This window comes from Nicotiana tomentosiformis, chromosome 2 (assembly GCF_000390325.3).
Source record: "Nicotiana tomentosiformis chromosome 2, ASM39032v3, whole genome shotgun sequence".
Classification (NCBI taxonomy): Eukaryota; Viridiplantae; Streptophyta; class Magnoliopsida; order Solanales; family Solanaceae; genus Nicotiana; species Nicotiana tomentosiformis.
Genome location: NC_090813.1, coordinates 4,939,842 through 5,011,930, shown reverse-complemented (window position 1 = coordinate 5,011,930; position 72,089 = coordinate 4,939,842). Strand labels below are relative to the sequence as shown.

Sequence of the window (72,089 nt, the reverse complement as noted above, 5' to 3'; positions counted from 1 at the left end):
TCATAGTGATTTCTGTATATGTTTACCTCAGTCTCTGTTATTTATTTTCCCTGATGATATACTGTAACACTTTGATTTGGGCTATTTTTCCCTTTTTTTATTGAGAACTGTGAGACTAGAGAGGTTCATGACTGAGTAAGGTCGAGGGCCTGGTTGTGAGGTATTGTTATAGGGCATGTGAATTGTCCATGCGGATCCTTATGTTTATACTATGGCATGTGAGTTGTCCGTGCAGATCCAGATATGATATTACAGCACGTGAGTTATCCGTGCGGATTAGCGCTTGGGATGTATGGGCCCCTCATGAGTCTGAACACCCCCAGTGAGCGCAGGTACCTATTGAGAGTGTGTATTGAGGGCTGAGAGCCGAGAGTGTGAGCTGTTGAGATGGGTTGAGTGACTGCTGCCTTGAGAGGCTGTACTTGCTTTTATTTATTATTGCACTTAGTTGTTATCTGTTGTTGTTGTGAAATTTCTGGAAGATTCATATCTGTTTTACATGAGCGCGAACTGATTTGACTTATACCACAGAATTTGAAAGCATGTTCACTCTTTACTAAAAACTTTTAAAATGAACTGTACAGTATAGCTCGTCACTGCTTCTCAGTTCCTTATTTATTTCTGTTACTTGCTGAGTTGATTGTACTCATGCTACACCATGTACTTCATGTACAGATCCAGGTGTGTTTGATTACGGAGATCATTGAGTTCGTGCGCGATCGAGTACCGGAGACTACGAGGTAACTGTTGGCATCCGTAGGACCTTGTCTCTCCTTCTATATTTCTTTCTGTCTTGTATTGATACTTAGACACTGGTTGTATTAGTTTGGTTATCTAGATGCTCATGACTTAGTGACACCCCAATGTCGGGCTATTTTTCCGCACTTATATTTTTATTTGGTTTTTACCCCGTATTTATGAAAAATTACGGATATTTTAAATGTCTTAATTCACTTCTGTTAAATTTTAAAAGAGTTTTGGAAAGGTCGGCTTACCTAGTACCACGATAGGCGCCATCATGACGGATTAGATTTTGGGTCGTGACAATAAATGTAATATATAGGGTACATGTCTATCTTTATCCAAATAACAAAAAAGAGTTTAAAAATCGAATAAAAGTTTACTTACATATATAATGAAGTAAACATACATGTTGGAGAAAGAAACATCATAAAAATCAGTCAATATTAAAAAAAAAGTTGTTTTTTTCTTTTCTTTTTGAAGAATATTTGTTTGAAGAGTCAATTTGTATAAATGGACATCAAACAAATAACAAAACTTTGGCTATACAATTGCTATCATTAATTTCAATTTATCACATTCTAGGAATTGAAGGGTATAAGTTGAAACCCCTTCATTTAGCTGCAGTCAAGCCAATATTGTAAGGGTATAATATTTTTTTCGTTGAAGAATATTAGTTTTGAAATATTAGATTATGTGAAAGGTTTTTTTTTTCTCGAACTCAACAAGAGAGATATTGGTTTCTAATTGATAGTTTCTATTGCGATTTTCAAGTGTAACAAAGAGTATATTTTTTAAAAAAAATTGGTATGACGTGAAATATTTTTTTAAAAAAATTGGTATGACGTGAAATATTTTTTTAAATAAGAGATGACAACGAATTTCTTCTTATGTTTCATCTTTGTTGAGTATAAAAAATTTGGAAGCTAATCTCATCGATTTCAATATTTGTTTTAACTCAAATACATAGATTATAATATAAAAATATCTTAGAATTTTTTTATTTATTTACATTGTGTGTCATTTTTTTAAAAATCACTATTACTAACAAACTGATATGATATTCAAATTTGAATTTAAATGCAATTTGAGTAGTTTGCATTGAGGTTAAGCCAAGTATGGTATCGAAAAATAAACTACTTGGCAATTTTAAAACAATATATGCAATATTATATAATAACAATTAATTAATTTAACATTTAATGATTCAAAGAACAAATTTTTTGTATATATAGAGTATTAAAAATTCAAAATATATGGCTAGAGATATCGATAAACTTAAAATGGAGTCATACTAAAATAAAGTTTTTCCGGCTAAAGAATTATTTAAATTTTTAGATAGCCGATTAAAGTGAATTTTAAATTAAGGATAATATCTTCACTTGCATCATTATAAATATAATCATTATTGAAATATATATAAAGTTTTATAAATTGGAATTTCAAAATAGAAATATTTTTTGAAAGATAATATCATACCAAATAAGAGTTCAAGTCATAGTAAAAGAGTCACGTCGTAATCAAAGAATCGTTTATATTGTGTCAACCTTTGTGATTTGCCATAAATATGAGTTATTATTTCGCTTTGTGGCTATTTTTAGGTTCCAATGACACCAATGAAAATAGTGCAAAAATAAAATTTTCACTATAAGATTTGAGAAAATATTAGTCTTTTTTCATGTAATGTTTCTTAATTAATATCTAACGATTATCTATAATTATTTAGAAGGTTTAAATTTTAAGGTTATTTACATATAATTCAAATAACTCAGATATTTAACATGGTTCATGTCAAATATCAAAATGGAGTCATACTTGAAAAACAATTCATTGATAAAGAATTTTTTAAATTTTTAGATAGCCAACTAAAATGAGTTTTGAATTAAGGATAATATTTTCACTTACATTATTATAAAAATAATTATTATTGAAAAATAAAGTTTTAGAAATTGAAATTTTAGAAAAGAGATATTTTTTAAGAGATATCAACACATCAAATAAGAGTTCAAGTAGTAGTAAAAGAGTCAAGTTGTATCCAAAGATTCATTCATAGTCTCAACATTTGATTGTTTTGCCATAAATATGAGTTATTATTTTACTTTCCGAGTATTTTTAGGATCCAATGACACCGACGAGAATGGTATCAAAAAATAAAAATAGAAGAAATGGTTAATTTTTTTCCCATGTAATGTTTTTTATTAATATCCAATGATTATCTATATTTGCCGAAAAAGTTTAAATTTTAAGATTATTTACATATAATCCAAATAACTTAAATATTTGACATGATTAGTATCCGCGCATCCGCGCGGGTGCTAATACTAGTTAACAAAAATGGCAGCAACTTAATGTCATTAGGGAGCCGTTAAGCATTTATTATACTAATATAGACAACACCATAATAGATTCCTAAATCAAAGGAGGGAATCAGGTATAACAACTCCAATCTTTTCTTTCCTACTTTTTAGCTCAAAATATTATCTTCCAAATATGTTTTACAAACAAAATATAGTTAAAGAAAAGATAATTGTATCCTAAGAATATTGACGTATAATTCTGTAAATTAACTTGATAATTTGATAGGGTACATGTATCTTATTTTTTTAGTCTATCTTGTATACTAATATATGTGATATCGCATATATATATCAACATATTGTGTATTTAACAGTTGCATATTAAATTATATATCATCTTGTATATTTTAAAAAAAGATATGTAAGGTATATATGTGGTATATATACATTATAAACCATTTATACATATGGTATAATAAAACATTTTAAGGATATATATGTTATTTATACAATATAAACCGGTATGTTCTAAAAAATAATGTGTGTATATATATATATATATATATATATATATATATATATATTGTGAAGAAAATATACCCCGTGTGTGTGGTTTCTATACATTATAAAACATGTATAATGATATTGTATAATCTCATCAACAACAACAATATACCTTGAAATATGTCAGGTATATTTAAATTGATAAATGAATGAAAATGTGACGTTGGTAAGAGATAACCCCAAAGTGTTTGCTAGAGAGGAGTTTTCTGCAGGTTGAAACCCTTATAGACCGAAGAGGAGTTTTATGCTTAATTCAAATCTTTTGATTTGAAAGTATGGTGTCAAAATAAAATAAAAAATACGTGGATAAGATGAATTATGAGGTAAAATTTAGAATTTTAGAACAGAAGGTTAGAGGAGAGAGAGTGTGAAAATAAAAATCAATTCCGTGATTTGTGTCATGTGTTGACTAATTAAATGTGCCCATAATTTTACAATATGCTAATTATGTAAAACAAAGTTTGCTATTTATGGAATAAATAAGAAGTGATATTATTTTCTTAAATAATTTTTAAAAAGTGCTTAACCTGGTAATTTTCTCAATATTATATTTATTTATTTTGAGTCTGATGACTCTAAGATTGCAAGACGAATTGAGCCTGGTTTCGCCCAATCGTGTGAACCGAACTGGAGGGATTTGCATATATATCCAGTTTTTGGGTTACATTTTAACTTATACCCGTTTTGCAAAAATAATTGCAAGCATACTCACTTTTCGGGTAATTTCAGACATACGGGCCTGAAGTAGCAAAAAATTATGTCTGAAGTTTGAACTTCAGAATGTTTTGCCTGAAGTGTAGCCTTATTAAATCAAAATTTCAGATAGTTTTGCCTGAAGTTTGGCCTGACTTGCAAAGGCAATCACGCAAACTTCAGTTCATAGTGCAATGACAAACTTCAATTCAATAAAACTATAACATGTTTTGGCTGAAGTTTTTGTTTTGTAATTGCTGAACTTAAGCATTCTAGGAGCTGAAGTTTTATTTTGTAATTGCTGAACTTCAGCATTCTAAGAGCTGAAATTTTATTTTGTATTTGCTGAACTTCAGCATTCTAGGAGCTGAAATTTTTATTTTATATTTGCTAAACTTCAGCAGTCTTAGCGCTGAAGTTGTGTTCTGCCTTTCTTTGAAGTTAGATAGGTTTAAAATATAACTTAAGCCAAATTGTGCTAAAGTTTTAACTGATTTTTTTGATAATGTTATAAAGTTATTTTTCCTATCTTTTATTTTTCAGTTCTGCAGCCCTTTTCTGTCGTTTTTCCTGCAGATGATATCATAAAGCAAGGGGTAAGCTAATTTCAAGAGATCGCGAGAGCAACTATTGTGTATAATAAATTTCACATGCATGTGCCATTCTTGTGGCAGGTTACTTGGAAGAGAGGACATGTAGTAGTCAGTTGTTGTTGTATGTTTAAGAAGGATGGATCATGGAAAGACACAAATCACACCTACTTTAACTAGCTTGTAGAGTTTTGTTTACTCGTCCTTCAACATAGAATATGATAGTTGATAAGATTTAATAAAAACTTTACAGATCCAATTAATAATACTTATACAAAGTCTCATGTGTTTGAGAGAGAAAAGAAGAAGAGAAAAAGAAGAGGAGGAAGAAAGGAGCGCATAGGTCAGGAGGAAGAAGAGGAAGCGTCAGAAGTTATCAAAATTAGGGTATAGGTTAAAGAATTTTAAAAATATGGGTATATGTTAAATGGGGGCGACCAAATAAGGCGCCCCGTGCAATTTTAACACCGAGCTGCCATTGACTTGTAAATGGGCCTGGTTCTGCGTCCGGGTTTTATCCCAATAATTTTAATGCTTTTTTTTATTACTTAAACACGAACTATGCTATAGTAGTTCAAAATCGCCTCACTCTTCAATTAGTTAAATTAATTCAACATGAAGAATAAAAAATGCTGGTATTCTATTTAAGCCAAATCAATTTGAATTTTGCAAGACTTTAATAATCTATCAAGTTGTGAGTTACTTTATTAATAAATTAATTGCTTAACTTATAATTTCTTGAACAATTGTTAAGTAGAATGTTGATAGTTTAGAAAGTGACAAACACATATCCTAATTTAGTAAAATAATATATTTTGTAAATAATTCTTAGTGATTAACTTTATCCCTTTTCCCACAATACTAATTTCATAACGTTTAGACTTTACAATAAGCTCAAATTTAGGAAACAACTCATAAACACGCAAGTATGCTTTTAAGCACGATTAAATGAAATCAATTATTATGGCTATGTGCACGTTTGCGTGACATAGTTATGATCCATAAATTAAAAAATCCAAGTGTGAATTCGGGTGACTTGACAAATTAATTCTTTTAATAATAATAAGCGTGTTTTACCCATAAAATCGAGTAACAATTAAACTTGTAATGTGGTTTTAAGGATACGCGATTTTGCTCAATACTAGTTAATTAACTTAAAGGTAAATGATGCGAATTGACAAGAATGTAAAACAAACCAATGCTTGGACAATGCCCTCAAGCTGATGAACCCTCAAGAATAATGAAGTAAGAACAATTTAAAAAACGGTAAGTTGATGAACTGAAGCAAAAAATATTATATTGCCTTGATATGCGTGAAGGTAAGGTGCTTACAAATGATGGAGGACTTCCCCTTATATACTAAAGGATTTCTTATTATGGTACAATTCTAATTACGGAAATAAATACCATAATTGGTACCAATAACCGCTCTTGATTTGATCTGTTCCGGGATTTCTGATGTGATCTTCGACCGGTTACAGATATCTCATCATTCTGTTATTATGCTCCACTCGAAGTTGGTCATACTTGGTCTCGGTTGTTGTTGGCCTCGGTCTCAATGTACATTTCGATCTCTAGGCTCGATGTCTCATCTTCGAGCTCGAGTCTGATTTATTACGAGGCTACCCCCGATGCAACTCCCTTGTCTCGATCAAACCGTGAAATCGGGTAGGCCCAGTTTTGACCATATACAAATAGTCCCCTCGTTTCTTAGAGTATAACGATAAGAAACGAACCGAGCCTTCGATTTAGTACCTCGACCAATTATGACATCACACTCGTGATGTAAGCGACGGAGGCGACCGAAGCGTCGCATCTACACAGTTTTCAAGATCATTAATTAGTGCCAGTTGACGGTCGGCCACCAGTATTTTCAAACCGCCACAATAGATACTATAAATAGATCATCTTCATAACTTTCACAAACTTTACTTTCAAAATTTTCCCTAATCTTCAAAAACTCTTTTACTCCCTTCAAGCTTATCAATTCTGTCAGTTCTTCAAACCCCGTTTGCCAATCTTTTCTTAAAACAACAAGTTTCATCTCTTTCTTTCTTTTTCCTCATATAACAATGGCAAAAACATCAAAAGCCATTCCTCAGAAGGAAAAAGCTTCCTCATCGCGGACGGCCGGTGATAAAATGCCGGTGGAGCCACGCATCGAAGAGTGAATTCCCGGGTCATACGACCTCACTTCCGATTTTAAAGTTGAAAAACCGTCTTCGGTTCCTGGCAGATGTGAGCCCATGTCGAGATATATATGCTCGATAACTGAAGGCGATCTCGAGCAGGTGAAAAAAGATTGCCACTGGAAAAACAAAGAGGTGGTGGTTCCTACCTCCGATGAGGATATCACCACTCATGTAAAAGAGTTTTTAAGTGTTTACACTTACCCTTTCACGCTGGATCCCGTCGATCCCGTTATAATCGACTTCTGCCGCCAATACCACATAACCCTAGGTCAAATCCACCCCTCTTTTTGGCGCATCGTTATTTTGCTCTGATTCTTCGTGAGCAAGGTCGAAGGGATGCCTTTCACCCTCAATCATCTCATTAGACTATACAGCCCCCGTATCTATCGGGGTGGATTAGTAAGGCTTCAGTGCCGATCCACAAAGGTGCTATTCTCGAGCATAGACGAGGACAAAGATCGAGGATGGATGGGCCGATTTGTCCAAGTCCGGACTTCTGACATAATCCCGGCCGAGAAAATGCCATTCCCTGAGGAATGGAACATGAAGCGTAAGTACAAACCCACCAATAGCTTCTATTGATTATTTTGCTTCCTTTATCTTTTATCATCTACATCCTTCCTTATGGTGCATCAGTCTCTTGGGTGCCCGGTGCGATCCCGAACGTTACAGGTTGGGTTCGAAAACTGGCCTCGACTTCCTCATACGCTGAGCGCTCATGGCGCGATTTGGCAGAGGGCCGATGGGAGGCCAAAAATCACGGTAAGCTTTTTTGTCTGTGTTCGATGCCTTCCTGTGAAATGCTTCATTTTCACTTGATTTCCTCCCATACAGGTCTTGGAGACAAAGCCGCCATGAGGCCACCTTCATCTGGGGAAGGGGAGGTCCCAAAACCGGCTAAGGATAAAAAGAGGAGAAGGGCCTCGCCTTCTGATATTTCAAAGCCTAAGAAGAGCAAGGCTCGTAAGTCGAAGAATGACTCCGCAGCCCAAAAACTACGAGGTGAAGAAGAGGAGCGAGAAGATGCCGACAATGTGCTGGTGGCTCGAAAGAGGGGAAGCGTCAAAAATTCAAAACCAGCTGAGTCGGTGATGGTCGAGAAGGTATCGGAAGATGGTTCGAGCAAAGTCCCCGAGTCATCGGGGACTGATGATGTCTCCCGTCGTGACGAACAATCGGCAGGCGTGCCTCAAGGATCCGGTTCCGAGGCCCTTCAAAAAGGAGAGAGTGCCCCAAGTGACTTGCTTGGGGCAATCAATATTGATAATTTGCCGCCCGGCTCCACATTTTCTGAAGGGCGATTTCGGGAGGCTCAGTCTATTGAGACCCCCAATGTGGGAATGGTCCACGAAGGGGATGATATATTTCATGGTTGCTTCACGGGGGTCGATGAAGTTTACGACCTGGATACAACGATCATTTTTTATGAGGCTCAGCGACTTTTGATCCAGGTAATTTTCAACCCCCGTTATTAGGTTTGCGTTTGCTTTTATTTCCTTTTGTCTAATTTCCTTCCTTTCTCCATAGGCTGTGACGCTCCACCGAGAAGCATTTTCCAAATCTCGAGCTGAGCTGAACCGATGTGAGGCTGATCTCAAAAGGCTTACGGAGGAGAGAGACACCCTCAAACTCCTATATGTGTAAAACGAAGAGGAGATCAGGGACCTCCGAACCGAATTGGCAAGAGCTCATAAAGAGCAGACCGATCTCATCGAGCAAGTAACGTAAATTTTTAGGGAGCTTGACATATTAATTTGATATTGGTGATTAACACTTAGATCTTGCAGGTTCAACAGAAGGCCGAAAAGATTGAGCAGCTTCGTGAGGAGGCTAAGGCGAAAGAGACAGAGACTTTGGGGTGGAAGCAGAGCATGGACCGCCTTGCCTCGGAGAGAGATACGGCTCGAGCTCAACTGTCTTTGGTTGAGCTTCAACTTCGAAGCGTGAAGGGGGATAGCTTGGCTCGAGCCAAGAAAATTAAAGAACTCGAGGCTCGGTTGGCTACTGAGCTTGCAAAGGCCACATCCAAGGCGGAGGTGATCGTGGCAGTCTACTGAGCCGATACTGAAGCCGCTAATGCTAGAGTAAAGGAAATTTCCGATGTTGCTTAGGTTCGATTATCCTGTGTTGCCGAGCATGCTAAGCGCCAGTCTCGGAGAGAGATTCTCGAAGAGATTCATGATCGTGGCTTTGACCTCACGACCGATGTCGAGAATGCGAAAGTACTGGAGGACGAAGCCAAAGCTTTACACTCTGATGATGATGACTCCGGGAGCGCGAGTGGATCCGAGAGCGGAGGAGATGAAGATGAAGCTCCCGAGGAGGATTTAGGCACTTAGAATTTTTTCTCCCTTTTTTTTTTAGATTTTTGCGTAAGACCCTGAGTGATCCTTGTAAATACTTTTGCATATATGAGAGATCCTTTTTCTTTCCGATTTGTATCTGATTTCTGTTTCGTAAAAACTATGTTTTGCTTTCGCCTCATGATAATTCTAATATACTTTAGGTCTTGTGAGATATTTAACTCACTTCGTTATCTTGTGAAATTTTTGTTGAAATCGGATTGCTATAGTCTCTATAATTGAGTGAGCACTTGCTCGAACTCGGAATAGAAAAACCCTTAGGTTTTTTGGTTAAGTGATGGCGAGTCCTCGAGCTCAACAATGTAATGGCCCTTAGGCTCTTGAATCAGGCCGATATGGCCTCGGAAGAGTGGCTTTTTCCCCTTTTTTGGCTTAAACGTTTTAATAAAAAATTGTTATGCCTTAGCATAAGATAGATTTGTACCCATCAGTGTTATCAAAAACTTTGTTATGCCTTATCATAAATTTGTTCAATTTTGTACCTCTTAAGGTTTTCGAGGGTTTATGTTATCGAAACCCTATGTAAATTTGCCGAGGGTAGCCTTTTTTTAACCGAATGTTTGAAGGCCTATTTGATTACGGAATTCGGACGTCTCCAGACTGTTTTAGTTTGGTCGTAGCCTTTAACTCGATATTTTCCCATTGGGCTTGTTTCTCGATTATACTTCAAGCTTGTTCGAAGTATCAATCCCCGGGTGGGATGGCCGTGGCCTATAAAATCGAGGATCGCCTTTTTAAGGTCTTTAAGATTTTGAAGTTGATTTTCGGACGGCAGTCCCCGACTACGAGGTTAATTTCTCGAGCTTTAGTTGCGATTGGCTTTTGAGACGATTTTCGTAATATATCGTAAGTATGAAATTGTAAAGTAGAAATCTTACTAAGGCATGGAACATCTGGTGAGGAAAAAGTACTTCTTTCAATAGATCATTCATGCGTACATGTTTTACCATTAGAGCTCGGGCAATCTACGTGGGCACGGTTCGTTTGACCGTTTGGCCTTTTACAGAATTTTCCTATCGAGACCATGCTTACACGAAGCATCTTCCTTGAAGACATAACATCCGAGGGTGAAGCCCTCCAGTTTTCGAGGTTCATTGTAAAGAAGCCTCGGATACTGTTGAATTGTCCCCAGGTAGCACATATAATTGTTGCCTTATTAAAAACCTCGTCGGAAAAACCCATTTGGGACAAAAACCGATCTAAGGAAAAAAGAGTGCAACGCGTGCTTTAAAACTTGAGGTCTCGATGTCTTTGACCGAACACCTGCAATAAGTTAGTATTGAATATAAACGAAAAAGGGAGAGAGTCATACCTTAGCAATAATATCGTTTGAGGACTGAGATGTTCCAATTATTTGGCAGTTGTTCGTCGTTTATCGTGCCAAGCTTATAAGATCCATTTTCGATGATATCGAGAACCTGATATGGTCCTTCCCAATTTGGACCGAGTTTCCCCTCATTTGGATATCGAGTGTTGAGGGTGACTTTTCTCAGAACTAAGTCCCCTATTTTGAAGTGTCGAAGATTGGCTATCCGATTATAATATCTTTCGATTCGCTATTTTTGGGCGGCCATTCGAACAAGGGCGGCTTCCCATTTTTTGTCTAGCAATTAGAGGCTTGTGTTCATAGCCTCGTTATTTGATTCTTCCGTTATGTATCAAAACCTGACGCTTGGTTCCCCGACTTCGACCGGTATCAGAGCTTCGGTGCCATATACTAAGGAGAATGGTGTTGCCCCTAAACTAGATTTTGTCGTTGTCCGATATGCCCATAGGACTTCGGGCAGAATTTCTCTCCATTTCCCCTTAGCGTCGTTCAACCTTTTCTTTAGGTTTTGAATGATGGTCTTGTTCGTCGACTCGGCCTGTCCATTCCCACTAGGATGATACGGCGTCGATAATAACCTTTTTATTTTGTGATCTTCGAGGAACTTCGTTATTTTGCTGCCGATAAATTGTTTTCCATTGTCGCATACTATCTCGGCGAGTATCCCGAATATGCATACAATGTGATCCCAAATGAAGTCTATAACTTCTTTCTCTCTGACTTTCTCGAAAGCCTGTGCTTTAACCCATTTTGACAAGAGTGGGTTACTCTAGTGGTGAACACCCTCGACTTCCAACCAAGAGGTTGTGAGTTCGAGTCACCCCAAGAGAAAGGTGGGGAGTTCTTGGAGGGAGGGAGCTGAGGGTCTATTGGAAATAACCTCTCTATCGTAGGGTAGGGGTAAGTTCTGCGTACACACTACCCTCCCCAGACCCCATTAGTGGGATTATACTGGGTTGTTGTTGTTGTTGTTGTTGTCAGTCATAAATAAAATGAACTTAGCTTTACCTGGGGCCTATGGCAGAGGGCCGACGATATCCATTCCCCATTTCATGAACGGGCATGGGGACAAGACTGAATGAAGCTGCTCCCTGGGCTGATGAATCATCGGTGCATGTCTTTGGCATTTGTCACATTTTCGAACGAACTCCTTAGTATCTTTTTCCATACTGTCCTAATAATACCCTGCTCTGGTGACTTTGTGAACCAGTGATTCGGTGCCGGAATGGTTCCCGTAAGTGCCCTCGTGAATTTCTTGTAGGACGTAATCGGTGTCTCCCGGACCCAAGCATATTGCCAACGGCCCATCGAACATCTTTCTGTACAATGTTCCATCTTCGGCTAATGTGAATCGTGTAGCTTTCGTTCGTAGAGTTCTCGACTCTTTAGGGTCCGACGGAAGTTTCCCATTTTTCAGGTAATCGATAAATTTGTTCCTCCAATCCCAAGTTAGGCTCGTGGAGTTTATTTCGGCGTGGCCTTCTTCGACTACCGACTTCGAAAGCCGTACGACAATCCCCGAGCTAATTTCATCATCTTTGATTGACGACCCCAAATTTGCAAGGGCATCGGCTTCAGCGTTCTGCTCTCGAGGCACATGGTGTAGGGTCCATCCTTTGAACCGGTGTAAGGTTACCTATAATTTTTCCAAGTACCTTTGCATTCGATCTTCTTGAACTTCGAAGGTTTTGTTAACCTGGTTAACCACGAGTTGGGAATCACACTTGGCCTCGATGACTTCTGCTCTCAAACCTTTAGCTAGCTCGAGACCTGCAATCATGGCCTCATACTCGGCCTCATTGTTAGTCAACTTAGGGGTTTAGATAGATTGTCTAATCGTATTGCCTGTGGGTGGCTTCAAAACGATGTCTAACCCAAACCCTTTCATATTCGAAGCTCCGTTTGTGAAAAGGGTCCACACCCCTGAGGATGTACCCGATTTTAGCAATAATTCCCTTTCGACTTCGGGTATGAGGGCTGGCGTAAAGTTGGCTATGAAATCTGTCAAGATTTGAAACTAGATGGCCGTTCGGGGTTGATACTCGATATCGTACCCACTAATTTTGACGGCCCATTTGGCCAGTTGGCCCAAGAGCTCGGGCTTATGCAAAATATTGCGAAAAGGATAAGTGGTTACAACACAAATTGGGTGGCATTGAAAATACGGTTTTAATTTCCTAGAGGCTCTTATTAAATCAAGCGCTAGTTTTTCTAAGTATGGGTACTGGGTCTCTGCTTCACCTAAAGTTCAGCTAACATAGTAAACAGGAAATTACGTACCTTGCTCTTCCCGAACTAGGACACCACTTACCGCGACCTCCGAGACGGCCAAGTATAAATAGAGTTGCTCGTCCGCTTTTGGGGTATGAAGCAATGGCGGGCTCGAAAGATATCGTTTCAATTCTTCTAATGCATGTTGGCATTCTAGGGTCCAAGTGAAATTGTTCTTCTTTTTGAGTAGTGAGAAGAACCCGTGGCTTCGATCCGAAGACCTCGAGATGAAACGACCTAAAGCGGCTATCCGTCCTGTTAATCTTTGTATGACCTTAACGCTGTCCATGACTGTGATGTCTTCAATTGCCTTGATTTTATCAGAGTTGATCTCGATTCCCCGATTTGACACCATAAAGCCGAGGAACTTGCCCGAACTGACCCCGAATGCGCATTTCTCGGGGTTGAGCTTCATGTTGTATTTTCTCAATATGTCGAAAGTTTCGTGCAAATGTGTCAAATGGTCCTCTACGTACAAGGACTTAACTAGCATGTGATCAATATAAACCTCCACTGATTTTCCTATTTGTTCTTCGAACATTCGGTTTACTAGGCGTTGATAAGTAGCACAAACATTTTTTAGCCCAAATGGCATTACATTATAACAATAAGTTCCAAACTTAGTGATAAATAAAGTCTTTTCCTGATCCTCTGGGTTCATTCGTATTTGGTTGTACTTAGAGTAGGCATCGAGAAAGCTGAGGGTCTCGTGGCCGGTCGTGGCATCGATCAGGCGATCGATGTTTGGCAAAGGAAAGGAATCCTTTGGGCACACTTTGTTTAAGTCTTTGTAGTCTACACACATTCTAAGTTTATTCCCCTTCTTGGGGACTACAACTACGTTTGCTAGCCAATCGGGATATTTTACTTTCCGGATGGATCCTATTTTAAGAAGTTTGGTTCCCTCGTCCTTGATGAATGCGTGTTTTATCTCGGACTGTGGCCTTCTCTTTTGCTTTACCGGTCTGAACTTTGGGTTCAAACTTAATCGATGAGTGGTGATCTCGGGTGGAATCCCTGTCATGTCAAGGTGGGACCAAGCAAAACAATTCATATTTTTAATAAGTAATTTAATGAGTTTTTCCCTGAGCTCGAGAGTTAACCTCGTGCCTAGGTATACCTTTCGATCGGGCAGATGCTCGATCAGTATGACTTGTTCCAGCTCTTCGACCGTTGTCTTCGTGGCATCAAAATCATCGAGGGTTGCAAAGGTTCGAGGGATCATGCAATCATCATCCTCGATAATTTCCTACTATTCCGAACTGGTCAAAGTCGGCGACTGTGATTCTGCTTCTCATTTGATTCTGGTCCCTTTGACATTGAAAGTGGCGATATTGGTATCACCTCATCGATCACAAACATTTCCTTCACAGCATGTTGTTCCCCATGTATTGTTCTCACCCCGTCTGGCGTCGAAAACTTCATCATTTGATGGAGAGTCGAAGGTACTGCCCTCATGTTGTGAATCCAGGGCCTTCCGAGTAGGGCGTTGTACCTCATGTCACCCTCGATTACATGGAACTTGGTTTCTTGAATAGTTCTGGCCACGTTTACTGGTATAATGATCTCTCCTTTAGTCGTTTCGCTGGCCATGTTAAAGCCGTTCAGGACCCGAGTTGCGGGCACAATTTGGTCTCGTTGGCCGAGCTGCTCTACGACCCTTGATCGGATGATATTCGCCAAGCTACCTGGATCCACTAAAACACGCTTAACTTAAACTTTATTCGTAAATATAGAAATTACCAGAGCGTCGTTGTAGGGTTGAGAAATTCCTTATGCTTCCTCATCGTTCAATGATACGATGCCTTCTGGCACATAATCTCGGGTCCATTTTTTCCTAGTAATTGATACCTTAGTGCGTTTGAACATGGGCCCTTATGGGATATCGACCTTGCCAACAATCATATGGATTACATGTTATGGCTCTTCTTGTTCATTTTTCCTGTTGACGTCCCTTTCTCTGAAATGATTCTTGGTTCGATCACTTAAGAACTCTCGAAGGTAGCCCTCATTGAATAGACGGGCTACCTCCTCTCTTAGTTGCCTGCAATCCTCGGTTTTATGGCCATGCGTGCCATGATACTTACACATCAGATTGGGGTTTTTTTGGGAAGGATCGGTCTGTATGGGCCTCGGCCATCTGGTATCTTTAATTCTTCCGATTGCCGATACAATACCTGATGTGTCGATATTAAAATTATACTCCGACAATCGTGGTGACTCTGTATGATCGGCGTGCTTATCAAAACTACTTTTTCTCATAAGTCCCCGAGAACTTTGTCCCCGATCGCTTCTTCGATCATTCCAGGTGGGGTTGTGTCCTGGACCGTCGTTCCTGCGACGTATGGCTGATATCGGTCTTTGTTCGATCGAGGCTCCCTGTCGATGTCCCTATGATATCTGACTACGGACCTGTTTAGATATACCGAGCCGGAAGGTTCTCCTAACTGGTCATCTTCGACCCTGATCTTTGATTGATACCGATTATGTACATCGGCCCAATTCACCGCAGGATATTCGATCAAATTTTGCTTCAGTTGACGTGACTCTATCGAACTCCGTTCATTCAAACCCTGAGTGAAAGCTTGAACAGCCCAATCATCTGTGACCGGTGGAAACTCCATGCATTCCATTTGAAATCGGGACACGAACTCCCTTAGCATTTCATTATCCTTCTATTTTACTTTGAAAAAGTCTGATTTCCTCGTCGTAACTTTTATGGCCCCGGCATGTGCCTTTACGAAAGAATCTGCCAATATGGCAAATAAGTCGATGGAATTTGGCGGCAGGTTGTGATACCAGATCATTGCTCCCTTTGACAGAGTTTCTCTGAACTTCTTCAATAGAACAGATTCGATCTCATCATCTTCCAAATCGTTACCTTTGATAGCGCATGTATAGGAGGTTACATGCTCGTTGGGATCGGTGGTCCCATTGTACTTAGGTATGTCCGGCATATAAAACTTTTTGGGAATGGGCTTCGATGCCGCACTTGGAGGGAACGGCTTCTGTACGAACTTCCTCGAATCCAGACTTTTTAGGATCGGGGGTGCCCCCGGTATTTGATCAACCCGTGAATTGTACGTTTCTACCTTCTTATCGTTGGCTTCGATTTTCTTTTCTTCCGATTCGTTCCGTTTGGTGAGCTCCTCGAGTATCTTCATGATGGCGGGGTTTGTTCCTGATACGTTATCGTTCAATGTTTCCTGTATCGGTTCGACCTTATGAACAACTTCTTGTGATGTATCGAGTTCAATTCTGCTTGGTGCTCGATTTTGATTCTGGAGTTGCGCTATCGCAGCTTGCTGAGTTTGCAACATTTCAATTATCATTCAAAGTCTAATCCTGCCTTCTTCACCGTTTTGTGCATTTTGATCGGCCTCTTGAGTGTCTCTGTGAACACTATTTTCAGGGTCGGCACCTAAATCCCCACGAATGGCGACACAAGAATTGACATCAACCGGATCCACGGCCTGTGGTGCGTCAGGATTGATTGGAGGCGGTCCGTTTCCCGGGGCGACCACGTGATCATTTTCGCCATAAAGACCAAGGCCGGTGTCAGTGTGAGTGGGTACTACTTGAGAGTTTGACATGTTGATTCCTGAAATCAAAAGCACTTACAAGAACAAGTGTAAAAGCAGTGTGTGTTATGAAGGCTAAAATATTAAGCAATCACTATTATCCTTAGCCCCATGGTGGGCGCCAAACTATTTTACCCTTAAAATCGAGTAACAATTAAACTTGTAATGTGGTTTTAAGGATACGCAATTTTGCTCAATACTAATTGATTAACTTAGAGATAAATGATGCGAATTGACAAGAATGTAAAACAAACCAATGTTTGGACAATGCCCTCAAGCTGATGAACCCTCGAGAATAATGAAGTAAGAATAATTTAAAAACGATAAGTTGATGAACTGAAGCAAGAAATATTATATTGCCTTGATATGCGTGAATGTAAAGTGCTTACAAAAGATGGGGACTTCCCCTTATATACTAAAGGATTTCTAATTATGGTACAATTCTAATTACAGAAATAAATTCCATAATTGGTACCAATAACCGCTCTTGATTTGATCTGTTCCGAAATTTCCGCCGTGATCTTCGACCGGTTACGGATATCTCATCATTCTGTTATTAATCCACTCGAAGTTTGTCATACTTGATCTCGGTTGTTGCTGGCCTCGGTCTCAACGTACACTTCGATTTCTAGGCTCGATGTCTCATCTTCGAGCTCGAGTTTGATTTTTTATGAGGCTACCCCCGATGCAACTTCCTTGTCTCTATCAAACAGTAAAATCGGGTAGGCCCGATTTTGACCGTATATAAAGTTTTACTAATCGTGGGTACGTATACATGACACTATTTTTGACACACAAACACGACAAGTGTACATACGCGTGACATGTTGAAGATAAATTTCATAACTCAATAAATCAAGCAAAATAAAAGTGAGTAATGGCAAAAATGCATAAAATCCTTAAGAAAGAAAATATCCGAAGTTAGTTTAAGTCAAGTGTAAATTAATTAAGCGACCGTGCTAGAACCACCGGACTCGGGGAGTGCCTTACACCTTCTTTATGGTCAACAAAATTATTTACCTGATTTTCTGTGTTTGCAGACCATATCTGGAGTCAAAACTTTCTTTGAATAGAGATTAATAAATTGGTGACTTGAAACACCGAAATCACATAAATCCAAGTGGCGACTCCTTACATAATCTCTTTTCAAATAAAATCACTTTAGTTGAAAAAACTCATTTTCATCCCCCCTAAAAGCAGGCGTGACAATGAGAAAAGAAAAAAAAACGAAAAATCAGATTTTAAAAGGGTCAAATTTACCTCTCCCCTTTTAAAAAGTTTACATTTGCCATTCTTTATACTTTGCAAACAAATATACCCTGCCATTAGTAATAAAGATAGGTCAAATTTTAATAAGAGACCTCAAACTTTTTATAGGATTTCCTTGTTGTTTATAGTATAGTATTCTTACAAAACAATAAAGCCATTGACATCGCATAGTAATATTATTATTTATATTGGTAATGCTTAATTGAAATAAATAAGATGTTAGACATGTATTTGTAACACAATAACTTAGATCTTGAGATTAATTATTTTATTTAGTAATATGAAGATTTGAGTAGATTAATTCAAAGTTCTAAAATATTTTTACTATTAAAAATTAAGTAGTCTTCTTTCTTTTTGTTTGTAAAATTTTTGACTTCTATTTTCTTACAATTTCAATTCAATATTGTCTAAGATAAAATAAAATAATAAAATCTACTGTTAAAATTTAAATTCAGAAACTTAAAGCAAAGATATTAATAGTCTCGCCCTTGAGCCACCCCTGGTTGTTGGTGGGTGGGTCTGTTGCTACATAAGAAGAGAAGTGCTGAGCAATAGCGTAGCCAGGAAATCCGCCAAGAATGTTCAAACTTTAAAAAAGTCAATAATCTTTTTTTGATCCATGAATGGTGTACCAAAATTTTTAAATCAAACTACGCAATATTTAGCTAAACAATAAAATAAAATTAATAGAACTATAATCTTATAAACCAAATCAAAATAACAAAAAGACAACATTAGAAATTTTACTAATAAAAGTAAGTATAAAACCAAAGAAAAAAAAGAGTTGAGAGGATTTGTAGTTTGTAGAGAGCTTTGTTGAAGAAATTTTTGTAGAGCTTGATTTTTAAATTATAAAATTTATTTAAGAAATAATTTTTAGTTAAAAAATTACTTTTAAGATTAGTTTCTTATTTCTACATAAATTTTAAGTTTTAAAAGTTATTTTATTAGGAAATTTTGTAGATTAAAAAAGAATCAAATAGACCGTACATGATGGTCTCTGTTTAGTTTTGACAAACAAAATGAACAGAATTTTGAACCCCTGAACAACACATCACTTTGAACACCCTGAATCATTGGACTGTCTCACTCAACTATACTAAGGGTGTTCAAAATATAATATATAACTATATAAAATAGTATTTAACTTATATACAATATAATTTTTCGACGACGAATGATGTGCGGTTGACCACCTATGGCATAAGGTAGCTACACAACTAGTGGTAAGGTTCAGTACGAGGGATCGGAAGAGTTAAGAATTGAAAATGTAGTGTCCCCCTAAAAATATGAATATGAAAAGAAAATACAATTGACTGAATGGTGGAAACCTATTTTTTTTACTTTTGTAATATTGCTCACCTTTTCTTTCTAGATTCTTTAAAAAAACTTGTGTCTAAAATATTTTATTAGAAAATGGAAAGAAACAGATTCTCCCACCAAGAAGGAAGACTTGGATTGTCGTAATTCTCTATTGCGCACCATCACCATCTCTTGCTAAACTACTTGATTCTTTATTTTTTCTTTTTGAAATTAACTTAAATAGACGGTTCATTCAATAATTTAAATTAAAATTAATCGGTGAGTATATAATATATGTATAATTCATGTATAATTATTATAAAATTTTATATAATTAATGTATATTGACTAGAAAAAATAAATAATGAATCCGTCTAGCTATTTATGCAAAAAAATATTTTTTATTTACTGAAGTAAAGAATAACAAAGGAGGAATAAATAAAAGATACGTACGAAGTTTTTCTTTTGGTGAAAAGAAAGATGGAGTCATTCCCAGAATTTGATTCCTTTTAGTGACCACACAGAAAATATTTTTTTTTTCGGGAACAAAAAAAGGGTCAAATAAAGTCAAGACGAGGACGAGAGGATAAAGGCAGCACAATTTCTTTTACAGAGTGGGTTTTTAATTTAATATTACATCTAATTTATATTTTAATAACAGTCACTCCCATTCTTTTGTTATCTTTTTTAATAATTCTACTTTGTTTATGAGTCTGTTCTTTTCTCTCTACACATGCACACTGCTTTTTTTAGCAATAAAAAAACGAGTGTAGCAAAAATCATGTGCTTATCATAAAAGCTAGCCCAAAGGAATATAACAATTAGAAGAATATATTCGGCAAGAAACTAGAAGATATATCGTTTGTGTTGTGCGTAGTGTCTGACTGTTTTCTATGACAAATATTTACATTCTTTGAAATATTATTACTTACGAAATTAAGTTTTATATACTTGACAGTAAAAAATATTTATACAATAAGAACATTTATAGGATTACGGTAAATCTATTAGATAAGCATTAATGACAACCTTGTAAAAATGATAGTAATATATAACTTAACCCGTTACTTATTAGTAGAGCCGTCAATATGGGCTTGGCCCGTTGGGCCAGCTCAACCCAGCCCGTAATTTAGCAGGGTTGTGCTAGAATTTTTTGAACCCATTTAAAAACGAGACTTTTAAACCCGGCCCGAGTAAGCCTGTGGACCGTGAGGCTGAGCCGGCCCGTGGGCCTATTAAAAATATTTATTTATAATATATAAAATATAAAAAGTATACTGCCTCTAGCGATGGAAAGTCAGAATTGGATCTTTACTTAGAGGAACTAAAGCTTGAACTTGAAAAATTTTAAGAGATGAATGTTGTCATGTATTGGAAGGACCATTCTAGAAAATATCACGATCTTTCAGTGATGGCGCGTGATGTACTTAGTATTCCTATTACCATTGAAGCATTAGAATCAGCATTTAGCATTGGTGGGCGTGTTCTGACAAAGTACAAAAGTTGTATCCATCATGAAAATGTTTAAACACTTGTTATTACTCGAAATTGGCTGCACGACTTTTCCCAAGCTCAAACAGGTAGTATTTTTTTATGTGAATATGAATATTATTAGTTTTTTAAAATTTAATTATTCTTAATATTTAACTAATTAATATTGCATATGAATCGTAGATGTAAATGAAAGTGAAAATATTAAGACAACCTTGTCACAAGCGGATTGAAATGTATTTAATGAAGTGATGTGTTGGATATCCTATAATTGTCATGGACGTTTTCTTGAATACTTTGTTTTGAGTTTTGACTTTTAGTGAATGAAATATAGTCTCGTTTTTACTTTTTGTAGTGTTTATTATGATATATTGGAACAATATAAAAAGTTATTAAGTTTTGCGAATTTTTCCAACAAGGTATTTTTTGACTTTTAAATATTTATCTTCTTTTAGATTAGAACTTAAAGAAAAAATATAAAATTATATTTAAAAAATGATGAATCGGCCCGTGGCCCACAAAACCCATCAAAATGGTGGATTAGCCCAGCCCAACCCAATCCATCAATTACTAAAGCTTAAATGGGCTGGACTGTGCTAACCCGACCCAGCCCATATTGACAGCTCTACTTATTAGTTGGTATCCACAATGACCTAATTTAAAATAGAAAGAAAAGTTTTTGAGATTCTTAATTTCGTTATGGGATTTACAAATGCGTGATTAAGGTAAGTATGATGTGAGAAAGTACATTTTTAACCCTTTTAGCAGTAGCATGGTTAAACAGTGACATTACAAGTAAATCAGACTAGATTTAACTTGTATATTGTGACACGGTAAAAGTATTTAATTTTACTATTAATGTATTTTAGCCTCTTTTAGTGGAAACTTCTTATTTTTCGGGTTACTAATTCTATATTTTGTGGTTATATGTAATTATTGTACCTTTTAGCTAATCTGATAATATAAAAATATTTTTACACTGTTTGTATATAAAATATTTACTCAACTAGAATTATTTGAATGTATGAGTACTTTGTAAGTCGAGAATAAAAATCTCTGTTTTAAAAGGTATTTCTGGGGCGAGGCGTACCAAAAACGCCCCGGGACGATGGTGTGGGGCGAAAGTCTCAAGAAGCGTACGCCCGGGCGTTCGGGACGCATTTTTTTAGTAAGGAGTAAGCCCCACAGACTTTTTCAAATTAAAATAAAACTTGTTGAATTAGTCCTTCATATAATACCCAAATTCTCAAAAGTAAGTTTGGTAATTACTCAAAAGGTTTAAAAAGGAACTAAAAAGTATTAAATTTAAAAGTAAAGACCTTTTTTTATTGATTTAAGCCCTAATTCATGGTTTTTCCAAATTTTTATCTTGCCCGCTAGTCTGCTAATATCTCCCAAAAGCAACGAATATTTAATTTGTTTTACAAATATAAAGAGAACTACATTTTTCTTCATAGCAACAAATTCAAAGTTCAAATTGCAGGTTAATCATCCTTTTTGTTCCTCCATATAGAAAACTTTGTTCTTTTAGACTCAAATTACTTGTGCTTGTAAGTAACGTATAATAGATTGTTTTGATTAGTTTTTTTGTGGGGATGGAGCACACATATATATAGTTTTCTTCAATTTTTATGCAATTTTACCTGTTTATAAATATTAATTGGCATTATATTATTTTATAAAATATTAAAAATTAAATACCTATGGGGCTTACGCCCCGCTGAGGCATAGTAAAACGCTCCGTCTTACGCCCACGCCTTTTAAAACACTAATAAAAATGCAGGAACTTCTCACAGTAAAGAAAAAAGCCAACGTTTCATGCATATTTCAACATACATTTTTTAACAATGTAATTTTGATACTGTTCACGTAAAGCACTTTTCTGAGTTCTGCTTTTTCTCTTATAATTCCTCCACTTTTAATCCTAACAAACAAAAAGAACAGAAATCTATGGCTTTTTCAATATCCTGTTCATTTCTTTTTCTTTTTCATTTACCTCATTAGAAGATGCTGCAACTTTAATTAGTCTTCTCTTTATTCATTGAGCTGTTGCGCCAAGTAGGCTAATTACATCTCAATTTCACCAGTACTTAAATCTCATTGATGATCAATGGAGATTCATTCTTGGCTAATTCAAATGTCTACTATATAAAGTTTCAATTTTTTTAAACTCATATTTGAAAGGATTTCAATTTCCATTTACATTGTCAAGGTTGTTTCCAGACACTGGCATATATTACTTGGAAGGATCAAAAGGCAGAGGCTACTAGCAGTGCATACTTACTGGTATTTGACAGATTTATATTAATATGTATTCACTTTATTCATTTAAAAAGTACTCCATTTTGTTTACATTCACTGCTAAATTAAGAATTTGAGTCTGCAAAATAAGGAGTAATTTTCTGCAATCCGATATGTTATTTCAATTCTGCATTATATTGCAGGAAAAAAAAGACTTGGTGAATTAAGAAATGGCAGCTGATATCAGTGAGAAGTTGTTAAGTGATAAGGAAGTGAAGCTCAAGGACAAATTATGGGACGAGACGAAGAAAATGTGGGTGATTGCTGCTCCGGCCATGTTTACAAAATTTTCGACGTTTGGAGTAACTGTTATTAGCCACTCCTTTGTTGGTCATATTGGATCTAATGAACTTGCTGCTTATGCTTTAGTCAGTACTGTCCTCCTCAGATTTGGCAATGGCATTCTGGTATATTCTTCTGTTCCATTTTTCCTCCTTGTCTATTCAAATGTATTTAACAAAAAACATGATTTATTGTAGTGGTAATAGTTATGAACCTTAGATATGATTTGTACTTGCAGTTGGGAATGGCAAGTGGATTAGAAACTTTATGTGGACAATCCTATGGTGCTAAACAATATCATATGCTTGGATTATATCTCCAAAGATCTTGGATTGTATTAACCGTAACCACGACTCTTCTTTTACCACTCTATATCTTCACCACACCGATACTAATAGCTTTAGGCCAGAAAGAAGAGATAGCTAAAGAGGCCGGACTCATTTCTTTATGGTTAATACCAGTGACTTATTCTTTTGTTGCATCATATACATGCCAAATGTTCTTACAAGCGCAGAGTAAGAATAAGATTATTACATACTTGGCAGCTTGTACCTTAGCGATCCATGTTTCCCTCTCCTGGCTTTTAACCGTGAAGTTTAAGTTTGGAATTACTGGTGCTATGATATCTACAATTTTGGCATACTGGCTACCTAATGTTGGTCAGCTAATGTTTGTAATATGTGGAGGATGTAAAGAAACTTGGAAAGGTTTTTCATCTTTGGCTTTTAAGGATCTTTGGCCAGTACTCAAACTCTCTTTGTCTTCGGGTGCCATGCTTTGGTGAGACTCATTCGATTACTTTATACGCTCTAAATTTGAATATTTCATGAAATATTGCATATCTAAACCTGAAAAGTTTGAATTTTTTGAGTGTATAATTGGCTTTTTTTGGCAGCCTTGAATTCTGGTACAACAGTATACTAGTTCTTCTTACAGGAAACTTGAAAAATGCTATGGTTCAGATTGATGCTCTTTCTATATGGTAATTTTCTTATATTCCTTTCTCATTTCATTTATACTCCTTTCTCCTATTAAGCAAGCTCAGGTTTTGCATCCCTCTTTTGCAGCCTTAACATCAATGGTTGGGAAATGATGATATCTCTTGGTTTCTTAGCTGCAGCATGGTAATATAATCAAAGTTATTAATCCTCTTAACTTATCTTTAGATTTTTCTTTATTGAGTGTTTCTCTAATTTCATGTTCACAAACTTCAAGTGTACGAGTGTCAAATGAGTTGGGAAGAGGGAGCGCGAAAGCAGCAAAATTTTCAATCTTGATCACAGCAACAACATCATTTGTTATTGGTTTCATTCTATTTCTATTCTTTCTCTTCTTGCGTGGACGTCTAGCTTACTTATTCACGGACAGTCAAGACGTGGCTAAAGAAGTCGAACTATTGTCTCCTCTATTAGCATTTTCCATACTAATGAACAGTGTTCAACCAGTTCTTTCTGGTGAGACTTCATTTCTTTGATTCAAATTCTAATCTAACGAAAAGTATTTTCAAGATTTGTATAAAAGTTTTAAGATTTCTTGATAAAGGTGTTGCTGTTGGAGCTGGTTGGCAAAGTATTGTAGCCTATGTTAACATAGGCTGCTATTATTTGGTTGGAATTCCAGTTGGAGTTGTGCTTGGTTATGTTTTCAAACTGCAAGTTAAAGTGAGTTCTACCATTTCTTTTTCTTCTTTCTTTGTAGAAAAAGTCTTTTTTTGTGTTGTTAATGATTTACCCTTGTGGAAATGTCATAGGGTGTTTGGGTTGGAATGATTTTTGGTACACTGGTCCAGACTATTGTACTACTTATAATCACTTTGAAAACTGATTGGGACAAACAGGTACTATATTTATCATCTTCATTTTATTTTGAGCTGTGGATTTATTGACTTTGAACAACAACAACAACAATAACAACTAGTGGATTCTCGCAAGTGAGATCTTGGGAGGGTAGTGTGTAGGCAGACCTTACCTCTACCTCGGAGAGTAGAGAGGTTATTTCCGACAGACTCTCGGCTCAACAAGACGAAAAGAGACAATATATCAGTACCATCAACGAAACCATAAGAATAATAGCAACATCATAAGAACTAGAAAATAGATGAAAAACAATAACAGTAACCAGTGAAAAAGGCCCGGTACTATGAAAAACGGAAGAATAGTGTGAACACAACAATAATCACTAGCAACCTAAGATAAAATCTTATTAGACTAACCTCACACCCGGTACGAAGTGGAATGCCTTTGAACAATATATAATAGTAATAAAGCAATTTCTCACCCATTATTAAAATATTATCCGCAGGTTTTACTTGCTCAGCAAAGGGTGAAGAGGTGGCTTGTAGAAGCTGAAACTAATGCTGATTCACAAACTGCTTGAAGTTGAAAAATTCCTCTGCTTTTTTAATCATGTAATTTCATTGGATTACAATAATGAGATGAACCTTTGGAGAGATGTAAATCAGTAATTTGAAGTGTAGTAGTATGAGCGGAATGAGGATGTTGGAAACAAAAGCAACTCTTAAATCTTAATTTGCTATGACTAAATATTGTGTCACTTGATAGTCGTCGCCAGGGGTGTTCGTCGGTTGATACGGTACAGTATTTAAATATTTCGGTTCGGTATTTGATTTCTTAAAATGCTATACCAATACCATACCTAATTATATTCGGTATAGTTCAATTTTTCTACTTTCGGTTCGGTTTATTCGGTACTGTAAATTCGATTTGTTTGGTTTCAATATTAAATAGTGCATAAAGTCATAGACTATAATATTCTTAATTAAAGTACTCACAAATATAAAAATAATAATATTCTAAGCTCACATAACTATTGACAAGTATCAACCATTAGAGAAAAAAGATACATAAAGGAATAAATTTAGGGTGTGTCCAATTTTCCCATGTTTGGTTGGCTTAAATATTTTGGAAAACATTTTCCTTATAAACTCATTTTACTCCAATTGGAGGAAAATATTTTCCTTATCAAGAGAAGGGAAAATATTTTCCAAAACTCCTTCTCAACCTTCCCCACCCTCACCCACTCACCCCACACCCTCACACCCACCCACCTAACTTCACCCCCTCTCTTCAAAAAGGTTTTTTTTTATTTGAAAATTTCAGTTTTTTTTCCGTCACCACCCACACTATAACCCCCCGCAAAAATAAAATTTACTATTTTTTTTTGTAATTTCAAATTTCTGCACCCCCACCCCACCCCATCCCACCCTAAATCCCTCGGGATTTTTTTTTTTATATATATTTTCAGTTTTAGTTTTTTCATCTTTCGGTTTACAGGTTCAAAATTTTACAAGTTTCAAAGTTATGAGTTCGGAGGTTTATGTGTTTGAAAGTTTATGGGTTTAGAAATTATAAAGTTTACGGGTTTGAAATTTTGCGCTTTCGAAAGTTTAGCGGTTCAGAAATTTATGAAATTTATAGGTTCGAAAGGTTGTTGGTTCGAAAGTTTATGACTTCATGTTTATTGTATCTAAATTATTTATGAATACTCTTGAGAAGTTATTTTCCTTACTTTGCGTATCAAACACCGGAAAATGAATAAGATTACTACTTATTTTCTAAGAAAATATACGGAAAATATTTTCCGTTATACCAAACACACCCTTAATCAATGAAAATACTTTGTTACTTGTTTCCAGCTAATTGCTGAAGTTAGAGAATACAACAAGGACTAATCCAACTGACTCTCTCTAGGAAATGTTTCTATGTGGGCGTAAGTTAGCATAACCTACGCCATCCGTGGGAAGGAGAGCTTAAATTCCTACGGAGAATGTGAGAATGGCACAGGAACAAGCACAGAAAATACGCAGCCAGCAACAACGACAGGAAAATCAAGCACAAAAGACAAAAAACAGTAACCCAGAAGCATCGGAGAAAGGGAAAGAGGTGAATGAAGAACATGTACAGGAAGTGGAAACTCCCAAATTATAGAGGAATGGTTTGCAATCCAAGCATCCAATAGCAATGAGAAGAAGTCATGGGCGGAAGAAGTTGAAGCAGAGGCAATTGAATTATTTATACTCCTTTCTCTTAGTGAATTCCCACAAGTGGGGTGTAGTGTGTATGAAATCCTTACCCTTACCCCGGAGAGTGGAGAGGTTGTTTTCAATATACCCTCTGCTCAAGAAGACAAAAAAAAAATATATCAGTACTATCAACAGAAACCATAGGAATAATAGCAACATCATAAGAACTAGAAAATAGATGAAAAATAATAACAATAACCAGTAAAAAGGCCTGGTACTATGAGAAACGGAAGAATAGTGTGAACACAATAATAATCGCTAGCAGCCTAAAATAAAATTTTGTTAGACTAGCCTCGCACCCAGTACGAAGTAGAATGCCTTTGAACAATATATAATAATAATAAAGCAATTTCTCACCCATTATTAAAACATTGTCGGCAGGTTTTACTTGCTCAGCAAAGAGTGAAGAGGTTGCTTGTAGAAGCTGAAACTAATGCTGATTCACAAACTGTTTGAAGTTGAAAAATTCCTCTGCTTTTTTAATCATGTAATTTCATTGGATTACAATAATGAGATGAACCTTTAGAGAGATGTAAATCAGTAACTTGAAGTTTAGTAGTATGAGAGGATGTTGGAAACAATAGCAACTCTTAAATCTTAATTTGCTATAATTAAATACTGTGTCATACTACATTGGATTAAATCCTATGCATGCAGGGTACTATTGATTAAGAATGTTCTTTTCTCCATTCAAGTTTTTTGGTCACAAGTGTTTGTATTGCCGAAAAAGTAATAAAACTCATTGAAGCTACATGTAGAAAATTTCTATGGACCGAAGACGTAGAGTTGACTAAGAAGGCATTGCTTGCTTGGGAGAAGATATGCTACCCTAAAGTTGCTGGTTGTTTAAATATCTTGGATATTACTGTATGGAATAGGGCATCCGTTAGCAAGCTATTGTGGAATCTTTGTTGCAAAAATGACAAGATGTGGGTAAAATGGGTATACTCATATTACATAAATGAGCAGCAAATATGGAAGATTATGCCCATACAAGTATCATGGGTGGTACAGAAGATTCTGAAGATCAGAAGTTATGTCCAAAAAGCTGGGATAATGGAGGCCGATCTAAGGAACATGACACAGTACTCTATAAAGAAGATGTATATGCTTATGAGAGGAGACTTCCCTAAAGTGCAATGGAGGAAGATTGTCTACAATAATCTTGGTTCTGAAAAATAGATCTTTATTCTTAGGCTTGCAGCTCATGGGAAACTAGCTACAAAGGATAGATTGATGAAGTGGGGTGTTATAAGTGACCAAGAGTGGCCATTGTGCTTAACTCAGAATGAGAGCATAAATCACCTATTCTTCTAATGTGATATGTCAACTCAAGTGTGGTGTAAACTATTAAAATGGCAGGGGATTAACAGAGCCACCATGCCTTGGCTAGAGGAGCTGAAATGGGCAGAAGACTATGCTAGAGGAAGAAGTGCAACTGCAAAAATTTATCGAATGACACCGGCAGCAGGTGTGTATCACTTGTGGATAGAGAGGAATCAAAGAGTATTTCAAGTTAAGCAAACAGATCCAAAAACTATTGTCAGGAGGATTATTCAGGAGATTTTTTATAGAGGATCCATGAGGAGTAGACTAAAAGTAACACTTACAAAGCTCAATTTTTATCCTGTGCAGAAGGAGCTTGGTAGTTTCAGGTAGTTAGTAGTACTTGATGTCATAGTTGGTTAGTTGGTTAGTTGCTTTGCTGCGGTGTAACGACCCGGCCGGTCGTTTTAAGAGTTAGAGCCCCGAACCCCTATTAACTGCTTTCCCCATATCTATTTCTGTTATTGTGATCTGCCGGGATGATTGGTTTTGAGTTTCGGAGTGTTTTGGGACACTTAGTCCCTAATGAGAACTTAAATCTTAAAATTTAGACCGTAGTCGAAACTGTGTGAAGATGGTCCCGGAATAGAATTTTCGTCGATTTCGTTAGTTCCGTTAGGTGATTTTAGACTTAGGGGCATGTCTGGATTGTATTTTGGAAGTCTATAGCTTATTTAGGCTTGAATTGGCGAAAGTCGAATTTTTGGAGTTTTGGACCGGTAGTGAAAATTTTGATATCGGGGTCAAAATTCAATTCCGGAAGTTGGAGTAGGTCCGTAATGTTCAATATAACTTATGTACAAAATTTGGGGTCAATTAGACGTGGTTTGGTTGGTTTCAGCATCGGTTGTCGAATTTAGAAGTTTCAAGTTCTTTGAGTTTGAATCCGAGGGTAATTTAGTGTTTTGATGTTGTTTTTAGTGATTCAAAGATTCGACTAAGCTTGAATGATGTTTTAGGAATAGTTGGTATATTTGGTTGAGGTCACGAAGGCCTCGGGTGTGTTTAGAATGGTTACCGGATGAAATTAACTGTTGAAAACAGTGCTGGTGTTCAGGTATTGGTATCTAAAGTTAGGAACGCGGACCGCGGCGGAATTTCGCGGGGGCAGAAAAGTTCTGCGGTCAGCGGAATGCTTTTCGCAGCTGCGGTGGAAATTTCGCTGACCGCAGAGTGAGGTTCGCGGCCGTGGTGGGAATTCCGCAGACCGCTGTGAGGCGTTCGCGGGGGCGGTGAGTTTTTCGCGGTCAGCGAAATTGGAATCCGAGGAGTGTACTATAAATACGAGATTCAGGGTTTTATTTTCATATTTTGACCTAGAGAGCTCGGGTTTTGACAATGTTTCGAGGGATTTTCAAGAAAACCAACGGGGTAAGTGATTCTAATTTAGTTTTGGCTAAAATACATGATTATATCACTAATTTCATCATTTGATTCGTACTTTAGGGTGGAAAATTGGAGAAAATAGTTGAAACTTCATAAAATGGGTTTTGAGAGTTGAATGTCGATTCGAAGTCGGATTTTAATAAATTTGGTATGGTTGGACTCGTGAGTGAATGGGTATTCATAATTTATAATTTTTACCCGATTCCGAGACGTGGACCCGGGGAGACTTTTTGGGCGTTTTTCCTAATTTCATGTTTTAGCTTCGAATTAATTAGTTAAATTAGTTACTTATAGTTATATTTACATTATGCAATTGATTTGAATAGATTCGGTCCATTTGGAGTCGGATACTCATGGCAAGAACGTGATATCAAGTTGAATTGAGCTTGACTCGAGGTAAGTGGCTTGCCTAACTTTGTGGGGGAGGGGGGGAAAGGGGGGAATCCCCTTAAGATTTGAAACTATTGTGATATGTGAGCGCCGTATACGTGAGGTGACGAGTACGTACATGGGCTAATTGTGGTAAAACCCGATTTTCTTACTGAGCAACAACATGTTTTCCTGTTATTTTAAGTTATACCATTTTGATGAGTACAAATCTATTTTCATTCTTAATTGAGTTATTCCTATATGTGTATCTATCATGTTTAGTCTAATACAACATGTCTACGTGTCTTAATTTTTTATGTGAATTCTGTGCAGCATGCTTAGTGAATTTCCTGCTCCTCCCCGACTGGTACCTAGCCTAAATTGTAAGAATTTCGTGATGTAGTTGTATTTCTACCGTTCGCGCTGCATATTTACTTTGGGACTACGGAACGGTATTTCGAGAGATCCCCCTGTCTTGCATATTTAAATTGGGACTATGGACGTATTTCGGGAGATTCCCTTGTACTGCATATTTAAATTGGGACTACGGACGTATTCGGGAGATCCCCTTGTACTACATATTTACTTTGGAACTACGGACGTATTCTGGAAGATCCCCTTGTACTGCATATTTAAATTGAGACTACGGACGTAATCCGGGAGATCCCCGTGTACTGCATATTTACTTTGGGACTACAGACGTATTACGGAAGATCCCCATTGTACTACATATTCATTCGGGACTATGGGACGGTATCCCGGATGATTCCACATTGTGTATAGCTTGTTCTGAGCCGAGGGTTCCCTTGATTGTTAAAATTTTGAAAATTTTCTTTAACTGTTTACCGTAAAACTTACTTATATATTTTACTGTTTAATTTATTATATTTATTTTGGTAGGGCCTTGACCTGACCTCGTCACTACTCGACCGAGGTTAGGCTTGGCACTTACTGGGTACCATTATGGTGTACTCATACTACTCTCTGCACATATTTTTCGTGTGCAGATCTAGGTGCACCTTATCAGCTGTACTATCAGTGAGCCGGGACAGCTTTGGAGACTTCAAGGTATATTTTCCGCATCCGCAGACCTCGGAGTCCCCTTCTACTCTTTCTCATGTCCATTATTTTATGTACCTTCCTTGTTAGATTCTGATGTATAGAGACACTAGCCTTTTCCTTCTGTAGCTTGTGATTCACGATGTTCCGGATTTTTAGGATTGTTGTGTATTTTTGAATAGTTGGTTAAATTTATATTTTTATTTTATTAATCCGCAAGGTGTTAGGCTTACCTAGTTGTAGAGACTAGGTATCGCCGTGACATCACACGGAGGGGAAATTGGGTCGTGACAAGTTGGTATCAGAGCTCTAGGTTCATAGGTGTCGTGAGTCATAAATCGGTTTAGTAGAGTCTCGCTGATCGATACGGAGACGTCTGTAATTATCTTCGGGAGGCTATGGAACTGTTAGGAAAATTTCACTAGTTGATTCCTTGTCGTGCGAAAATTGTTGACTTCAAAAAAAAATAATTTCTAAATTTATGTATTCTGTTCTCTCACAGATGGTGATGACACGTACAAGCGGATCTGACGAATAGGCACCCGCGCCCCCTGCTAGAGCCGCGAGAGGCCGGGGCTGGGGTAGAGGCCGAGGATGTCCACGTGGTGCAGACAGAGCACTCGCACGAGCTGCTACAGAGGAGCCCCAAGTAGCTCCAGCTGGAGGGCTAACACCATAGGTACCTGCTTCTGCACCAGCCCTCCATGAGACTCTAGCCCAGTTTCTGAGCATGTTCAGCACCTTAGCTCAGGCTGGATTGATTCCACTTGCTCCTGCCACATCTTAGGCCGGGGGAGGGGCACAGACTCCCGTCGCCGGTACTCCAGAGGAGCGAGTTCAGGTCGATTTGGTTCCAGAGATTGTACCAATGCAGCTGATAGTTCCAGCTCATCCCGAGGTTAGGGCAGCAGCTTCTGAGGCGGAGCAGCTCAAACTTGAGAGGTTCAAGAAGTACCACCCACCTACTTTCAGCGGATTGGCTACAGATGATGCTCAGGGTTTTCTGGAGGAGTGCGTCGTATTCTCCATACTATGGGTGTAGCGGAGACGAGTGGGATTTCTTTTACTACATTCAAGCTTAGAGGAGCAGCCTATCAGTAGTGGCGTGCTTATGAGTTGAGTAGTTCGGTTGAGGCAGCTTCACTTACATGGACTCAGTTCTCGAACATGTTTTCGAGAGAGTATGTCCCTCAGAGCCTCAAGAACTCATGGCGCGCGGAGTTTGAGCAGTTGCGCTAGGGATCTATGACTATGTCAGAGTATGCAGTCTATTTCAGTGATTTGGCCCGACATGCACCGGCCTTGGTTGCCACAGTTCGAGAGAGAGTTCGACGGTTTATTGAGGGACTCCATCCCAGCATCCGGATTAGTATGGCCAGGGAGTTGGATATTTCTTATCAGCAGGTTGTGAGTATTCCCAGGAGATTGGAGGGCATGTTTTCCCAGGATAGAGAGGAGAGGGAGGCCAGGAGGTCTCGAGAGACTGGTTATTATTCTGGAGCTCGGGTCCCAGCAGCTCTCCATGGTAGGGGTTATGTGAGTCACCCCGTTCATTCAGCTCTTCCAGCCGCCAGCGGTGTTCCAGTTCCTTCTAGGCCCCAGGAGCCTTATTATGCACCGCCAGTATCTAGTGTGCCTTCTACACGGGGTGTTCCTGGTGGTCAGTCCAACAGACCTGACCCGAGCCAGTCACAACAGCCACGCCCTCCCAGAGCTTATTTTGAGTGTGGTGACACTCGCCATGTGGTGAGGGATTGCTCCAGGATTAGGAGGGGTGCACCTCCACAGACTTCTCAGCCACAGCGTGCTCCACCGGGTCCTCAGGCTATGATTACAGCACCATCTGCCACCCCACCTGCTCAACCAGCTCGAGGTAGAGGTCGCCCTAGAGGGGGAGGCCAGGACAGATATTATGCACTTTCTGCTCGTATAGAGGCAGTTGTTTCTCATTCTGTCATTACAGGTGTTGTTCTAGTTTGTCATAGAGATGCATCGGTATTATTTGACCCAAGCTCTACATATTCTTATGTGTCCTCTTATTTTGCCCCTGTATTTGGGCGTATCTCGGGATTCTTTGAGTTCCCCTATTTATGTGTCTACTCTTGTGGGAGATTCTCTTATTGTGGACCGCGTGTATCGGTCGTGTTTGATTACTCTTAGTAGTTTTGATACCAGAGCCGATTTATTATTGCTCAGCATGGTGGACTTTTGATATTATTTTGGGCATGGACTGGTGTCGCCCCATTATGCTATTCTTGATTATCATGCTAAGACCTTGACGCTGGCTATGCCAGGTTTACCGCGATTAAAGTGGAGAAGTACCTTAGAGTATGCTCCCAACAGAGTTATTTCTTTTCTTAAAGCTCAACGAATGGTTGAGAAGGGGTGTGACGCGTATCTAGCTTATGTGAGAGATGTCAGTATTGATACCCCTACAGTTGAGTCAGTTCCAGTAGTGAGGGACTTTCCAGATGTGTTTCCAGCTGATCTTCCGGGCATGCCGCTTGGCAGAGATATTGATTTTGGCATCGATCTGATGTCGGGCACTCATCCCATATCTATTCCTCCATATCGTATGGCTCCTCCTGAGTTAAAGGATTTGAAGGAGCAGTTACAGGAATTGCTTAATAAGGGCTTCATTCAGCCCAGTATGTCACCTTGGGGTGCTCCTGTCTTATTTGTGAAGAAGAAGGATGGTTCTATGCGGATGTGTATTGATTACCGCCAGTTGAACAAAGTCACAGTGACGAACAAGTATCCATTGCCTCGTATTGATGACTTATTTGATCAATTACAGGGTGCCATAGTATTTTCCAAGATTGACTTACGTTCAGGTTATCATCAGTTGAATATTCGGGATCTAGATATCCCGAAGACTGCTTTCAGGACCAGATATGGTCACTATGAGTTTCTTGTTATGTCTTTTGGGCTGACCAACGCCCCAGCAGATTTTATGCACTTGATGCACAGTGTGTTCCGTCCTTATCTTGACTCATTCATCATCATGTTTATTGACGATATTCTAGTATACTCCCGAAGTAGGGAAGATCATGAGCAGCACCTGAGGACTGCACTTCAGACTCTGAGAGAAAAGAAGTTATATGCAAAATTTTCAAAGTGTGAGTTTTGGCTAGACTCAGTGGCATTCTTGGGTTATATAGTATCGAGTGAGGGGATTCAGGTGGATCTAAAAAAGATTGAAGCAGTGCAGAGTTGGCCCAGACCATCCTCAGCTACAGAAATCCGGAGTTTTCTTGGTTTGGCGGGGTATTACCACCGATTTGTAGAGGGTTTCGCATCTATTGCAGCACCTATGACCATGTTTACCCAGAAGGGTGCTCCGTTCAAGTGGACAGAGGAGTATGAGTAGAGCTTTCAGAAGCTCAAGACAGCTTTGACTACAGCCCCAATATTGGTATTGCCTTCAGGTTTAGGGTCTTATACAGTTTATTGTGATGCGTCGCGAGTTGGCCTCGGTGCGGTGTTGATGTAGGACCGTAGGGTGATTGCCTACGTGTCTAGACAACTGAAGGTGCATGAAAAGAACTATCATGTCCACTACCTTGAGCTAGCAGCTATTGTTTATGCCTTGAATATTTGGAGGCAATATTTGTACAGAGTTCCTTGTGAGATTTACACTGATCACCAGAGTTTGTAGCACTTGTTCAGGTAGAAGGACCTTAATTTGCGTCAGCAGAGGTGGTAAGAGCTATTTAAAGACTATGATATCACTATATTGTACTACTCGGGGAAGGCCAACGTAGTGGCCTACGCCTTGAGTCGCCTGGCAGAGAGTTTGGGGAGTTTGGCATATCTTCCGGCAGTCGAGAGGCCCTTAGCCTTGGATGTCCAGGCCTTAGCCAGCCAGTTCGTGAGATTAGATATTTCAGAGCCTAGCCGGGTATTATCTTGTGTGGTTGCTCGGTATTCTCTTTATGACCGTATCAGGGAGCGCCAATATGATGATCCTCATCTTCTAGTTCTTCAGGACAGGGTTCGGCGAGGTGATGCCAGATACGTGACTATTGGTGATAACGGTGTGATGAGGATACAGGGCTGGATCTGTGTGCCCAATGTAGATGGGCTTCGGGAGTTGATTCTCGAGGAGGCACACAGCTCGCGGTACTCCATTCATCCCGGTGCCGTGAAGATGTACCAGGATTTGAGACAGCACTATTGGTGGAGAAGAATAAAAAAAGATATAGTTGGGTTTGTGGACAAGTGTATCAACTGTTAGCAAGTTAAATATGAGAATCAGAGATCGGGTGGATTACTTCAGAGGTTAGAGATCCCAGAATGGAAGTGGGAGAGGATCACCATGGACTTTGTAGTTGGACTTCCACGGACTTTGAGAAAGTTCGATGCTATTTGGGTGATCATGGATCGGCTGACCAAGTTAGCTTATTTTATTCCAGTGCTGACCACATATTCTTCTGAGAGGTGTGCTGAGATTTATATCAGAGAGATTGTCTGCCTCCATGGTATTCCAGTATCCATCATTTCAGACAGAGGTACACAGTTCACATCACGGTTTTGGAGAGCAGTACAGCAGGAGTTGGGTACTAGGGTGGAGCTGAGCACATCCTTTCACCCTCAGATGGACGGGCAGTCCGAGCGCACGATTCATATTCTTGAGGATATGCTCTGTGCCTGTGTGATGGAGTTCGGAGGGTCATGGGACCAATACTTTCCACTTGCAGAGTTTGCTTACAACAACAGTTACCAGTCCAGCATTCAGATGGCACCGTATGAGGCTTTGTATGGTAGGCGGTGTCGGTCCCCAGTGGGATGGTTTGAGCCGGGTGAGGCCCGATTGTCGGGTACAGATTTGGTCCAGGATGCCCTGGATAAGGTGAAGGTGATTTAGGAGAGACTTCACATAGCCCAGTCCAGGCATAAGAGTTATGGGGACCAAAAGGTTCGTGATTTGGCATTTATGGTTGGTGAGTGGGTCTTGCTTCGGGTATCGCCTATGAAGGGCGTCATGAGATTCGGGAAGAAGGGCAAGCTGAGCCCGAGGTTCATTGGTCCTTTTGATATATTGCGGCGAGTTGGGGAGGTTGCTTATGAGCTTGCCTTGCCTCCCAGCCTAGCAGGAGTTCACCCGGTATTTCACGTGTCTATGCTCCGGAAGTATCACGGTGATCCGACTCATGTATTGGATTTCAGCTCAGTCCAGTTGGACAAGAATCTATCTTATGTTGAGGAGCCAGTAGCCATTTTGGACAGGCAGGTCAGAAAGCTCAAGTCAGAGAATATTGCTTCAGTAAAGGTCCAATGGAGGGGTCAGCCGATCGAGGAGGCAACTTGGGAGACCGAGCAGGATATGCGCAGCCAGTGCCCTCATCTTTTCACAGTTTCAAGTATGCCTTTATACTCGTTCGAGGACGAACGATTGTTTTAAGAGGGGGAGGATGTAACGACCCGACCGGTCGTTTTGAGAGTTAGAGCCCCGAACTCCAATTAATTACTTTCCCCATATCTATTTCTGTTATTGTGACCTGCCGGGATGATTGGTTTTGAGTTTCAGAGTGTTTTGGGACACTTAGTCCCTAAATGAGAACATAAGTCTTAGAATTTGGACTGTAGTCAGAACTGTGTGAAGACGGTTCCGGAATGGAATTTTCGTCGGTTCTGTTAGCTCCGTTAGGTGATTTTGGACTTAGGGGCATGTTCGGATTGTGTTTTGGAGGTCTGTAGCTTATTTAGGCTTGAATTGGCGAAAGTCAAATTTTTGGAGTTTTAAACCGGTAGTGAAAATTTTGATATCGGGGTCAGAATTTGATTCCGAAAGTTGGAGTAGGTCCGTAATATTTAATAAAACTTGTGTGCAAAATTTGGGGTCAATCGGACGTGGTTTGGTTAGTTTCGGCATCGGTTATTGAATTTAGAAGTTTCAAGTTCTTTGAGTTTGAATCCGAGGGTAATTTGGTGTTTTGGTATTGTTTTGAGTGATTCGAAGATTCGACTAAGCTTGAATGATGTTTCAGGAATGATTGGTATGTTTGGTTGAGGTCCCGAGGGTCTCGGGTGTGTTTAGAATGGTTATCGGATGAAATTAATTAGTTAAATTAGTTACTTGTAGTTATATTTACATTATGCAATTGATTTGAGTAGATTCGGAGAATTTGGAGTCGGATACTCATGACAAGAACGTGATATCAAGTTGAATTGAGCTTGACTTGAGGTAAGTGGCTTGCCTAACTTTGTGGGGGGGGGTGTGGGGGAAATTCCCTTAAGATTTGAAACTATTGTGATATGTGAGCGCCGTGTACGTGAGGTAACGAGTACGTACACGGGCTAGTTGTGGTAAAACCCGATTTTCTTACTGAGCAGCAACATATTTTCCTGTTATTTTGAGTTATACCATTTTAATGAGTACAAATCTATTTTCATTCTTAATTGAGTTATTCCAATATGTGTAGCTATCATGTTTAGTCTAATACAACATGTCTACGTGTCTTAATTGTTTATGTAAATTCTGTGCAGCATGCTTAGTGAATTTCCTGCTCCTTCCCTGACTGGTACCTAGCCTAAATTGTAAGAATTTCGTGATGTAGTTGTATTTCTATCGTTCGTGCTGCATATTTACTTTGGGACTACGGAACGATATTTCGGGAGATCCCCATGTACTGTATATTTAAATTGGGACTACAGACGTATTTTGGGAGATCCCCTTGTACTGTATATTTACTTTGGAACTACGGACGTATTTCGGGAGATCCCCCTGTACTGCATATTTAAATTGGGACTACGGACGTATTACAAGAGATCTCCCCATGTACTGCATATTCATTCGGGACTACGGGGCGGTATCCCGGGAGATTCCACATTGTGTATAGCTTGTTCTGAGCCGAGGGTTCCCTTGACTGTTAAATCTTTGAAAATTTTCTTTAACTGTTTACCATAAAACTTACTTATATCTTTTACTGTTTAATTTATTATATTTATTCCGGTAGGGCCTTGACCTAACCTCGTCACTACTCGACTGAGGTTAGGCTTGGCACTTACTGGGTACCATTGTGGTATACTCATGCTACTCTCTGCATATGTTTTTCGTGTGCATATCTAGGTGCACCTTATCGGCCACACTATCAGTGAGCCGGGACAGCTTTGGAGACTTCAAGATATATCTGTCGCGGCCGCAGACCTCAGAGTCCCCTTATACTCTTTCTCGTGTCCATTATTTTCAGTATCTTCCTTGTTAGATTTTGATGTATAGAGACACTAGACTTTTTCTTCTATAGTTTGTGATTCACGATGTTTCGGATTTTGGGGATTGTTGTGTATTTTTGAATAGTTGGTTAAATTTATATTTTTATTTTATTAATCCGCAAAGTGGTAGGCTTACCTAGTTGGAGAAACTAGGTGCCGTCACGACGTCACATGGAGGGGAAATTGGGTCGTGACATGCAGTTTGGAGATGTCAAACTGCAATAGTTTAGTTCTGCTTGTACATATCACAAATGGTTATAAAAAAAATTTATTTACCAAAAATAAAAAATTGTGTCACTTGATAGTCGTCGCATCTATTATTTATGTTGCTTAGACTCGGGCACGGGTAGTCGATCGGGGTGCGGACTAGAAGTGGGATCCTTCATAATTTAAATTTTAAGATTCTGAATTCAGGTACGAATATGAGTGCAGAAATTCAGGTAAAAATAATTTAAAATTCTAAAAACAAATCTATAAAAATATCCAAAGTTATGAGAGATATTATGTGAAAAACTCATAGGTAATGTAGTGCAACCAATAATTCAATCTTTCATTTAGAGAAATTTTCAAGTTGTAGGTACTAGTAGGCAACAACTAAAATTTAATCTTTCATTTTTCGTCCAAGTTGTTCATGGATTGTGTTCAAAATACTCGATCTCCAATGACCACACTCAATATGAATCCACTCACTTAGGGGTACGGGTGTACATATGTCGTGTTGGTTCGGATTTTTCAATTATCAAACCAAACCAATGGTGTTAGGTTTTTAAATTTATAAACCAAACCAAACCAACAAAGTCGAGTTTTTCAATCTCGATTTTTCTTGGGTTTTCGAATTTTTTCCCGGTAAAGTCTTCATAGCATAAATTATATAACTTGTGCTCTAAATATTTCTTAAATCCTAGTAAAATACAACTATATAATGTGTTTTCCAAGAAAGTAACACAATAATATGAGATAAGTCATAGCATTATACTAAAATATTTAATAACAAAGATAAAATAATAAAATTACATAAAATAAATATTGCTAATTAATAAGACATAATGAAAATTAACATAATCTAAAAATACTATATAGGTAATGCTAAAATAAGTATAGCTAATAAGTACTACTAATATAATTACATAACTAAGCACTAAAGAAAAAGATAAACTAAGTTATGCATTTTCATTATAAGCCAATGTAAAACTAAAATAATTATCCAACACTATCGTCATTCCTAGTATTGAATTGAATTTCTTTTGTTAGCATTAGTATTGATTTGAACTTTGTTTGAGTTACTACATTTATGGGCTATAAAATTTATTTACCATTTAAGAATGTTAAGTCTAAACTTGAAATAATACGTTAAAAGATAAAACTGTGAAAAAGTTTAATAAATATTTATAAATTACGATAACTATTTATATGTATAAAATATTTTTAAAAATTATATAAATGTACTATCGGGTTGGTTTGGTTTCAATTTGACTTTTTTTAGTTAAAACCAAACCAAACCAATTATGGTCGGTTTTTATTTTCCAATACCAAACCAAATCAAATCAAACCACATCGTTTTTTTTTCGATTTGATGCGGTTTATCGGTTTTTCTTTGTACACCCCTACTTAGGGGTGCAAAGACTAGAATGAATAGTCTGCGCAATATAATCTATTTTGAAGTGAATTACCAATAATGACCCTCTTCTCCATTAGTCATTAAAATAATACTCCCCCGGTCCACAATAAGTAATTTTTTGGTTGTTTTCACAAAAATTAAGAAATCCATCTTTTAACATTAATTAGTAATGAAATTGACCATATTAACCTTTACTATCTCTCCATATATATACTCCAACACTATTTACTCTAAGGGCAATGTAGAAAAAAGCAATTAATTTGTTCTTGAAATCCGAAAAAATCAGATATTTTGGACCACAAAAAGGGCCAAAAAATCACTTATTGTGGACCGGAGGGAGTAATATTTACTATTTAGATGTTGCAATTAATGAATGAAAATTTACATTTCCAATTCTCTTTGTCATCACCCTCGTTTATAAACCTTTGTAAAGTAGATATTGCAAGAGTTCGGTGAGACAAACGCTGTATACATGACTCTATCAGTGAGCTACAACATAACTCTCAATTTTACTTGTTTTGCTCTTTTGGATCTGTGTACGCTCAAAATCGATTTGAGTCAGTCGTACGGACTGATCGAGACGATAATGTTTCGATCAAAGGATATCTGCATGACAAGCTTGGTCAATGTCCGAAGTAAGGGCGGCGAGCTTCGAGCTCTAAGACCGATCAATGACAAGCTCGATATTATTATCGAGCTCATATCCAAATCGAACTATGAGGCAAAGCGGGGATTATCGAAGATGCATGGACCGACCAACACTCACCCTGAATACCGAGACCCCAAGTCAGAATCGAGCTCGGACCAAGGCCGAGGGCTCGATCCAGTACCGAGCTCGAGCCAGTATCGAGCTCGCAGACTAGGGTCATTGCAACCGCACTATGGGAGAGAATCTTAGCAGAAATCGAGGAAAAGACAATACATCATGGGCTCTCCGCTACGTATTTTTTATTGTATATAAAGTAGGATCCCTCTACTATAAGAGGGACATGGATTGTAAGCAAGGAGGACACACTGTAACAAAAGATCACTTCTCATATTGAAAGATATTCCCTTATGCTTGTTTTACTTTATCTTATTCATTCTTTCTGCTCGTTATTCTCATTATCATAGTCAAGAATACACTTATTTCTATTTTTTAAACGATTTATATCAAATTGTATCGCGTATCCTTAGAACCATATATAAATCTAACGTTATCCGATTTTTCGGGTAAACAGTTTGGCGCCCACCGTGGGGCTAAGTGTAACAGTGGTTATTTGATACAAATCTGCAATACACACCAGTTTACAACTTCAAATCAACAATGACAAACCCTCGATTGATGGCTTTACCTATCGACCACGAAGCCTGCCTTCAAGATGAAACCAACAACTTGACACCCAGGGCCAGAAGGTGAATTAACGATGTCAACAAAGCTCGAGTCAAAGTACCGCTAGATGTCAATTCACAAGTGGCTCTTGAGGCGAACCAACATTCCGAACCGAAAAAAGCATTCAGGGCGGCACTCGATCCGTAGTTCGAGACACCCATAATGTGGAGGATATCGGAGTCAGCTTACGGATGATCTTCGAGATGTTACAAGCCCAGCAAATAGCGATAGCTCAGTTGCAGAGCCAAACTCAGGTACAAAGTAGGCCGGAGCCCAATCCGCTTCGAGAAATCACCCACAGAACGGAACCAGCCATAGTGAAGTCAAATGAGCAAGAATCGGGGACTACTCCCGAAATTACTAAATTACTCGAGGAACTCACAAAACGAGTCGAAGCCAATGATAAAAAAGTAGAAACATATAATTCCAGGGTCGATCAGATCCCGGGAGCTCCACCAATGATAAAAGGGGCTAGATTCGAAAAAATTCATTCAAAAGCCTTTTCCCTCGAGTGCAGCCCCAAAACCAATTCCCAAAAAATTTCGTATGCCCGAAATACCCAAATATAACGGAACGACCGACCCCAACGAGCACGTCACTTCTTACACGTGTGCCATCAAGGGCAATGATTTGGAAGATGATGAGATCGAATCTGTATTATTGAAAAAATTCGGTGAAACCCTGTCATATGGGGCAATGGTATGGTATCATAATTTACCATCTAACTCTATTGATTCTTTTGCTATGCTTGCAGATTGCTTCGTAAAAGCACATGCCGGAGCCATAAAGGTCGAAACCAGAAAGTTGAACCTGTTCAAGGTAATACAAAAGGATAACGCGATGCTAAGAGAGTTCGTAGCCCGTTTTCAAATGGAACGAATGGATCTGCCACCAGTCACAGACGATTGGGCTGTTCAAGCTTTCACTCAAGGTCTAAACGAGCGGAGCTCGATGGCTTCACGGTGGCTGAAGCAAAATCTGATCGAGTACCCAGCTATTACTTGGACCGATGTGCACAATCGATATCAATCCAAAATAAGAATCGAAGATGACTAGTTGATTTCTAGGTCCGTTACGAAAAAGCAAAAGTCGACCAAAGATCGATACCAGCCATATAGCGGAAACGATATTACTGATGAGTATCCGAAGTCTCTTTAAAATCAACCTCGTATACTGGGAGGCTTTATCATTGAACGCATCTGTGATGATTATCAAGTTCGGTGCAAAGGAAGTTGCTTCGTTATTTCATGACAAACAGTGTCTCAAACAAGAAACGTTGTAAGAGCCAAATGGTCAAAAACGAACCATGCTTATATAGTTGGCCTGAGCCTGACGCAAAACATGAACCCATGTATAATAACTTTCAAAGAAAGCCCTCTTCTTTACCGATATTCTATGTTCAAGATTTATTATGCAAACAGGATTGAGTTCGAGCAAGCGCTCACTAGACCATTACGTCTATGGGCTACATTGCATCGAGTTCGAATCATTCACTCGACTGCTAAGCTTACGAGCTACTTTTATTTCGAGTTCGAGCAAGCACTCACTCGACCATTAAGCCTACGGGCTACTTTGACCATTACACCTACGGGCTACATTATTTCGAGTTCGAATCATTCACTCGACTACTAAGCCTACGGGCTACTTTTATTTCGAGTTCGAGCAAGCACTCACTCGACTATTATGCCTATGGGCAACTTTTATTTTGAGTTTGAGCAAGCACTCACTTGACCATTATACCTACGGGCTACATTGCATCGAGTTCGAATCATTCACTCGACTGCTAAGCCTATGAGCTACTTTTATTTTGAGTTCGAGCAAGCACTCACTCGACCAATAAGCCTACGAGCTACTTTTATTTCGAGTTCGAGTAAGCACTCACTCGACTATTACGCCTGCGGGCTACATTGCATCGAGCTCGAATCATTCACTCGACTGCTAAGCCTACGAGCTACTTTTATTTCGAGTTCGAGCAAGCACTCACTCGACCATTATGCCTACGGGCTACATTGCATCAAGTTCGAATCTTTCACTTGACTTCTAAGCCTACGAGCTACTTTTATTTTGAGTTCGAGCAAGCACTCACTCGACCACTAAGCCTACGGGCTAATTTTATTTTGAGTTCGAGCAAGCACTCACTCGACCATTATGCCTACGGGCTACATTATATCGAGTTCGAATCATTCACTCGACTGCTAAGCCTATGAGCTACTTTTATTTTGAGTTCGAGCAAGCACTCACTCGACCACTAAGCCTACGGGCTACTTCAACCATTACGCCTACAGGCTGCCTTGCATCGAGTTCAAATCATTCACTCGACTACTAAGCCTGCGGGCTACTTTTATTTCGATTTCGAGCAAAACTACTCATTTCTTCGAATTAAAACGAACACTTGACTGTTTAAGCTAAAGGATGTTCGAGCCCAGTAAAGCAAATGGGACTACCCACAAGGCCCGAAGTCAACAGAGATTTAAATTCAAACTATATATTTAGTTTGAAAGGCTATTTTTCTTCAAAAAAAAAAAAGAAAGATTCATATTTACAATTTTTTTGTACAGAGGCGGCTACTCTTCCAAAAGGAAGTTCTTTATACAAAAACCGAAAGCGGTATCAAAAGAACACAACGATCGACCTAAGGCCCTAAATGACTCAATCTTCATCAGAGGCCGTATTCTCGGCATCGTCCTCGTCTTCAGACTCCCCCAAATAATCGGAGTCTTTCTCAGGAAAGGCCAACCTCCGAGCTTTGTTCTCCTCCTCCCTGGCAACTTCAATCTCGGCCCCAACATCGAAGCCCCGAGCTCTGACCTCCTCGAGAGCCTCTCTCCGAGCCTGCCACTTTGCGTGTTCAACCATGCTCGCAGCTTTGGCTTGGTTAACCTCGACATCGATCCTGAACTGAGCCATTTTGGCATCGGCTCTTTTGTTGGCCTCGTTCACTTTAGATCTGGCTATTTCGGGTTCTTTGGCTAAATCTGCTTTTATCTAAAGTGGCCAAATCCAAACGATGCTGAAGCTCTTTCATCTTTTCGATCAGCCCCAAAGCATTTTCTTTTGCAGATCGAAGTTGGGCATCAGACAGCTCCAATTGAGCTTCGACGGCTTCCTTTTTTGAGGCAAGGTTATCCATACACCTTTTAAATTCTTCTGCCTCGGCCAATAGCGCATCTACCTGTGAGTTAAGCTGTCCAATCTGCTCGATCCTCTGCCGAACCTGCAGAATCGGATCGTTAGTGGTTATCTCTTTTTCATCTTCACTATCATGGAACATTCAGAATACCTGCTCAGCAATCTCCTCATGCTCTTCCCGAGCCGCTGTCAAATCTGCTCGAAGTTTTTCACTAAGAAGCTTGTACGAGTCACTCTTCTTAGTGAGGTTCCGAACCTCGGCATCATGCTCCTCCCTGATTCGAAGAAAGGCCTCGTGATGCAACACCGAAGCCTGCAAACAAAAGGTGAAACGTTAGAATTACCTGCAACTCTGTGTAAAAGAAGCAGCGAAAAAGCCATCAGAGTTACTCGATTCAAAGCATGTTGGGCCTCGTTGAAAATACAGGCAGACCCTACCGCATTCATCACTGATTGATCTTTTTTGGTCACCAAGGACCGAAGGTAACTGGCAATCCCCACAGGGGAAGAAAAAATTCGGGTATCCGCAGGAACGGAGAGCACTATCTTCCGCCTTCGGTCGGGATCAATACTCGGGGCCGAAAATCGGTCCACCAGTTTATGAATCAATGAAGGCTCGGTGGAACCCGACCACGACGTTTTTTTGGGTACCTGCATTCCACCGAAACCGGTAACCTCCTCCGAGGCACCTGATTCGAGCCCCTCCAGAAAACCATGGATATCGGCCGACTCCTAAATACCCTCATAGGACCGATCCTCCAACATGATGGCCTCTCGAATCATGGCATCCGAAATTTGAGGGGATCTGCCAATGTCAACTATCCTGAATTCATCCCTTGAAATATCTGCTACTGCCTGAGAGGATCCACCCTCGGTATCCCTTTCAATCATCTTAGCTTGAGAAGAGATAATCTCGGCTTCTTGTTGTTCTGGGATTATGGCCAAGGTTCCCTGATTTGCTTCCACCAAATTGGAATACTGTTGAATCACAACATTAGCCCGTACGCAGGCTAAATTCTCCTCTCCTTCTTCGGGCTGGTCCCTTGAATGGCGGACAGCTTCTGAAGACATAACACCAGAGCCCTCCTTCGGCTTTCGAGATCTCTTAGCCGGTTTCTTCTTTTCTGAGCTCGGGGAGCCCGATACGTCTTTTCTCTTCCTTTCTTTCACCTGCTTCAGGACATGAACTTCTTTGCCACCAGATGGTGGCCTCATGACTACATCTTTCCCAAGTCCTACAAAAGGGAAGAGGGAGATTTACCAAACAAACAGATGAAGAGACAAGTCGACAAAAAGATTTACCATGGCTGCTGGCCTCCCATCGACCCTTTGATAATTCGATCCAAACATGCTTGGAGTACGGTCTCTGTAACACCAGGCTTTTGACCCATTGTCTAAGATCCGGGATCGGTTATGGCATTCGAGCTACGGCTGTGATAAGGAAAAATGGATCAACAAAATAGAAAGCAATCACAAAACCAGGAAGCGTCTTCCTGAATGACCATTCTCTGAATTTCTCATGAATCTTCTTCTGTTGTCCATTCTATTATCGCCGGAATGCAAATCTGATATTCTCATGATGCCGACCATTATCAAATCACTCAGTCCCTAATTCATGTTTAGTTTATCTTGTTCATCAGTCCATGCTGATTTCTTATTACTCTGGGGTCTAACTTTTCCTTTTGGTAGTCGCGTTGGAGTCACGAACTTATTTCTCGAAATGAGGATATGACTTTATGGCCTATACTCTTTTGTTGTCTCAAGTCTTGTCACCTCTCGTCTTTTCCTTCACTTGACTATAGACTCTGTAATACTGTCATTTGTTTTTGATCTACCGTTGTCATCCACGTATCACATCTTACTCATAATGCTTCATTACCTCTCTTCTTATTTCCCTGTTAATATTTCTGTCTATCACTTTATTATGAAAACTTCAACAAGACATTCTTTTGATTTTAGCTCCCCTTACTCCATCCACTAGCTCTTCGGGTTGCCTAACATTCTCTCTCTACTAGGGACGGGAGTCACACTAAGATAATATTTATCTCTTCTAGGCTTTCAGTGCCTATCTTTGTAGTACTCATATCTAGCTGTACTATGTCAGAGTGCACCATTTGGGAGTCTCACAAGGAGATCTATTAGCACATTTGCAATATCCTTCAGAAATGTCAGTTACCCCTAAAAATCCATCCACCATTTTGGGTTACCCTAACCCCAGCTAGATCCTGATATCCCGCCTTCTCTTATACTACTTTTGCTAGCTCCCATAGGGCATAACTGAAATTGGTGTGGCCAATTGTACATACATTTGTTATTTTTGAAGGTAACTCAAAAGGCTTATATTCCTCAGCCTGAATTATAAATACTAATAATCTTCATTAGCTGGGTACCTCGTTCCCTTTTTCACCTTGCTACTTATACTTGTTGAAACTTATATCTACCTCTTGAATCTCTCATTGATTTTTTACCACACGGGTATATATTCTTATCTTAAGGCTCCTTATCAAGAAGCTTACACACATGGTCCGCTGAAAACTTCACATATACTCATCATAAGCATGATGCAAAATCGAGTTCTTCTGACTTAACTCTTCCACAACTATATCTCTTACCAACCGTCTTTCTAGATGTAGGTATCGTTATATTATGAATAAGATAGAGTTTAGGAAATTGAGTTCTTACAACTGATCTCTACCACACGATCTAGAGTAAGAAGAAAGAGTGATAGTCCTAAATGCCCTGTAGCCTCTTGCTTATAAGTGCGGTGCACAACACACCCATAAAAAGGACTCTACTAGACACAGCTTGTAGACTCCCTAGGACAGAACAACTCTGTAACCACTTTTGTAACAACACAAACGGATGGGCCGCGATGGGCACCCGGTACCTTACTCAACCGAGTACCAACGTAACGTATCTTTCTTATTACATCTGTCACGACCCAAACCGATGGGCCGCAATGAGCACCTGGTACCTTACTTAACCGAGTACCAACATAACATATCTTTCTTATTGTACTTTCATTGGCAAATGGTCCAAACGGGTCGTCATGGGCTAACCAGAATAAACATAGAGGAATACTCAATATAGGACGATCCCAACCTGATATAAAAACTTATACATGAGATATACGGGCCTATAAGGCCAACATGATCATTTGTAAACTAAAAACATAGGCCGACAAGTCCATACAAGCAATCGTATATATGACATTTGTCTACAAACCTCTAAGAGTACATACTTATCACAAAGGTCGGGGCAGGGCCCCGCCATACCAAACAATACACGTCTAAATCATACTGACCAAACAAGCAACTCCGGAGCAAATGGAGCGCACCAACATCTTCCGCTGATCTGATGGCCTACTTGGAGGACTCTCGACCTGTCTATCGGAACCCGAGGGCATGAAACGCAGTGTCCCCAGGCAAAAGGGACGTCAGTACGAATAATGTACCGAGTATGTAAGACACATAAATAAGTACATAACAGACATGGAAGAAATATAGAGTAAATGACTCAACCTATAAGTTTGGATAATTCTGTAAATCATGAAATAATTATAGTGTCATGCATATGCGTATGAATGTCATATCATAGATATGTACATGTTTCATAACATCATCAGCCTCTGAGGGCATCCCATCATATCATCTCGGCCACTATGGGCAAAATCATCAACGTATACCAGTTGATTAGGTGGTGGTGCGTATATAACATCGTAACCTTTTCCCATATCCCATATACATATTTATACATATATATAAGCGTATATAACGTCATCTGGTCATGGGTCAATGCACATGTATAAATGAATGCAATGCATGAGAAGTACATCAATAAAATCTCTCGAAACGTCATAAGACCATTATGTCTCTGATTAATATCATGAAATAAACTTTATCAACTTACGAATTTTCTGAGACCCATGAACAGACGATAGAATAATATGACACATAGGGAATCAATAACATAAGCATCTCTAGTATTTTTATGAATAGAGTCATTTATGGAAATAGTGCATTTGCTCATATCATTTGTGTCGTACAGATCATGCCAAAAGAAAGAAGGGATAGCCTTAACATACCTGAACCGATTCTCTTGACAATCCCTTTAACACCGTTGATTGCGACAACGCGTAACGGCGGATCGGAGTAGAGAAATATCTGCATGATATTCTTGAGAAAGATTGCACCGTACTCCCTTATAATTGCCGAATCTCATGTTTTGATATATGACCCTTCCTAAGACCTACAGTGGTTTTCCTTTGTTAAATGTATATGCGATCTCACATGAATTGTTGAAGTAACTCACGTACTATTGTATTATGTGGTCTTGTATGAATTTCCAAATCCCCTCCTTTCGCTCTTGGCTTTTCCTTTCTATGTAACTCCCTTGCCAAATGAATCTTGTTGTTAATTGAAGATAAGTGTAGGAATGACTAGTATAACTCCCTTTCTACGTGTTTGCATGGAATGGATTAGGATATTATCCATGTGTCATCTTAATTCAATGGTCTAAAGGCAAGAGTCACTTAGTTTGAAGGGGGTGCCTCATAATGAAATTTAATCCTTATCCAATATATCCCTAATTAATTAGGTAATATCTCATTATCCAATAATTAACCAATTACCCACATAATTAAGAAATATCTCAACTTACTTAAAATACTACTCACTTTTAACATACCTTATACACCTTACTATCATGGCCATGTGGTACCTTGTATGATATTAGTCCATAAATACCGGATATTTTAGCTCGGGCCGTATTTTATCCCAAAATGTCAAACTTTGACGAAAATCATTTTCTTCAATTTGCTTACCCTCTCACCTTCACGAATTTACTCATCGCTTGTTTCAAATAGCATAATGCTTATAATTTTAAAATAATCTCATTCCTAAACTTACGTCGATTAACTTATGACGAAACTTTAACGTACGAAAAATACGGGATGTAATATCTTATTTCCGAGCTTTCATCTATTTACTTATGGCGTATTTTTACGTACAAAAACATGGGGTGTAACAACGAGGCACTGGTATGTTATTTGGTATACTTACTTATAACGTTAACCTAGCATTCTGTAATTTATATTTTACATGTTGTGCAGGTTATTGGCCTATATCTGTTCTACCAGTTGGGACTGCAGATGCAGTAGTATACCGGCGAGGGAACAGCCGTTTTGCACGAGTATGGCCGGCAGGTTACCGATTTGGCTTCCCAGACATTGAGGCGAGCCCGAGATGATGAGCGCTTAGGATACCAGGCTGATTATGTGGCGCCAGAGCAGTACCATCATGGGCCAGCAGTGGAGCTGAAATGTGGTCGATGTGGCAGGCATTCCCTACGAGGTAAGGGTGTCCCACGAGGTCGTGAGGGTCGGGAAGGAGGTGGTCCCCAGCAAGGGGGTGTTGAGGCACCTGTTGAGGATGTTGGAGTTGATTAGTCGGGTGACCTCCATGAGCCAAACCATGCTTATAGTGAATGTCGCCATTCAGCTGGGACTTCGCAGGTGACCCCGTCAGCTCCATTGTTGATCGCGGGCACGACCACTACGCGAGAGGATTGGGATAAGTATTTTCCTGATCTTCCAGACCCATCGACCATTGTTGATGATCGTCCGACACAAGATGTGGGCGCCGGCTGAGTTATGACACAAGATGTGGGCACCGGCTGAGTTTCCTGATCTTTCACAGGTACAAGTTTGTTTGTATTACTATTATTTATATATATTTTTATCTCATTGATTAGCCATAAATATCTTTATGATTTTTTTAAGGCTTCAACCTCGCCCGTCACGGAGGCCACTTTGTGCGATACTGACCTGGCTGCGATGGATGATTATATTCAGGAGTCCGACGAGACCATGGTAAGACAATTTAAATTTTTGTGACTTAACACGTACATTACTAATATATAAATATATCATATAATAAAATATCTTATTATTCTGTAGGTTACTGCTGGACCGACGGCCCTTTCTACCTAGCCTGCCAGCCCTACTGACGATCATGCTGCAGCGCATCCTCCGATAAAGAGGCGACGTGATGAGGATGATCCTGATAGTGTAGCCGGGCAGGATGGGATCCGCCGCAAGCCAATAGCTGCATTAAAGCATACAGGATGTGGGACACATTGATTATTTTGTATTTTATGTACATAAGACATTCAGTAAATAATAACAACAATTTTTATTGTTTACATTATATGCGCATTATGTTTTTATTTCTCTGATTCTTCGTTATTTTAATACTACAATACAAACACAAACATAGCAACTTAACATAATTTAAATTCAGTACAACTAATGAAAATACATGATACGGAAAACATAAAGATAAAATACTACACTCAACACATACATGTGTTTGTTTAGTCACTACCGCCTATTATTCTCTGCTCCAACCACTTAAATTTCTCCTCCAGCCTATTTTTTTCTTCTTCCGCCTCTTTTGGTTTCTCCTGCACTGCCGCAATTTCTCGTTGCATTTCAGAGATCTGGCATTGGTATTCACCGTTCATATTCCAAACATACTACAAACATGATTTGTAGTATTCCTGGTTAATGGGTTCATCATACCATTCCTCAAACATACATTGATTTCTGTCATTGCGTCCAAACAATTGTTGACATATCCAGTATCTACGCCCAACATTACCATCTGACCAACATGCCTTCAAAATCGCACGTTTGCCACAATAGCACATTGGTTGGTCATTGTGTCCAGACATTTGTTAATGCAAGAAAAATGAAAAATTTATGAAAAGTTTTGCTATTTGTTTTGGTTAAGCGTGGATAATAACTAAAATGCGCTAGTTATTTATAGGCAAGACAACACACATAACTTAATATTTCACCGCGCTATGCTTCGCGTGTTAAAGATTCTTTCGGGTACAAAACACTTTTTTCCAGAAGATAGCTTTTGCAGGCGAGCAGCTTTTTAAGTCGACAAGACAACACACATAACGTAGTATTTCACCGCGCTATGCTACGCGTGTTAAATATTCTTTCGGGTACAATACAGCTCTTCCAGAAGTTAGATTTTGCAAGCGAACAACTTTTCAGGTCGACAAGACAACACACATAACGTAGTATTTCACCGCTTTATGCTTCGCGTGTTAAAGATTCTTTCGGGTACAATACAGCTTTTTCAGAAGTTAGCTTTTGCAGGCGAGCAACTTTTCAGGTCGACAAGATAATTTTTTTTTTTAAATGGGCTTATGTTAGATTGTTGTACTGAAGTATTAATGTTAAATATCAATAATATTTAACAACAATGAAAACATAATTTTATTTCATATATTTTGCAAGATAAACAAGTACATACACTTATTACAACCACATTACGGAAACAAAACACTACGTGTATCCTTGATAATTGGGTACACTAGATGAACTTCCACCAGGAGCTGGATTACCACCGCCACCCAAACCAGCTGAAAGACATTTACGACGGTCGTGTCTTGTTTGCGAGCATATGCCACATTTGCGCGCATAAACGGTATCACCAACATCCATTTAGTTCCGTATACGCGTTCTTTTTTTCACTTATCGTTGGTGTACATAGTCCTTGTTACACATCATTTTAAATGGTTCCGGCAGCCAATAATGCTCAACACCCACTAGTTGCAACTGCCCACTATAGGTGTTTAAGTATGCAGCAACACTATATTATTTATCTATGTAGTTGGTTGCCCCTAAACCTGTATGTTGAAAGCACTTGATGGCATGTGAGTACGATATGGGGTAGATGGACCATTTCCCGCAAGAACATAACCTTCTGGCTTCATTTACGATGTGTGCATTATTTCTCCAATTTTGATGGATAGCGGTGCGAACTTCAAAAATATTTCGCTCATTGCAATACTGTAAATATGAATGCCAATGTTCTCGCCACCTGTATTTCTCAATTCTTTTCATTGGTATTGGCATAAATTCAACACCCATTTCCATCAATGACGATGCACCTCTAGCCATTTCAACAAACCTCTCCGCCATCTGCTTGAATGACATCCGCACCATGGCAGTGACATGCAATCCACGTGCAGACTTCAATAACCCGTTGAAAGACTCTGACACATTTGTAGTCAAAATTCCCCATCTCCTGCCACCATCCGCATGCAAAGTCCACTTGTCAAGCTCATATCACATCAACCAATGATAGGCTCCCTCGGCTTCCTGCTTGATAGATTCCATGCGCCTCCTGAATTTACACTCTTGGTGATCTGTTGCAGCCATCCACATTAAATCATGCAAATCCTTGTTGGGATATACCTTCTGAAAAATGGCCTTCAGGTGCCTCACACAATATCGGTGGTAGGCATACGGTTCCTGCTATGCACGCAAATTTTGTACATAACTTAAAATACCACCATGCCGATCAGATATTAGACAAATACCTAAACGATGTTTGATAACATGCTCTTTTAAGTGGTTCAAAAATAGTGTCCACGTGTCTTGGCTTTCATTGGCACAAATAGCAAAAGCTAAGGGAAATATACTTCCATTAGCATCTACTGCAACGACGATCAACAACTTAATATCATACTTTCCATAGACATGAGTATCGTCTATGGATATTACCGACCGACAATGCAGAAAACCATAAATTGCTGGTTTAAATACCCAGAACACATATTTGAATATATGTTCTGGTATTCCCGGACTCCACTCAAGCTTCCATTCAACAACAGTTCCGGGGTTAAAGTGTTGCAATGCAGCCATGTACCTGGGTAGAGATGCAAAGGACTTATCCCAGTTACCATAAACAATTTCAAACGCACGTTTGCGCCCGAGAAATGCCTTTCTTTTGGTAATGGTGCACCCATATTCCTGGTGGACGGATGTTTCACTCTTTGATCTTGTACCTTATGGATGCTTCAATGTGTGGAATCAACACAAGAGAAATCAAGTCAACATTCAAGTTAAAATTATTCCCATTGAATGTGTACATTTCACAATTGTAGGTGCCAATATATTTACCCATAACCCACATATTTGTTTTCTTCTTCCTCGCACGCAGCATCCAATTACAACCCGTAAACCATCTACGGCAGACTACCTTATATACATCTAGAGATGACTCGCGTACCGTAATCTCACGACACTCTTTTACGCTGTACATTAGCACCGCCTTGGTTAGGCGTGCTTTATCGCGAAAAAGCAGGCCCTTTGACAGCACCGTTGCTCTAGATTCATCTCACATTGTTGTCCGAATTTCGTCAATATCCCTTGTGAGGGCATCCACATCCGGCATGCTTGGCAAATGATCAAGGTATGAAATCTCCCTTGAATGAAACGACACGTGGGACTCGTACACTCTTGGTCTAACGGGGGGTGGAGCATGCTCCCTCGTCAAATCAGGTCCAACATTTTCTTCCTCCTCCTCATCACCCTCATCAGGGAAGGGTGTGTCATCTCCATACTCATCGACATTGTTGTTATAATCACTATTCTCTTCCTGACTCTGTGCATCTGCCAGATCCCGATTAAATATGTTATCTTCGGGCAATTGAGTAAGGACAGGACCTTCAGGACGCTCGTTTTTACTGCACAACCAACAAAATAATGAGTTGCTCAAATTGATAAATACTTGACATATAACTATATCACTTCACTTACAAATCGTAATGTGTTGACATCCCATGATGGACATTATCCTGTTGGTGATGACTCCCGGATGGACCACCATGATCCAACACACCAGAACTAGGCATATTCCAACTAGGCGTTGGTTCATAACTTGTAAAATTCATATCTGGCTGGTAACCCCTATGGAATATATGAGTACTAATACAAATTCAATACAACAAAAATAAACATCGTAACACAAAGAAAAATTAAAGTTTACCACTCGTCTTGTGGATTATGTAAACTAAGAGAGATTATTTTCTCGCTCCTCATTCGCCCGTGGAGATAAGTTTAGATCAGGCCAAACTCTTTCAGCCGGAACTTGTTCGGCTAAAACTGCTCCAAAATAACCACCCGATGACTTAGGGATATCCCTGCTTTGCGCAACCTCATTATTACGAACGTCTTCAACCTTGACGTACATTTCCAACATTTTTATCACAAGAAATTCCTGGTATTCATCCGGAGTCCTCAAAAAATCTCTCAGAGTTTCATCGTCCTCGATGTTAAACTCAGCATAACAAGCAACCCCTTGCGGAGTGACAAAATATGGATATCTTCCGATTACTTTAAGGTTCACCGAACGTTTGCTCACACTCATTTTTTTTTACATAACAACAATACCAATGTATCGTACTCCATTGTAAGTGGCAACTTAACATAACACTGTGGAGATAAACTATAGGTTACCGAGTTATTCGTCACCAGAACCTCACCCACCCACCCCCAATATAATGAAACCATTATTCTTCGCTCTTCAAACATTATGACAAAATGCAAAACAACTTAACGAACAAATATTTCAGAAGACTTGAGAATATTTGTGAATGAATTTTTAGAAAATCTTTAACCTCTTTAAATAAGGCAAAAAATAATTCGGGGTACAATTGTTTTTAAGTATAGCGCTTTAAATAAGGGCGCTATACCCAGTTGAATTATTGTTATGTCAGTTAAACCCAGAAAAATTATTGGTGAGCCCACATAATATGTATAGTGTGGTAAGGAAAGGCGTTATATATATAGCGCCATTTAAAATGGCGTTTATATATATTTTGGTGACTGTGTTTTTTTTCACATTTTGGTTCTTTGAGTCCAAAAAAACCAGATTTTGGTTCCGGACTCGGAGAACTACACCCACAATAGTACTGTTTAGCCTTAAAAGTTGCTACTTTTGTTCCCTTCACTATATAAGCATAGAAGTTAATCAAGCTATAAATTGCGTTAACAATGTGCAACTTTTTTATACCATCAGGGTAAAATAATCTACAACACGTAAATCTCCATATTAAGCCTAATTTGGTAATATATAAATAAAGTAAACAATCTGTTATAACAAGTTAGAACACTATCAGCATATATAAGTTAAATTTATTACATTATCAGTAAGCAAATACAATCTCTGCAGCATCAAGTTATTCAAGAAACATGCAGAGTCTGATCTTGTGACTAGGAACATCAAGGTGAACCATTTCTTACCCTGTTGATACAACAATAATGCAGAAGAACAGAAGTACATCTGGAGAAAAGAATGGTTGCCAAGGAAACAAGGGAATAATAATAATGGTTGCATGCAATAGACACAACATACTAATTTCACCTTTATTTTACCACTTGAACGGCAGAAGAAGATAAGTGAAGGTGCCCAGGACACCTTGCTGTTACCGAGTATACTTGCTAGTACCAGTTAGTTCTTTTAACAGGCACAGGCTGGCTGTCATTTAATGAAACCTGAAGATTCCATAGGAAAAAGGGGGTTAAGCACAGATCGAAATAATGGCAGATATAATTTGAATGAAGCCTATAATGAAGTGGATAAACATATATGGTGCCTTAGAGAGAAACCAGGGTATACCTGCGGTCCTAAACTACGGTATGCTCCAATCAAGAAAAGGATGGAATTCCATGCACAAGTTTGTATTGCACGTTTGATCTCTAACTCAGTAAATAGAACAATACTTCTAAAGCAACTCCAGTGAAATTTTAAGGCTAAATATTACTCCAATGGCTTCCCTTGTGCACAAAACTTGGGCAGACTTGCACACAAATGTGACCACGGGTTGATAAGTATGATACCATATGTGAATATAAACCAGAACAGATTGAAATCCATATTCACAAACCTCAGAAATGACAAGCTGCTCAGCCATAACTTCATTTCAGGAAGATACGTAACCGCAACTGTTAAATAATCCTCCCTAAATAAGGCACCAAGAAGTGGTACAGCAATAAGCTGCACAAACAAGTTAGAAAGCCGTGAAATCGACAAGGCTAAAGATTTAGAACAGATGAAGAATGAGTAGCGAGACCAAAAGAAAGCAAAATTTAGAAATAATTACTATGAAGATCAAGGACATTATCTTACTTGAGTATCGAAGTCCTCAAAGATTGTAGATAACAGTGAGTAGCATAAAAAGTGCTTTTAGTTTTTGGTGCTGTACGTCATCTTCTGAATGAAGAAGCTAACAACAGCATTATTAGAGCCGAATAGGCTAACAAGTTGTATGTTAACTAACAATGTCTCTGTTCAAGGATCATCAATGCTGATTGTAACACTTCTCTAGCCTTTCTATCTGGCGTACATCCAGCGGATTCCATTTCACTATATATCTTGGGGACCTAACAAGCAACAACAAATTAGAGCCAGATAAATGCTGCTAAATATAGAAAAAGTCCAGTCACAATATAATTTCCATGATTTCTACTCCCTTTTCTCACTGAAGCCAGAAAAGAAATCAAATCATTTATCTTTTTACCTGATCGAACTTCTTAGCCCTCATAAAAGCCTTCATTAAAGTACTATAAGTAACCACATCAGGAGTAATACCCTAGAAAAATAGCAGCACCACTATCAGCAAAGTTTATCTCAGGAAATATGCCTGAGGAAAAGTTGGAAATGTTTAAGGACTTACCATCTCCCTTATGTGCTGGTAAATTGATAGTGCCTCCATATGCCTACCAGCAGTCCCGAAAGCATTGATCAACACATTTAGCATTATAAGGTTTGGTTCCATTCCTTCGGCTTCCATTATCTGCAGAACCTTTACAGTCTGCTCACATAATCCCTGCACACAAGGCAAGAATATCAAAAAGGATGGAATCTCCTCAAAGCTGCTTAAGATACTATCTTAAAAATGGTAATATGCAGGTGAAGGAAACATTAATTGAAATAGATACAACAACAACAACAACAACAATAACAACATACCAAGTGTATTCCCACGGCGTAGACTGAAAAATGTAAAGAGAGACCTCAAATATAAGGAGACCAAGAATATAAGCCATGCCAGAAATTAAGACAAAGTAAATGGAAGGCCGATGTTTAAGTCTCAACTCGACTCAAAAACTCTTTCCAAAGTTATCTAATCCAAGATTTGCACTACCGTTGTATAAAGTGGCAGATTTAAGTCATGCCACTGACCCCACGTTGGAAATATTCACATCTCAATGAAAGAATTTGCAATTTGAAGACACTCCCAGAGTCATTCCTCATACCATAAATGTAATGCATCCCAAAATCAATTTTTCCCTGCAGGATAATTTATATCAATGTTCTCTTACAACCTATGTTGTATCTCAACCAAAAAATAGATAAGAGGGGATCAGGGGATAATCTGTCCACCAAATATTTCTCCCATTTCTTCACCCGACAACAAAACAATAAGGAACTAAATTAGCAATCAATTAAAAAACTTGGATCGAATATTTGGAAGACCGTAGTTCCCTTACCTTCTTTCTAGAACAAAATATGTTTTAATATCTTTTTGCAGCCAACTATTCAAATATGCTTCGAACTAACATCTTTCTTTAGTTGCGAAGAGAACCTAAAATGGTCAAATGCTACGAATTTAATCCAATTTAAAGACTAGGAGCATGTAAGACATGCACATGCCAATCCTGAGAGATGGACTTTCAATCAGAGGACTACTTACCTGCGCACCAAATCTCCAACTTTCAATCTATCTGCACACTAAGTCCCAAGGGCCCTCAGGCACCCTCCTCCACCCCCACCCCCCACCCACCCACAATGGAAAAGAAGAAACATATTGAGGTTGCTACGACCTACTCAGCTAGTGCACATATTTTCAGATAATCATTAACTATTTTATGTTTAGATATACAAGCAAACTTAGTCTACACCTTTCTATTGTAAAAGATAAAAGAAAATCATTCTCCTTCAAGAAGGAACAGCACAACACGTCACCTGCTGAGCGTAGGCATGGGCCAGGACACAAAAGATGCTAGGTGAAAGCTGAAGACCTTCCAATTTCAGAGCATTTAAGCAATACTCTGCATCCTGAAATCTACCCTGCTGGCCATAAATATCAACCAAGACAGCGTAAATAGCCCCACTCTTGTGATGTCCTCTCCCTTGCATATTCTTGAGAATTTTATTGATAACATCCCACCTACCCTGCTCCACTAAATGGGTAATAATGATAATGAAGATCTTTGGATCAGGGTATAGTCCTTGTTCTTGCATCTCATCGAACAAATCTATAGCAGTATCAAGATGCCCAAACTTGCAATGCCACCGGATCAAAGAATTCCATGTTCTAAAATCAGGCTTTATGCCATCTCGGCGCATTTTTTCAAACACTTCTAAGGCCTCTCCCAACTCACCATACTTGCCAAAAGTATCAATGATGCTATTAAAGAGACGCTTATCCAATCGTAACCCCATCTCACGGATCTCTTCCACAATGCCTAGTGCTTTTTTCCACATCCCATTGTCCCTATACAGTTCAATTATTTTACTATACACAAAAGAATTTAAACGATAACTTTCTCTCCTCATTTTGGAGACAATCAACCAAGTATCCTCCAACCGCCCAGCATTGACATAATACTCAAGCAAGATCTCATAAGTTTCTTGGTTTCTCTCAACATCCAAATCTTCAAGTAACATCAAGACCTTATCTGCTAGCCTTAAGAGGCCTTTTCGCAGGAAGCTCCTAAGTAACGCATTGAACACCTTTACCCCTGGCCTGCGACCAGAAGATAGCATTTCATGAAAGATTGCATCAGCTTCCAAGGTCCTGCCAACACTTCCAAGAGCAGCGATCAAACTAGTATAAGACAAATAATTTGCATGAAAACCCAAAGCCTCCATCTGGGAAAGCAACCCCATTGCCTTATCAACGTCACCTTCACTACACAACTCACAAATGGATGCATTGTATAAATCATAAGAAATCTCCTCACCATTTATATGAAAAGTCTGCTGCTCATTACTCGAGTAGTCAATGGTTCCAAAAAGACAATTAACTGAAAAGCCACATCTTTTAGCTCTACTTTGCAATAAAAGCTTAATTGATGTAGGTAGCATCTTGCGTTTGATTGGATCAACGTGATGCTTCAGATAAACAGGGGCAAGATCCCACACACCATGAGGGCATATAGCTGGACTGGATCTAAAAAGAAGCTTTTGTCGCATCTGCATGCTCTTTTGCAGGAAGTATGCTCACTGCAACTAAAAATGGTTAGAGAGCCATTGCTATTAAAGAACTGTAAATTGTAAACGAAATATGTATTCTTTCTTGCTATATCCACACAATCTTAACAGGTAACAAATGCAAAATTCTCCAGCGAAGTGATGAAGTTAGCCCCAATAGGTTATTCTGCCACCAGGACAGATTACATCCTTTTTGTTTCGATTAACTTCAGAAGTAAAATGAAATCTGTGGGCTAAGTTCAAAAGTGTTGCCAAGCTTTGCGAGCCCCTCCGTTTCAATTTTTATGGTAGTATTTGACGAGACACGCAGTTTAACAAAGAAAGATAGACTTTTGAAACTTGTGGTTTTAAACATGCTACAACATTTCTATGACAAACATGCTATCAAGGATAAAATGAAAATTTTGAAGTTAAATTGTTTCCAAATAGAGAAAAGTGTTGAAACATACTAAATCAGAAATAGTCCCACATAAAATGGAATATAGGGATGCAGCAGGGAGTAATAAAATTTCTAACTGCAGCTCCCATTCACACACTTTATCAAACAGAGCAAAGGCAAGGCCAAAATGCTGCGACATTTTTGGAATATGCTGAGCTTTGCGAGTAACTAGCAAACGTCCAACTTAAATCCCTTTTACAGTTAATTTACACAAAATTGAGGGTTCCGTCAGTAGCGGAGCCAACCATTGGTCCAGTGCCTAGGGTCAAAACTCTGTATATATGTGCGAAAAATAGAAATGTATACAGAATTAGATATGCATTTCAAAAATCACACCCAGCTCAGAATCACAACGCCTAAATTCTAAATACGCCAATCGGCCACTGGTTCCGCAATGAATAACAGGTAGACAAATTCATTGGGTAAAGACATTAGTGATTTTTGTGTCCAGAAAGGGACGAAGAGGGAACTTACAGTTCGATTTCTGACTGTCGAAATTGATAAAAATGGAGCAACTTTCTAGCCGAGGGAGGGTCCTTACTTGAAAGTTGAAACTACTTTTATCCTCCACTCAGTCTATCTTTTTATATTAGCAAAAAGAATTTGGTATCACAAACATGTTTCTACGTATAATTTTGTCAAATTCTTGTTCCTTAATGGGGTAAACGCAGACCAATTTATATAACGTGAAAAAAGTTGTATATAATTGTGAAAAAGATTTTCTTATGTAAAATGTGTACATAAATACACTAGCTTTTTCGACCAAATAAAGAACATAAATAAATATTCTTAAAAAATACTCCCTCTATTTCAAAGGGAATGAAAAGGTATGTTCAAATATTGTAATTACAACTACTATAAATTACATTTTTTTAATTAAATAATTATAATAAACCATAGTTTTTAAAAAAAAGTTATTTTACTCTCAAATAATAATAGTGGCATATAAATTGGAATAGCCGAGTATTAATTATACATATAGTTCTCGAAAAGATCCTGTTTACCCGAAAAATCGGATAACGTTAGATTTGTGTATGGTTCTAAGGATACGCGATACAATTTGATATAAATCGTATAAAGAAATAGAAATAAGTGTATTCTTGACTATGAGAATGAGAATAACGAGCAGAAAGAATGAATAAGATAAAGTAAAACAAGCATAAGGGGATATCTTTCAATATGAGAAGTGATCTTTTGTTACAGTGTGCCCGCTTGCTTACAATCCATATCTCTCTTATAGTAGAGGGATCCTACTTTATATACAATAAAAAATACGTAGTGAAAAGCCCATGATGTATTGTCTTTTCCTCGATTTCCGCCAAGATTCTCTCCCATAGTGCGGTTGCAACGGCCCTAGTCTGCGAGCTCGATACTGGCTCGAGCTCGATACTGGAACGAGCCCTCGGCCTTGGTCCGAGCTCGATTCTGACTTGGGGTCTCGGTATTCAGGGTGAGTATTGGTCGGTCCATGCATCTTCGATAATCCCCGCTTTGCCTCGTAGTTCGATTTGGATATGAGCTCGATAATGATATCGAGCTTGTCATTGATCGGTCTTAGAGCTCGAAGCTCGCCGCCCTTACTTCGGACCTTGACCGAGCTTGTCATGCAGATATCCTTTGATCGAAACATTATCGTCTCGACCAGTCCGTACGACTGACTCAAATTGATTTTGACCGTACACAGATAGTCCCCTCGTTTCTCGAAAAAGGATGTGACGAGAAACGATATGATTTTCCAACAGCTCGATCAGATATATACTGACGTTTTCATCGATCCCAACCCTGGCGTATGTGATAGATGTCCCATCGGTTCGGTTTTACCGAGGCATTTAATGTGTCAGATGGTGGTTGGCCACCTCTGATATTGAACCGTCATTGCTCCAATCTATAAAGAGCCTTTCCTTCCACCATTCATTATTTTTACGTCTTCAATCTTCCAAATTTTTCAAGTTCATTTTCGTCTTCTCTGAGTTTTCTGCCTGTAAACCTGTGAGTTTTACTACAAACTCTTCCTTAGAACACCAAATACTTCCGTTCTTTGTTTACGAAATTTTAAATGGCAAAAACATCTAAAATTGTTCCGAAAAAAGAGACTGCTTCTTCATCTCGACCTACTGGTGGCCAGGATGGGAAAGAGCCCCGCCCTGAGGAATTCGTTCCGGTTGGGTGTTTGATTGTAGGCAATTTTAAAATTGAAAAGCCTTCTCCGAGACAGGGTTGGTGTGAGCCGATGTCGAGGTACCAATGTTCAATCATCGAAAAAGTTCTCGATAAAGTCATACAAGAATGCAACTGGATAATAAACTCATAGTAATCCCGTCGCCCGATGAATCAATTACTACCTACGTCGAAGGGTTCTTAAGCGTTTATACTTATCCTTTCACGTTGGGACCCCTAGACCCTGTCATCGTTGCCTTTTGTAAGAGGTACGATGTGACCCTCGGCCAAATCCACCCTTCCTTTTGGAGGATAGTGATTCTTCTTCGATTTTTCTCGAGCAAGGTCGAGGGGCGTATCTTCACCCTCGATTATCTTATGCATCTTTACAGTCCCCAACTTTATCGAGGAGGGTTGATCAAGCTTGCTCGCCGAGCAACCAAAGCGCCATTCTCGAGCATAGACGAGACCCGGGATCGGGGTTGGATGGGCTGTTTTGTTCGAATCAAAACCTCGGATCTGATCCATGTCGATGACTTGCCATTTCCCGAGAAAGGGAATATGAGCCGTGAGTAAACGTTTCTCTTTGTCCGTTTTAGCAAGCAATGTGAGCAAAGTTAAGCTTAAGGGACTGTATGTGCCAGTTACACTAAGTGTCACCCTCGTGAGTAAGGAATTTTGTTATCCTTGGTACAGAAGGATTACTGTAAGGTGAGTAAGGGTCATCGATCATGTGAAAAGATGCCAGAGATGAAGAGGTAAGTTAAGACAAAGGAAATAACCCAAGAATTTTTTTGCGGAATATTGATAGGAGAAGGGGCCAACGAGTAATTAGTAGTTGATTCAGGAAGAGCCTAGTTATGGCTAAACAAGAAGACATAGACAAATCAACAGATAGTGCAAGATAAACATAGTGCACCCTAACATGGGGAATTCAGTCTCACAGATATGATATCGTGATCCTTGAGAAATATTCAGATAGGAGTTGGGGTAGTTAAAGGTACCATACGAGTGTTACGAAAATAAAAGGGAGTGCCACTAGGAAGACATCCAAAATATCAGTTAGAAGCAAACCCTACAAGTACAAGGGCGTGGAGATAAGTAACTACGGATAATAATAGGCGAGGAAGGACATCAAAAATTCCGTCGAGTATACGATGTAATAAGCTCGCAACTTTACATGAGTCAGAGGGTCCTCCCTAAGTACTACAACAAAAGACTAGCTGAGAAAATAAGGAAGAAGGCTTCAAGCTAAGAACAGTGACCTAAAGAGGAAATGGTCATGTAAAAAAAACAGTCTCACTACAACATTGTATGAACTCCATGAGAAAGTGGCACTTACCGTGGCTAAGGAACGGAAAGAAAAATCAAAAGTAATATTCGAGATCATATGAGTTGCATGAAAATTTCGTCATGCGTGGGAACTAAGATAAGTTAAGTATGCATGCAACAAGTGACAAAACGACTAGGAAAAGTAATTGCTTACATTTAAAGAAAGTTGAGAAGGAACGAAAGGAATTATTCGATAAGTGATCCAGAGTGAGTTACGTTATGAATGCACTTTAGATTTCAGAATATTATCCATGCAACATATATGTTGACAATTATACAGCTGTAGAAGACTCTGGTATAAGTGAAAAGAAAGAATTGAGTCCAGGTCATAGACAAAGGATTGAATTGTTAGATGATGGTATCACAGATATTCCATAGCGGCTATGAAATACTAAAGTAATAACTAATACCAGAAGCCGCAGATCGTAAGATAGCTTAAGACTACACAAAGGCTGATCAGAAGGAAGAGGAAACTAAAGAGTTACATCAACGAAGCAAATCAGGAGTATGATTATTGGACCCAGAAAATTTTAGACATCATGATTGAGAACATTGCAGAATCACTATTAATATCAGAGGTACAAGAGAGGTAGTACAACAACCATATTCTATAACGACTCTACGATAAAGCCAGTTAGAAGAGTACCTGCCTCATAAGATGTCAGTATGGAGCTACCACCGGATTATGTATGCACTAGAGGGGCAAGTATTATAATAGAACTTCAAGTTGTGGATGTGAATTATACCTGTGTTAAAGCGAGGTCATGAAAGATATAGAAGATATGATGCGAGATTTTAAGGTAAGTAAGGTAAAAGGTGAACAACGTACGAGATACTCAAATGCAGAAAGTTGTGAACAGCTCATACTTCAGATAGAAGGCTAGAAGCGCGAGGATTCAGTATACAGGAATGATAGCGGCATCGTCAGTGGCATATCTTCCAGCCATATAGTTTCTAGTTACCGAGAGATCTAGTCAAGAGAGCAAAGAAGGGTTGGAGATGATGTCTCGCTTGATATTCCAGAATAACATAAGAAAATCTATGGTTCAAGCAAGTTGAAGGAAGGTGGCGAATAATATAAATAGATATGTAGGTCGCAAGCTAAAGTGTGGTAAAGCGAGAAGGTTTTAGGAAGACAGGAGTAAGGATAAGAAAGGACGAGTGGGAAGGTAATGAGAATGGATAAAGTCCTTAGGATTAAGCCCATGAAAACAAGAGAGCTGAAGGTTTCTATAAATTATACAAAGCTCAGTATAGCCTGAATGAACTCAAACGAGTCTAACACTAATGATATTTAGAAGAGATGGAATGCTGCCCTGGTAGTAGAATGAAGGTGTAATTGTGATAGATGAAGGATTATGTTTGGGCCTTCGATTGAGTAACGATTTCATGAATTGTACATGATTAAAATACCATATAAGGTAAATCACATTGGGATGCTATGAAATAAGATTATGGAAGCATAGTATAGTATCGCCCCTAAGTGGATCAGGAAAATCACTTCAACTATTCCTCGATGCAACGTAAGCCCTAGTAGTAATGTATTACATAAGAAGTTTCAAGTTATCAGTGGTAAATTATAGATCAACATTGAGGTGAATAAATAATGGATGGATAAAAGTTACAACAGTATGAGATGAGATCAGGCTGCCATTCTTAAGATGAATAGTAACGAGGAAGCGTTAAAAGACTTAGCTTTATGCATATAGGATAAGCAATGAGAGTAACCTGGAGTTTGGTAGCAGACCTCAGTAACGATAAATCAAAGTAAGAATTATGGTATAATGTGGCCTACTTAGATGAAGTAAAGCTAATGATGCCCAGAGAGACAACTTGACATAATTTTATATATGTTCACAAAGTGAAACCTAGAGATTGGCTAAAAACTGGAGGAAAAAGGAGAGACGAGTCGCATAGGTGCACATACAAGAAAAAGTCGTACAGACTGTATGATAGAAGGTAGCAAGAGTTACGAGATTAGAAGAATTCCAACCACAGACCGTGGTGTGAGAAAGAGGCCTAAATGGGGGAATGTCCTGGCCTTTGGATTTATTCAAAGAACAGTTGCCTAAAGGGAAAGAAGAGTATTAAAGTATTCGCAAGAGCTATGGGTTATGAGAATGATAAGTGCATCAGTCAACATTCGAGGACGAATGTTCCAAAGCTGGGAATGATGTTACACCCCATGTTTTCGTACGTAAAAGTACGCCATAAGTAAATTGATGAAAGTTCGAAAATAAGATATTACATCCCGCATTTTTCGTACGTTAAAGTTTCGTCGTAAGTTAATCGACGTAAGTACGGGAATGAGATTATTTTAAAATTATAAGCATTATGCTATTTGAAATAAGTGATAAGTAAATTCGTAAAGGTGAGAGGGTAAGCAAATCGAAGAAAATGATTTTCATCAAAGTTTGACATTTTGGGATAAAATACGGTCCGAGCTAAAATACCCGGTATTTATAAACTAATACCATACAAGGTACCACATGACCATGATAGTAAGGTGTATAAGGTGTGTTAAAAGTGAATAGTATTTTAAGTAAGTTGAGATAATTCTTAATTATGTGAGTAATTAGTTAATTATTGGATAATGAGATATTGCCTAATTAATTAGGAATATATTGGATAAGGATTAAATTTCATTATGTGGCACCCCCCTTTAAACTAAGTGACTCTTGCCTTTAGACCATTGAATTAAGATGACACATGGATATACCCTAATCCATTCCATGCAAACACGTAGAAAGGGAGTTATACTAGTCATTCCTACACTTATCTTCAATTAACAACAAGATTCATTTGGTAAGAGAGTTACATAGAAAGGAAAAGCCAAGAGCGAAAGGAGGGGATTTGGAAATTCATACAAGACCACATAATACAATAGTAACGTGAGTTACTTCAACAATTCATGTGATATCACATATACATTTAACAAAGGAAAGCCACTGTAAGTCTTAGGAAGGGTCATATATCAAAACATGAGATTTGGCAATTATAAGGGAGTACGGTGCAATCTTTCTCAAGAATATAATACAGATATTTTCCTACTTCGATCCGCCATTACGCGTTGTCACTATAAACAATGTTAAAGGGATTGTCAAGAGAGTCGGTTCAGGTATGTTAAGGCTATCCCTTCTTTCTTTTGGCATGATCTGTACGACAAAAACAAAACGAGTAAATGCACTATTTCCATAAATGACTATATTCATAGAAATACTAGAGATGCTTATGTTATTGATTCCCCATATGTCATATTATTCTATTGTCTGTTCATGGGTCTCAGAAAATACGTAAGTTGATAAATTTTATTTTATGATATTAATCAGAGACATAATGGTCTTATGACGTTCCGAAAGATTTTATTGATGTACTTCTCATGCATTGCATTCATTTATTCATCTCCATTGACGCATGACCAGATGACATTATATACACTTATATATATGTATAAATATGTATATGGGATATGGGATATGGGAAAAGGTTACAGCGTTATATACGCACCACCACCTGATTATTTGGTATACGTTGATGATTTTGCCCACAGTGGCCGAGATGATATGATGGGATGCCCTCAGAGGACGATGATGTTATGAAATATGTACCTATGCACGATATGACATTCATACACATATGCATAACACTATAATTATTTCATGATTTACAGAGTTATCCAAACTTACAGGTTGAGTCATTTACTCTATATTTCTTCCATGTCTGTTATGTACTTATTTATGTGCCTTACATTATTCGTACTGATGTCCCTTTTGCCTGGGGACGCAGCGTTTCATGTCCTCGGGTTCCGATAGACAGGTCGAGAGTCCTCCAAGTAGGCCATTAGATTAGCGGAAGATGCTGGTACGCTCCATTTGCTCTGGAGTTGCTTGTTTGGTCAGTATGATTTAGACGTGTATTGTTTGGTATGGCGGGGCCCTGCCCCGACCTTTTTGATAAGTATATAGTCTTAGAGGCTTGTAGACAGATGTCATTTGTATGAATGCTTGTATGGCCTTGCCGGCCTATGTTTTGAGTTTACAAATAATAATGTTTGCCTTATAGGCCCGTATGTCGCCAATGAAAGTACAATAAGAAAGATATGTTATGTTGGTACTTGGTTAAGTAAGGTACCAGGTGCTCATTGCAGCCCATAGGTTTGGGTCGTGATAGATGTAATAAGAAAGATACATTACGTTGGTACTCGGTTGAGTAAGGTACCGAGTGCCCGTCGTGGCCCATCAGTTTGGGTTGTGACACTCGTGTCTCCCGGCGTATGGAACGTACCGACCGCCAGCGCGATGAACTGGATTCTCGACGAAAAGTCGGGTAATGCTGCGGTACCAGCCCATATAGTCATGCTCACCATCCGTCCGGTCAGGTGGAGGGGGGCGGCGGAATTAGGTCATGCCGCTGGTCCCAAGTATCTTTCTGCGCCTCTAGCCATGCCATATATGTCTGGTCCACCATGGAACGATCATCCTGCTGGTAATGTGTCATATGCCAAGCGCGCGGTGGAGGTACAAGATGCGGTCGATCGAACTGGAGAAGTACTCGCTCGGCAACATGATGCTCGACAATATCAAGGCACATCAACGGGACGGAAGAACTCCACATAATTCGGCCCGTCAAGCAATAATCAGGCAAACCAGCTATTAGCTCGTCGTTGTATGACCTCCAAATGAACTATTAAGTAACAACAGAAAACATGAGTATACGCAACACATATAAAGCCAGGTCAAGTAAACTTAGATATACATTTACTTGTGCTCCCTATAGCGAATCCAACAAATCCCTGCAATAGGGGAGATCATGTTGAGCCTCGTACTCCCTTCCATATCCTTGCCTATCAACCCACCTCCTAGCTAAAAGGAGAACCGTAGGTGGTGCACCCGGAGCTAAGGGTGGTAGAGGTGGCTGCAACTGCAGGAACCTCTCCCAGGCCCAAGCCTAATATATAAAGTGGACGTAAAATTTAAGGTATATTTTTACTAGGTATGTTGTAATGAATAGAGTATTCGACTATGTTTTCACATGTAGCGGCGGCAAAAATCTAGCAACGTCTCGCTGGGTGCCCATGATCGCCCGACATATCTGCCTGTACAAGTAATCGAGAATAGAAACACCTCAGCTGTAATGATGTAAATCATCTAGCCGCTCAAGATGATGAAGAAATCTAAAGCTGAAGTGTTCGGGAACAAAACCCCTCCAAACATAAGCAGCAGCAACAACCTCGTGTACCGGTGAATATGAAGCTTCAGTGTATCATCTGTGATGTCAGCGTGCATCGCCTCCAAATGCTGTTGGACGGGCATAAACTACAAATGACTGGCCCCAATCAATGCAGTCTCATCCGGTAGCTGGAAATCGGTGAGCCGCTGCAGCATCTCCAGGTACTGCAAACACGTATACTCTCTGATGGCATTCGGCAAAGCAACATGGTGTCCATCAACGGGCAGCCCATACAGAACCTCCACGTCCTGAAGTGTAATAGTGGTCTCACCAATGGACAAATGGAATGTGTGTGTCTCCGGTCGCCACCGCTCTATCAGGGTCGTGATCAACGACCAATCCAGCTGTAGCTGGCTGATCTCCACAATCCTATAAAAACCCGTATCCTGGAGGTGTCTGACTATATGGGGATAGAGAGGGTGGGCCCTAAGAAAATCCCACATATCGTCTACTCTCCTGGCGCGAAACGTTTGGGCCAGTAAATGTCCCTCCCATATGTAGGACGACCTATGCTCGCCCTGTAGCAACAGTAGCTCTAGCGTGGCAGGTCCGGGATGCAAAGGCTGAACCTCCATGTCGGCTACTGTAAATTGAACAATATTAATTACATTATTTTACTTTAATATGTTAGTTTTATTATTTTACATGTTAGTTTTATTATTTTATATGTTTGTTTGTTACTCACCTATTTTTTACTATAATAAAATTAAATAATTAATTTTCATAACTATACAAGATTTAATTATTTAATATTCACATCCGAGCTCGATATTTGAGGCCCAGTAGCACCAAGGTATCCTGAATTCTTGTGTTCATGATAAGAATTTTTTTCCGATTTATAACTCAATAGGTCTGTTATTTTAAATGTTAGTTTATTATTTATATGTTAGTTTAATATTGTATATGTTACTTTTATTAATTTATATGTTAGTTTTATTATTATATATTTTTGTTTATGACTAACTTATTTTTTACTATAATAAAATTAAATAATTAATTTTCATAGCTACACATGATTTAATTATTAAATATTCATATAACAATACTTAGTCCGAGAAATATTGTTGTTTTCTCATGTTATTTTCTTACGATCGTTGACTAGAATTTGACAGAGTTTGTGTTTGAACTATCAACTTTTTTGATATATTTTTGGGTATAAGAGATACTTAAATGATTAATTTCAATAACTACAAGGATACCATGCTAAAGGGCACTATATTTTACTACGCTAAATGGCACTACATTAGGCCACAAGATACCACTACAGGGAACTAAACTAACAATTTATCTATTTTATTAGTCTTTTAGCAAATAAATAATCTAAACCGGATAACAACAAATTAATTTAATAAAAAAATAATCACGAAAATACATATACCACATTAAAAAGCAATTAATTAAAATCTTACTGGGTTGTTGTTTGTTTACCCGAAAAACGAATGTAGTTGAATTTATACGTAGTTCTAAGGATACGTGGTATAACTTGGTACAAATCGGAAGAATAAGTAAAGATATATCGAATATTAACTGTAAAAAGGAATGAATACAAACCCAAATTGAGTAGAGAATGATTGATAAATGAGCATGATGAATCAATATCAAATCCCAAATAAGGATAATATTTGCTAGACGTTATATAAATCTTAATAAAATCTGAATGTGAGAATGTATGAATCAATCCCCACTTTACAAATGATAGTCACTCCTAATATAGTGGAGGAATCCTACTTTGGATATAATTTAAAATACATAATGGGGATCCCATCATAGATTATTTAATTGGCTTTTCCTTGATTCAAGCCGAGATTCTCTCCCCAAATGTGGCTATAATGACTTTGTTGTTCCTTAGCTCGGTCTCGATCTTGGTCTGTATCTGGGTCTCGATCTCGACCTTAACTTGATCTCGGTATTTGATCGGTCTCTGGGTCTCGAGCTCGACCTTGACTCGATCTCGATATTGATCGATCTCTAGGTCTCGAGCTCGACCTTCCAACTTCACATCACAACTCGATATTATAATGACAAACCTCTATCCATCATGCTCAAATCTTGATTAGTCGTACGAAGGGCAAACTTGGTTTTGACCGTATACAAATAGTCCTCTCATTTCTCGGAAAGAAGGTGACGAGAAACGATATGATGTTTTAACCTCTAACTAGATGAATACTGACATCTGCGACGAGCCCGATTGCGACATATGTGACAAATGTCTCGTTGGTCCAGTCGCGTCAGTCGATGGTCGTCCACTGCCAATTTTGAACTAATAAATAGCCCCCTTCTTCATTATTTCAAACTTTTACCTTCAAATCTATTTCATTCCAATCTTCACAGTTCTTCGCCTTCCCCAAAGCACTTTATTTTCATGTTTTGGAATTTCTTTGCGTGCTCTTCTCAAAACACCAAATAATTCAATCTACCTTCTTCTTTGTTCACAAAAACTTAGATGGCAAAAATATCTAAAACTGTTCCGCAGAAAGAGACTGCTTCCTCATCTCGGCCGGCTGGTGAGAAAACAGTGGTGGAGCCACGCCTTGAAGAATTCCCGGGGGGTACGTTAGTGATTTCGATTTTAAGGTCGAGAAACCCTCATCGGTTACTGGTCGATGCGAGCCGATATCGAGATATATATGTTCGATACCAAAAAATCTTCTTGACTTGGTGAAAAAAGACTGCAATTGGGAAAATAAAAAGGTTGTGATACCGGCACTGGAGGAGGCCATCACTACCCACGTGGAGGGGTACCTGAATGCTTACACTTATCCTTTCACACTGGGTCCCCTCGATTCAGTGATCATCGATTTTTACAAGAAATACATGTGACCCTCGGTCAAATTCACCCTTCTTTCAGGAGGATTGTGATACTGCTTCGTTTCTTTGTGAGAAAAATCAACGGGCTTCCCTTCACCCTCGACCACCTCGTAAGATTATATATCCCTCGTCTTTACCAAGGTGGGATGATAAAGCTCCAATTTCGGGCCACCAAGGCGTTCACCTCGAGCATTGATGAAGACAAAGTTAGGGGTTGGATGATCCGGTTCATTCGAGTGAAGACCTTGGACCTAATCCCGG

General features: G+C 38.8%; 3 protein-coding genes and 1 long non-coding RNA gene across 8 annotated transcripts; 2 read left to right on the top strand and 2 right to left on the bottom strand.

Moving 5' to 3' along the window:
* The first annotated feature begins 22,830 nt into the window (after positions 1-22,830).
* LOC104118514 (protein DETOXIFICATION 21-like) lies at positions 22,831-25,807 on the top strand. Its single transcript, XM_009629766.4, has 9 exons — positions 22,831-22,967; positions 23,126-23,389; positions 23,503-24,044; positions 24,160-24,246; positions 24,332-24,388; positions 24,480-24,718; positions 24,807-24,925; positions 25,015-25,101; positions 25,566-25,807. The coding sequence occupies exons 2-9, from the start codon at positions 23,153-23,155 to the stop codon at positions 25,638-25,640; spliced, it is 1,443 nt and encodes a 480-aa protein (XP_009628061.1). The 5' UTR covers positions 22,831-22,967; positions 23,126-23,152; the 3' UTR covers positions 25,641-25,807.
* An 18,785-nt stretch (positions 25,808-44,592) lies between these two features.
* On the bottom strand, positions 44,593-48,949 carry LOC138904268 (uncharacterized). The gene is made up of 4 exons (XM_070192772.1): positions 48,865-48,949; positions 45,600-46,015; positions 44,932-45,093; positions 44,593-44,865 (listed from the first exon to the last, which is right to left on the bottom strand). Exons 1-4 carry the CDS (start codon positions 48,947-48,949, stop codon positions 44,593-44,595), a joined length of 936 nt encoding a protein of 311 aa, XP_070048873.1.
* Positions 48,950-50,613: 1,664 nt separating this feature from the next.
* LOC138904215 (uncharacterized) lies at positions 50,614-50,858 on the top strand. The gene is made up of 2 exons (XR_011413406.1): positions 50,614-50,649; positions 50,737-50,858. It is a non-coding gene; the product is annotated as an uncharacterized lncRNA (long non-coding RNA).
* A 4,838-nt stretch (positions 50,859-55,696) lies between these two features.
* LOC104088942 (putative pentatricopeptide repeat-containing protein At5g36300) lies at positions 55,697-60,935 on the bottom strand. 5 transcript variants are annotated; one of them, XM_009593717.4, is made up of 8 exons: positions 60,777-60,928; positions 58,613-59,875; positions 57,321-57,473; positions 57,165-57,236; positions 56,774-57,027; positions 56,532-56,641; positions 56,264-56,444; positions 55,697-56,139 (listed from the first exon to the last, which is right to left on the bottom strand). In XM_009593717.4, exons 2-5 carry the CDS (start codon positions 59,849-59,851, stop codon positions 56,920-56,922), a joined length of 1,572 nt encoding a protein of 523 aa, XP_009592012.1. In that variant the 5' UTR covers positions 59,852-59,875; positions 60,777-60,928; the 3' UTR covers positions 55,697-56,139; positions 56,264-56,444; positions 56,532-56,641; positions 56,774-56,919. The 5 variants fall into 5 exon arrangements, with proteins under 5 accessions (XP_009592012.1, XP_009592013.1, XP_009592011.1 ...); XM_009593718.4 differs by having other exon boundaries at positions 56,264-56,641; positions 58,613-59,881; XM_009593716.4 differs by having other exon boundaries at positions 56,264-56,641.
* Positions 60,936-72,089: the final 11,154 nt, after the last annotated feature.

Coding starts and splice junctions, on each gene's coding strand:
- LOC104118514 (XM_009629766.4), top strand. CDS start 23,153: ATGGCAGCTGATATCAGTGAGAAGTTGTTAAGTGATAAGGAAGTGAAG. Junction 23,390..23,502: donor GATTTGGCAATGGCATTCTG/GTATATTCTTCT, acceptor TTGTACTTGCAG/TTGGGAATGGCAAGTGGATT. Junction 25,102..25,565: donor AAACTGATTGGGACAAACAG/GTACTATATTTA, acceptor TATTATCCGCAG/GTTTTACTTGCTCAGCAAAG.
- LOC138904268 (XM_070192772.1), bottom strand. CDS start 48,949: ATGCAGATATTTCTCTACTCCGATCCGCCGTTACGCGTTGTCGCAATC. Junction 46,016..48,864: donor TGTCAAGAGAATCGGTTCAG/GTATGTTAAGGC, acceptor TCCCTTTTGTAG/GACTTGGGAAAGATGTAGTC. Junction 45,094..45,599: donor CAAGGGATGAATTCAGGATA/GTTGACATTGGC, acceptor TTTTGTTTGCAG/GCTTCGGTGTTGCATCACGA.
- LOC104088942 (XM_009593718.4), bottom strand. CDS start 59,851: ATGCAGATGCGACAAAAGCTTCTTTTTAGATCCAGTCCAGCTATATGC. Junction 57,474..58,612: donor CCCATGCCTACGCTCAGCAG/GTGACGTGTTGT, acceptor CCTTGTGTGCAG/GGATTATGTGAGCAGACTGT. Junction 57,028..57,164: donor GGGCTAAGAAGTTCGATCAG/GTAAAAAGATAA, acceptor GTTGCTTGTTAG/GTCCCCAAGATATATAGTGA.